The 72,089-nt window shown below is 44.3% G+C and overlaps 2 protein-coding genes across 4 annotated transcripts in view; one reads left to right on the plus strand and one right to left on the minus strand.

Moving 5' to 3' along the window:
- Positions 1–6,351: 6,351 nt before the first annotated feature.
- LOC309565453 (uncharacterized protein) lies at positions 6,352–40,012 on the minus strand. 2 transcript variants are annotated; one of them, XM_082270422.1, is made up of 11 exons: positions 39,501–40,012; positions 30,369–30,503; positions 28,514–28,638; positions 25,175–25,243; positions 21,047–21,154; positions 19,034–19,149; positions 17,878–17,933; positions 17,206–17,258; positions 12,163–12,290; positions 9,182–9,338; positions 6,352–6,742 (listed from the first exon to the last, which is right to left on the minus strand). In XM_082270422.1, exons 1-11 carry the CDS (start codon positions 39,768–39,770, stop codon positions 6,730–6,732), a joined length of 1,230 nt encoding a protein of 409 aa, XP_082126548.1. In that variant the 5' UTR covers positions 39,771–40,012; the 3' UTR covers positions 6,352–6,729. The 2 variants fall into 2 exon arrangements, with proteins under 2 accessions (XP_082126548.1, XP_082126549.1); XM_082270423.1 differs by lacking the exon at positions 30,369–30,503 and having other exon boundaries at positions 39,501–40,000.
- A 19,273-nt stretch (positions 40,013–59,285) lies between these two features.
- The window catches only part of ZDHHC7 (zDHHC palmitoyltransferase 7), a 46,254-nt gene continuing 33,450 nt past the window's right edge, over positions 59,286–72,089 (plus strand). Inside the window, exon 1 of one of the 2 annotated variants that reach the window (XM_082270427.1) lies at positions 59,286–59,416. The gene's annotated coding sequence lies outside the window, so the exon portion shown is untranslated. The remainder of the gene's footprint in view (positions 59,417–72,089) is intronic. The other variant, XM_082270428.1, reaches the window with a different exon arrangement.

The following is a 72,089-nucleotide window of genomic DNA, read 5'->3' on the forward strand; positions in this document are numbered from 1 at the left end:
TATTGTTATTTCATGTTTTTCTGTTATTTTTCTTTTTTTGTGCTTGTTGTTCTTCTTTTCCCCTCCCTTCCCCCTTCTTACCTCCCCTCCTGCCCCCTTTCTCTTTCCCATTTCCTTTTGTGGCTCATGGTGTTCTCTTAATTATGCTGACATTACTACCCTGCATTATCTATGGCGGCCATAACCTGTATCTCCTATAACGTGCGAGGTCTTCACACCCCTGCCAAACTACATCTTTTGTTTAGTGAACTGGATAAATTGCGGGGTGATGTGGTCTTCCTCCAGGAGACGCATATTACACATACATCGAGTCTCAAATTGTTCTCCCCCAATTATCCTATATGGTACTATGGTCTCTCCGATGTACGCAATTCTAAAGGTGTCGCCATAGGGTTCCGCAAAGACTCCCCCTTTAGACTTGATGATATGTTATCTGATGATTTTGGTCGCTTTCTTTTTTTAAAAGGCACCCTGGGTGGCTCGTCTTGCATGTTTGCTAACGTATATGCCCCCAACCAGGACCAGGTCGGCTTCCTTGTCTCTACATTGAGGAAACTCCAGGACTTTGCCACAGGTATAACGCTGTTCGCTGGGGATTTTAACGTCACCCTTGAACCTAAGATAGACACTTCCACTGGTAAGTCGGCTATTGCACACAAACGTTTGATCCATCTCTGGAAAAGCTTACACGACAGCCAACTAGTGGACGCCTGGCGTACACAACACCCTTCAGACAGGGATTATTTCTTATTTTTCTAAAACTCATCTCACCTATTCTAGATTAGATTACATTTTATTAGATCACTTTCACTTAGAATTATTACGTTGCACCTCCATTGAGCCATCCTCCTTTTCTGATCATTCGCAGGTCACCCTTACGTTTACCGTCCCCTCTCTTTCGCATAAATGTACTCAATGGAGGTTAAATGATACTCTTTTTGCTGATGTTCTAGATAAGCAGCGCATAGGTGGGGAGATCTCCATGTACTTCTCTGAAAATTCCGCAGTTGACACTGACCATGCAGTGCTGTGGGAACCCCATAAATCTTGTATCAGTGGTAAATTTATCTCGGAAGAAGAAAGAGAGGTCTCTCCTACTGACTGCCTTGCTGTCTGAGATCCGTAACTTAGAACGTAGCCATAAAGCCTCCCTGTCTGTGGCAATTTTACACAATTTAACACAGAAGAGAGAGGATCTTGAGACACTCTTATATGCACAACACAAACAGCTATATAAGCGTGTTTCTCAACGCCAATACAAATGGGGTAATAAACCGGGTAGGCCAGAGGCGTAACTAGAACCTTCAGGGCCCTGATGCAAGAAACCATGAAGGGCCCCCCAGACCCCTGGCCAGGGCCCTTACCTTCAAGCCCAGGGCTCTTCCCACTAATCCTGGGGCTCTTTACACTCGTTGCATGGCCTTTTATTACGGTCCCGCAGCAGGATTCTTTCACAGGTTCTGCAGTGGGCCCCCTTCCTGCAATCTTGGGGCCTCCCCACAGTGGTGCAATGCCAGGGTCCGGTCGCAAGTGTGACCTTTGCGATCCTGGAAGTTCACCCACTGGTTTGCTACCGGGCCCCCTGGAGCATGGGGCCCGGTAGCGATTGCAACCCCTGCATCCCCTGTAGTTACGCCCCTGGGGTAGGCAATTGGCCAATTCCCTTAGAAAACAGAAATCTGATTATTTTATCCCTAAAATTAAGAGAGCCAATGATACACTGGCGCATGATTCCACTTCCATAGCCTCTGTGTTCCAGTCCTTTTACCAAACCCTACATAACGTTCCTAAAACTATTACTGATCAGGACCACCGTCGCTCCTTGATCGCGGAATATTTGGCCCAGACTAATCTCCCCCAACTCTAGAGTGTGGCCACTTCTTCTTTAGACCAAGATATCACTGTTTTAGAACTTAAAAATGCATTGTCTTCCATGCCTACGGGTAAGGCCCCCGTCCAGGTCAGCAATTGGATGTCCTGGATGATGATTGGTCCAGGCTGGAGACTGGACCAATCACAGCCAGGATATCACGAAAGTGGGGGTGTCCTAGCGCTATGACTTGCGCCCAGGTTAAGCCCCAGAAGCCAGCCAATCGGCGCCTCTGCTGGGTCGTAAACACCCCCCCTAGCCAGCATATGACCGCCGACCAGGATTTTTTTTTAACTTTATTTTTCTTTTTGTAATCTTTTTTTTTTTCTTTCCTTTTATTAGGGGGGGTGGCGCCTCCTATGCACAGGCCGCCACTGGTGCCTAGGGAAAATAACGAAGAAGAAACACCCATTGAGGACAGCCATTCTCCTCCCAAAAGAGAGGCCACCTCGCTGCTCATCACTTTGCTGGGACAGTCTTTCACTGATGCTGAAGGTGCAATAAAACCCAAGACCCTCTATGCCAAGGCAGAAGAGGAAATGGAAAAATATTGTAAAGCCCCACCTCTGCCTCTCACTGAGGACCCTTTGAAATGGTGGCGTGAGCATGAGGTCATATTCCCCCCCTCCTCTCAAAGCAATACTTGTGTATCCCAGGTACAAGTGTATCTGCAGAGCGGGTTTTCTCTACTGCAGAAGATGTGATAACTGCAAAAAGAAGCACCCTCAAACCAGAGCATGTGGATCAACTAGTGTTCTTACTGAAACCTACATGTTCCCAAATGCTAAGCACTGCAGTAATTACTAATTCATATGTTTTTTTTTGTTTTTGTTTTTTTTTTTTGTCGCATCCAGGAAGTGCTGTCTGGTCTGCCCACTGCATGCTGCCAGTCACACCAGTGTAGCAGTTTTGCACATCGAGAGACTGAAATTTTTGCCCATTCCTCCTTTCAAAATGGCTTGAGATCAGTGAGGTTGGATGGAGAGTGTTTGAACAGCAGTTTTCAGTTCTTTCCACAGATTCTCGATTGGATTCAGGTCTGAACTTTGACTTGGCCATTCTAACACCTGGATATGTTTATTTGTGAACCATTCCATTGTAGATTTAGCTTTGTTTTGGATCATTGTCTTGTTGGAAGACAAATCTCCGTCCCAGTCTCAGGTCTTTTGCAGCCTCCATCAGGTTTTCTTCCAGAAATGTCCTGTATTTGGCGCCAGCCATCTTCCCATCAATTTTAACCATCTTCCCTGTCCCTGCTGAAGAAAAGCAGGCCCAAACCATGATGCTGCCACCACCATGTTTGACAGTGGGGATGGTGTGTTCAGGGTGACTAGCTGTGTTGCTTTTACGCCAAACATAATGTTTTGCATTGTTGCCAAAAGTTCGATTTTGGTTTAATCTGACCAGAGCACCTTCTTCCACATGTTTGGTGTGTCTCCCAGGTGGCTTGTGACAAACTTTAAACAACACTTTTTATGGATATCTTTAAGAAATGGCTTTCTTCTTGCCACTCTTCCATAAAGGCCAGATTTGTGCAGTATACGACTGATTGTTGTCCTATGGACAGTCTCCCACCTCAGCTGTAGATCTCTGCAGTTCATCCAGAGTGATCATGGGCCTCTTGGCTGCATCTCTGATCAGTCTTCTCCTTGTATGAGCTGAAAGTTTAGAGGGATGGCCAGGTCTTCGTAGATTTGCAGTGGTCTGATACTCCTTCCATTTCAATATTATTGCTTGCACAGTGCTCCTTGGGATGTTTGAGAGCCCATTCAGACTAGTGTGACTTGGCAGCCTGACAAGTTGCGCTCGGTTGTGGTCCATTGAGTAGTACAGGACCTGTTCTAATAGGAGCGAAACAAGTCGCTCCGACTTGGAAAAAGTGTCCTGTACTACTTTGGGGTGACCTTGGAGTGACTTGCATAGGCTTCCATTATGTGAAGTCTCTGCAAGTCGTGCCGAAGTTGTGGAGCATGTGACTTCACAGGTTGCCCCCCAAAGTTGTGTCGTGCTAGTCTGAATGGGCTATTAAGCTTGGGAAATCTTTTTGTATCCACATCTGGCTTTAAACTTCTCCACAACAGTATCTTGGACCTGCCTGGTGTGTTCTGTGTTCTTCATGATGCTCTCTGTGCTTTAAATGGACCTGAGACTATCACATTGCAGGTGCATTTATAGGGAGACTTGATTACACACAGGTGGATTCTATTTATCATCATTTGTCATTTAGGTCAACATTTGGATCATTCAGAGATCCTCACTGAACGTTTCTTGAGAATACTGAAGGTGAGGACTAGGGTGAGGCCTTTTATTTGATTGGAATATGTTTTCCTGTCCTGGTATGAGGAGCTCTAGGTCTCATGGGCTGTCCTGGAAGACTACTAGAAAAGGAGTTACTGGTAAGTCTAACTCAGGTATCGCTATCGCTATCGCTATCCACAGGGATTTGGGCTTTTTTGGGGTACTAAACAATGTTTTAGAAAAAAGTAGTCGAGCTTTTAGCTGAACTGTTTTTACCGCTCGCCCTGACGTTGTAGCGTCTTAGTAAATCTAACACTAGGCGTTATTGTCCCCCAGCGGTACAGTGAATACCAATTTCATACGTTAAACTTTGCCATAGCGCCAAAATCCCGGCAATGGCGAAATGGCGGTACAGTGAATTAGGCCCTAAGAGGGGGATTTACTAAAACTGGGGAGTGCAAAATCTGGTGCTGCTCTACACAGAAACCAATCAGCCTCCAGGTTTTATTGTCAAAACTTAATTGAACGTGCTGAAGTTTAAGCTGATTGGTTGCAACTTGCCATGCAGGTTCTGTGTGCTCCAGTTTTAGTAAATACCCCCTAAGTGTCTAGGGGTTCATTTAACCCTCAACCAAATAAATACTAAGTGTATTTCCTTCTAGATAACTGAGCCACGATTATAGGAAGGAAAATCATTGAGAGAAAAGAAATTTGTAAATTGAAGCTTAAAACTTGAGTAAAACTTATCAGATCACAAATACATACATCGCTATCGCTATCACTGCATTAGACTGCTGCGAGCAATTAAACAGAAAGGCAGTAATATCACAATCCAAGCGTGATCCTGCGTCACTAATTGATCCCCCGTGTGTGAATAGAAGGAATTGTTTATCCCGGGTCTGTGCTGTGTTACGGGAAATTTGCTCTCATTGGTGGTGTGTTGATATAAAGCCTTATATACTAATGAGAAAGTCCGAGTCTGAGAGATGCGGAATCTGCTGACAGTTTATTTTTGTCTCAGGTTCCAGATTAGTGGAACTGGAATCTAACAATTCGGACCAAATGTGTCTCATTACTTTCCTCCAATCAGAATCTCTACTGAGGCCACATCTCCCATGGACATCAAGATCTCAGTGTTGTGTAACATTAGAAAATAAAGCGAGAGAGCAGTTTTATCGTACTGACACTTCCTATACAGATTACTGATCCTGTGCTGCTAACAGTATATTTACTGCGGCGGTCAGCCCCTCACAGGCAGAGCGACGTAGTACTACGTCGCTAGTCTGTGAGGGCTCTGGGGAGCGAGCGCACGGTCACGGACTCCCCCCCCCGCCCGCGACCGGCGGACCCGATGTCCACCGGTCACTCGGCGATCGTCGGTGGAGAGGGAGAAAGGCAGGCGGCTGATGTAAACAAGCCGCCTGTCATTCTCCCCGGTGTAGGAATAGTGATTATACGGTTCTACTATGTAGGACCGTTGATCACTGTTCCTACACCTCAAGCCACAGCCAATCACAGTTAGAATCACGCCCCTAGGGACACACATAGCCCCTCCCTCTCAAAAAAAGTTAACCCCTTCACTGCCAGTGTAATTTTACAGTAACAGTGCATATGTATAGCACTGATTACTGTAGTAATGTCACTGGTAACCCCAAAAGTGTCAAAAATATGACCCCAAAAGTGTCAAAAATATCAGTCAAGGATCCGATCTGTCCGCCGCAATGTCGCAAAAAAAAATCGCAGATCACCGCCATTACGCGTTAAAAAAAAAAACAACAAAAATGACAAAAATCTTTCCCTTTGTTAGTAAACGCGATAACTTTTGCGCAAACCAATCAAAATACGCTTTTTGCGATTATTTATTTATTTATTTTTTTTCCAAACATATGTAGCATAAAACAAATTGGCCGAAAATGTTAAAAAATTCTGATTTTTAAATTTTTTTTTTTTTGGGGGGGAATTTCATATAAAAAAATGTGAAAAATATTGTTATTTTTGCAAAATTGTTGCTCCTTTTTTTGTTTATAGCGCATGATCAAAAATCGCACAGGTGATCAAATACCACCAAAAAAAAATCTCTGTTTGTGGGAAAAAAAGGACGTCAAATTCGTTTAGGTACAGTGTCGCACGACCGCGCAATTGTCCGTTAAAGTCACGCAGTGCCGAATTGCAAAATAGGCCCTGGTCGAAATGGGGGTAAAATCTTCCGGGGCTTAAGTGGTTAAGTAAACACAAGAAGATGGATGCAAAAATACATTTTTTATTATATAGATATGACTGCAGCTTTTTATGAAGTGATATTGAACATTAAAATTTCCCCAGTTTGCCATAAAAATATTTAAATAAAAACAGAGGTCTCAGCTTGGCTACATGAACATAGGGATGGGAAAGCCATATGGCAGTGACAGGCCACCTCTGTATAGTGAGGTTCCTGTTCAAATATACAGGATCCTCCCACTATAAGAATAGACATCATACAAAGATCAGACATGCCTAAATTATTGACAGATCTCACAGGTTAAAGCCTCCGATACAACAGGAACAACGATAACGGAATTTTATCATTAGATATTGCTGTGATCATATCAGGATGAATGATGACTAACAGCACGGCCAGAGAGTCATTGCTCCTTCCTATCAAATCAAAGATAAAAGTTTATTAATAGCAGAAATAAAAAAATATTGAATCGTTTTAAACCAAATCCATTCCAAGTTGAGCATGACCTGGTCCCTGCCTCCTTCTTTATGCACAAATATGGGTCCTCAGGAGACAAGGGGGAGGGATAAGCTTGACTTTTGCAGGAAAAGTCAATATTTGCATATAAATGTAGCTGCCTGGATCTGCTGATCATTTGGACATGGAGTTTTCATAGAAGTAACCTCTGATTATGTATTTTTATTTCCTGCTCACCTTGTATTGCCAAAGTTTGAGACAGGTTCACTTTAAAGGACAAGTTCACTTTTTACATGCACCTTTTTTACTGCAGGTAAAAAAATGTGCATTTATTTATTTCTTTTTTTGAGGCCGCAATTCATTGCACCAGCAATCAGTAGATCACCGGTGCCATGCAGGTCACCAGCAGATCTGCCAGTGTATCTGCTTTCCCCGTACATGCCGTCAAGCAGATACAATCTGACAGAAAGAGAGAATGAACCACTGCAGCGCTCCACATCGCTGGGGTAGTTCATTGAAAACTACTCAAAGGTTGTCGGACCTTGTCGATTTTTCCATTCACAAAACACTGCACATGGATAACTCGGCCGGGCGGGCGGAGCCCAGCACGCCACTGTTTGTTCCAGAGTGTGACAGCTAGTGGGGGAGAAGATCCCCCGCTAGCTGTCTGAACAGGGGACAGGGGCAGCGGAGGCTGGTGCATCTGTAACATGTTACACCCTTCATATTGGTGTAACATGTAACAAAAGGTGAACTTATGCTTTAACTGCAGTGGAGAAAAGTGAAGTCACTGCTCTGATTGTGCTGTCTGACAGGGGTCTATATATATATATATATATATATATATATATATATATATATATATATATATATTAGGGATTGACTGATTATCGCCAAAGCCGATATATCGGGGGCCGATATGTACTTTCCCTGATATATCAGCCCCCGAGGTTACCGATATTGCCGATATTTCAGAAAGTGCTTGTACCGGAGTGATGCCTGCAGCTAGAGGCATCACCTCGGTACCGGCGTCCATAGCCCATGGTTGGCTGTCTTGTAATGACAACCGATGCAGCAGAGAAGCCGCTCGGCTGTCATTACGAGGAGCGGGAGGGGACATGTACAAAAATATCGGCCAATATTGGCCAATACCGATATTCAATGGCCAAAATATCGGTATCGAAAAACTGATATCGGTCGATCACTAATATATATAGCCGGTAATATAGCAACTTCAGGCATCCCTGCCCTTTATTGTTACCAACCTGCACCATGCAGTAGAAATGGAGATATGAGTGTTCAGGTCCTTAATAGCTTCCATAAATACAAATCATTTGGTGGAGAGGGATTATGATGTGGGGTTGTTTTTCAGGGGTTGGGCTTGGCCCCTTAGTTCAAGTGAAGGGAACTCTTAAGGCGTCAGCATACCAAGACATTTTGGACAATTTCATGCTCCCAACTTTGTAGGAAGTTTTGAGATTTTACCTTCCTGTTCCAACATGACTGCCCACCAGAGCACAAAGGAAGGTCCATAATGACATGGATGAGCGGGTTTGGGGTGGAGGAACTTGACTGCGCAGAGACCTGACCTCAACCCGAAGGAAGGGGCCATCCCCAAATTTTTCCCACAAAGTTGGAAGCATGAAATTGTCCAAAATGTCTTGGTATGTGGACATCTGAAGTGTTCCCTTTACTGGAACTAAGAGGCCAAGCCCATCCCCTAAAAAAACAACCCCACACCAAGGTCCATAAAGACATGGATGAGTAAGTATGGGGTGAAGAACCTTGACTGGCCTGCACTCAACCTGAACACCATTGGGATGAATTAGAGCAGAGACTGCGAGCCAGGCCTTCTTGTCCAATATAAGTGCCTGACCTCACAAATGCGCTTCTGGAAGAATGGACACACTCCTAAACCTTGTGGACAGCCTTCCCAGAAGAGTTGAAGCTGTTATAGCTGCAAAGGGTGGGCCAACTCAATATTGAACCCTACGGACTGAGACTGGGATGTCATTAAAGTTCATGTGTGTGTAAAGGCAGGTGTCCCAATATTTTTGGTAATATAGTGTATATGATATGACTATGAGATTGTAATGAGTCTTTTAATGGCTCAACATGTAGAACCTGTCAATGTAAAAAAACTTTTTAATATTAAAAAAAATAAAAACCAGAATTATTTTATTTATGAGTTGGTGTTTACATACCACAAATATCCACAATTGTTGTCCCTTTTTTGGAATTTTGGTATTACAATCTTAATAAAGGGGGATATACAGGAATTATGCAAAATGTGAATCACTTCTCTGACTTCCTATTCATCGTCTACCAATTATATTTCCACTCTTACATCGATCAAATCACCAGAATGCGGCCAGCGTTAATAACTCGGTGACCCGTACCTGAAATAAAACTCAACTACGCCCCACCCTTTGTGCGCAGGAGCAAGTGTGAAATCGGCGATACATTCATGCGTGAATCCGACCGGCGGCTTTCCATTATAGACAAAGGGGCTGGACTTCTGATCAAGCTGGGCGCACACGTTGTAGGTTTTACCACCTGCAAGAATGGATGAAGGTGTTACAACAGGCAGAAAAATTCTGGTGTCATGTTCTTGTTATGAGGTGACAACTGTCTCCCAATTGTGCTCCTGTGTTGTCACCCTAAGGCTCCATTCACATATAGGCGTTTCGGATCGCGGGCAGAATTGCTGTGATTCTGCCCGCTATCCCGATCCATTGCAAGTCGCGGGACACCCGCACGATTCCAGTGACTTGCAATGGCACCCCAAATGTGGTGTGATTTTGCAGCGATTGTTGCCCGACGAATCGTGGTAAAATCGCGCAAACAGAATTGCAGGGTGCCCGTCGCCCAAAAAAAGTTCTTGTACTACTTTTGGGCGACAGGTGTCCCGCGATTCTGTTTGCGCAATTTTTATCGCGATTTTTCAAGTGACGATCGCTGCAAAATCGCGCCATGTTTGGGTTGCCATTGCAAGTCAGGGGAATTACACAGGCGTCCCGCGACTTGCAATGGTTCGGGATCGTGGGCAAAATAGCGGCAATTCAGCCCGCCATCCGAAACACCTATAATGTGAATGGAGCCTAACACATTCGCCCCTGATGTAGACTACAATCTGTCATGCTGACACCCATCATACAGGAATGGTCCTATCTTTTCATCATCAGGAAGCTTTTCCAGAACAATGACGCTACATACTGTATAGATAGAATTTACTTCTTTGGCTCAGTCAATGATCAGTCCCAGGGGTATGTAGTTGTTTTTGGTGTTTTATTTTAAATAGGGATAGGAGAAGGGAATAGTGGGATGCTCCAAATTGAACTATTCACAATGGAAGAGGACTCCTATCTGGAGATGCAGCCAAGCTGCAGATTCACCTTGCCACTAGATGAATTTAGGTCAAGTCTCTGTTCAGACGACTTAGCTAGGTGGATTATCTTTGGGATACCTGCCTAGTATCCCCTTTCACTCCACAGACTGACACCCGTCCTCTGACTATCCCACACCGGTGTGGCCCCCCCTCAGGTCAGGCCCCTAGACACGATTCCCTGTACTCACGATACTGTTTTTCGAGGGTCTCCGGTGTCTCTACCCCTACAGTCAATTCTCCTGGACCTCTGGGTTCAGTTCCTCTCCTCTGGTCCCCAGGCCGACTGCCTGTGACTGCGTGCCACTGCTACAGAGGAGGAGGCAACCGCCACCCTCCCTCTGCTCACCAGCCAAAGACCCCGCAGCACATGTGCTCCTGGTTTTATACAGTATCCCATGATGCACCGAGACAGCCAGTCTCTACCAATCACTGGGACTGTATCAAGGCCTGTGTACCCATTGGTCAGGTTTCCTCCCACTGTCCAACATGCCTCCCTATTGGACCAATGTGGAAACACTATCTAGACTCAATGAATCACACACTGAGCAGACCTAACTCACAGACCCTGCTCTCTGGTAGGCAGAAAGCAATATAGATTTTTCTGCTGCTCCTCTGATAGGCAGACAGAGCCAAAACTACACTCTCTCACTAACACCTACCTAGGAGGGTGCTACACAATACATTTTTCCTTTTTGTAATGTCTGTTTTAATAGCTAACAATGGTTATTTTTATTTTTTGTTATAAAATACCTTTTTTCTTTGTCTGCAACACCTCCTGCTGCGGTCACCTAGGCAATTACATCACTGTATCCCAGGAGTCCTTGCAAATCGCCTAGCGGTGAAATCTTGCGTTACTTCTGCAGATGTCGCCATTGCTATGGCAACGTGCCAGGAGGAAGGAGCGCCACATGGGGACATTACTTCACAGGCGCGAGATAGGGAGGTGCATGCTGGGCAGCCAGCTGCACCTAATCCTGGAAATAGATACCAGAGGGCTTCAGATGCCCACAGTGGACATGGACCCTGCCAGTTTCCGAGATCAAGGAATTTTTTCTTTATCTAAACTGAAATTAAAAAGGAATAGACACACTAGCTAAATGTTGCAGATAAAGTGAAACAAGTTACGGCAGAACTTAAAAAAAAATATTTGACTTGGGGGACTGGAACTCTGCTTTAGGGTTATATTCTTGTCATGCCTTCAGTCTAGGGAGAATTAATGTTATTGAAACTTGCAATACCGATATTGTCCACAAGATGCCACTGTGACAAAGACTATTGATGGACAGTACTCAATGATATTTCTTGCTCTCTATCACTGGGTATTAACTCCACCTCTTACTGAGAAAACTTTCTTTTGCAATCTTCATTTTAGAGGAGTGAGACTGTCCCTCATGTTCTTGTGGAAGATTCTTGAATCCTTCTAGGAAGCATCGCTGGTATGCCTCTGAACTGTTGACTGTATACTCAGTGCATATCTTGTTTATGTTTATATACTGATTGTATGCTCTTATCTGTTTATTTCCAGTTTCACCATATTCTCAATCCTATCTGATATCAATCCCATTCGCATATTCTATCTGACTTATATCCTGTTTCATGTGACCACCATTCTTTTACCGGAATAAAGCCTAAAGTTACAAAAAGACTGGTTATTGTAGGATTGAAGGTTTAGCTGTATGTTGAGCTGCATACACGCCTGGGGCATACATGTAGTGAGAACAGAACAATTCTTTTTATTACTCACATCTAAATTGGAATTTACATTGAAAGGTATGGGAGCCCCAGTCCATAGAGGATGTGATATATTTACTGGTATAGCTCCCCCCCCCCCCCCCCTGAGGATTTGGGTCTTCAAGCCCCAGCATGTACTTCCCATCTCTGTCTACAAAACAAAACATGGCTTGGTTTTCAGATATCCAATCAGATGGATCCAACTCTCCTAAAGGACCGGTGTATACCATCTGCAGCCTGTGGGGGCATGCTTACTCTCACCTGCTATGAAGCTGAACACGTAATGGTCTTTAATATCCTCATCCTCCGCATACTGGGAGAGATGAACACTGGAGCTCTGGATTCCCTCCTTCCTACCATCTGGAAGAAACATGTAACCTAGAGTAAAACTGGAACATAACAGAGATAATTAGTAATAATAATAGATTGATAATTGTGTTCCTGCCGATAGGCTGATCAATTGCATTCAAAACTAGTTCAGATTAACCCATAAAGACAGACCAGCATGGCTCTCCACCATAATCGTCAATGAGTTCCTACTCCAGAGCCTATACAGTGCATCAGGAAAGGTTTCACAGCGCTTCACTTTTTCCACATTTTGTTATGTTACAGCCTTATTCTAAAATGGATTAAATTCATTATTTTCCCCAAAATTCTACAAACAATTCCCCATAATGACAACTTGAAAGAAGTTTGTTAGAAATCTTTGCAAATTTATTAAAAAGAAAAAAAAATCCCATGTACATAAGTATTCACAGCCTTTGCCCAATACTTTGTTGAAGCACCTTTGGAACAAAATACAACCTTTGTGAGTATGATGCTACAAGCTTGGCACACCTATTTTTTGGCAGTTTCTCCCATTCTTCTTTAAAGGACCTCTCAAGCTCCATCAGGTTGGATGGGGAGTGTCAGTGCACAGCCATTTTCAGAATTTTCCAGAGATGTTCAATCGGGTTCAAATGTGGGCTCTGGCTGGGACATTCACAGAGTTGTCCCGTAGCAACTCCTTTGTTATCTTGGCTGTGTGCTTAGGGTCGTTGTCCTGTTGGAAGATGAATCTTCACCCCAATCTTAGGTCCAGAGTGCTTTGGAGCAGATTTTCACCAAGGATGTCCCTGTACATTGCTACATTCATCTTTCCCTCGATCCTGACTAGTCTCCCAGTTCCTGATGCTGAAAATCATCCCCACAGCATGATGCTGCCACTACCATGCTTTACTGTAGGATGGTATTGGCCAGGTGATGAGTGGTGCCTGGTTTCCTCCAGACATGGCGCTTGCCATTCAGGCCAAAGAGTTCACTCTTTGTTTCATCAGACCAGAGAATTTTGTTTCTCATGGTCTGAGAGTCCTTCAGGTGCCTTTTGGCAAACTCCAGTTGGGCTTTCATGTGCCTTTTACTGAGGAGTGGCTTCCATCTGGCCACTCTACCATACAGGCCTGATTGGTGGAGTGCTGCAGAGATGGTTGTTCTTCTGGAAGGTTCTCCTCTCTCCACAGAGAAACGCAGGAGCTTTGTCAGAGTGACCATCGGGTTTTTAGTCACTTCCCTGACTAAGGACCTTCTCCCCCGATCGCTCAGTTTGGCTGGGCAGCCCGCTTTAGGGAGAGTCCTGGTGGTTCCAAATTTCTTCTGTTTACGGATGATGGAGGCCACTTTGCTCATTGGGACCATCCATGCTGCAGAAACCTTTCTGTAACCTTCCCCAGATCTTTGACTCCATACAATCCTGTCTCGGAGGTCTACAAACAATTCCTTGGACTTGATGGCTTGGTTTGTGCTCTGACATGCACTGTTAACTGTGGGACCTTATATAGACAGGTGTGTGCCTTTACAAATCATGTCCAATCAACTGAATTTACCACAGGTGGTCACGTCCAGTCACGTTGTAGAAACATCTCAAGAATGATCAGGATGAAAGAGGATGCACCTGAGCTCAACTTTGAGTGTCATGGCAAAGACTGTGAATACTTATGTATATGGGATTTTTAAATTTTTTTAATTTTTAAGTAATATGAAAAGTTTTCAAACAAACGTCTTCCACGTTGTCATTATGGGATATTGTTTGTAGAATTTTGAGGAAAATATTACATTTATTCAATTTTGGAATAAGACTGTAACATAACAAAATGTGGAAAAAGTGAAGCGCTGTGAATACTTTCTGGAGGCACTGTATCTATGATGACGATGTGTGGTACAACCACCAACAAGTGTGTACCGGCACCGCCGGAGAGCCCGAGGTGTGTAAAGTCATCAGTGCGGTATCCTAAGTGTGAGCAGTTCATGATGTTTAATGAGGATTGAACTGCATATTCATGATGAGGCTGCACTAATTCATTTTATGAGATCTATCTATCTATCTATCTATCTATCTATCTATCTATCTATCTATCTATCTATCTATCTATCTATCTATCTATCTATCTATCTATCTATCTATCTATCTATCTATCTATCTATCTATCTATCTATCTATCTATCTATCCCATATCTCTGGAAAAAAAGGGGGTGACTCAATAAATCACGTGACCGCGCCTAGGAAAATACAGTGCTAGTAATAAAATTATTTATGAGCTGCTGGTCCTAAAACAACATGTGTTTAGTGAATGTAAAACAGAAAAGGGGGGGGGGGCAGCGCTCAAAAATTCATAACCAATATTCAAATTCCCGTGGAATACAGAATAATAAATAAATAAATATCAAATTTTAAAGTGCACAGTGCAATTATCAATGTAAACAAAGTTCCAATGTATCAGTTCTGTGTATATCACATTTAAAGTGACCGTGCATGATACAAAAACACCATATAAACAAGTGACAAATGCATAGATATATAAATAAAGTGTTTTGTAAAAAGTTAATATTATATAGTCCTTATGTGCAAAAAAAAGCAAGTGCAAAAACAATTTGGTGCTTTAAAGTGCTCAGTGTCCAATCAAGGAGTGCTTCCTTAGACCGAGATGGAAAAGGAGGAAAGGGAAATCCACCACCAGATGTTTCACACACTGCTGTGTGCAGAATCCACTTACCAATGCTAGACCCCAAGGGGCCATCCGGTAAGTGTGTGAAACATCTGGTGGTGGATTTCCCTTTCCTCCTTTTCCATCTCGGTCTAAGGAAGCACTCCTTGATTGGACACTGAGCACTTTAAAGCACCAAATTGTTTTTGCACTTGCTTTTTTTTGCACATAAGGACTATATAATATTAACTTTTTACAAAACACTTTATTTATATATCTATGCATTTGTCACTTGTTTATATGGTGTTTTTGTATCATGCTCGGTCACTTTAAATGTGATATACACAGAACTGATACATTGGAACTTTGTTTACATTGATAATTGCACTGTGCACTTTAAAATTTGATATTTATTTATTTATTATTCTGTATTCCACGGGAATTTGAATATTGGTTATGAATTTTTGAGCGCTGCCCCCCCCCCCCCCCCCTTTCTGTTTTTTATCCCATACCTCTACTTATTGGGAGAACCAAACACATTTTAGCAATAGGCAGAGTATTTATTATAGGTTGGAATGGAGGAATGTGGATAGGATACGTCATAGAAAATGATCAGGTGTGTTAGTAGTTATAATTATCTTATAGAACATTACATACTACATAGAATACAGAACATGGTTCTCATATAATACCACATCTTAGCATTTCGACATATTAAAATGCATCTATATAATTAGCTTTTTATTTAATGTTCTTAGTTTCTCAGCCCTGATGAAGGGGGAGCATTGAGCCCCAAAAATGCATTGACTTTTTCTTGTGATCATCTGTAGAGCAAAATTCTATTGGATTTACTGGACTTCCTCTATAGTAAAATAAAACAAAATAAATCATTGTGGTTTTCTCCCTTCCCCCACACTTCCTAGTAAAATATCAGGGAAAGGGATAACATAATATATGTAAATATATGTAAACCGAATGGTACGGCTCTCTAAACAGTACCATAAACAGTACCACCTCAGTTGTGGTTCCTAGTGGCACTTTTCCACTGCAAGTATCGGCTCGGCTCCACTTGGCCCTGCTTGGCCCGGTTTGGTTTTCCACTGCATGGTACCGCATGGCACGGTGTTGGAACGGTTTGGTATGGTTTGCTTTTCCACTAAAGTAGTAGGTGGGTGGGATAACAACGATTCTCTGACCAATCAGTGGCTAGTAGTGATTGCATGCAAAGGATTGTGGGATATGGTACTGGTATGGTACCTCTTGGAACCACAATCGAGGTGGTACTGTTTTAGAGAGCCGTACCGTTCGGTTCCATGCAGTGGAAAAGCGCCGCCGTACCATGCCGTACCGTACCGAACCGTTCCTACACCGTACCATGCGGTACCAGCAGTGGAAAAGCGCAAAAGCGAGCCGAACCGTTCGGTTCCATGCAGTGGAAAAGCCCCAGGGCCATACCGGTACCATATTCCACAATCCTTTGCATGCAGCCTTGACTGTTTGTCACTACTAGCCACTGATTGGTCAGAGAATCGTTGTTATCCCACTCACTTTAGTACTACTTTAGTGGAAAAGCAAACCGTACCAACACCGTACCATGCGGTACCATGCAGTGGAAAACCAAACCGGGCCAAGTGGAGCCGAGCCGGTACATGCAGTGGAAAAGTGCCAGGACCACACCCAGGGTGCCATTTAGGACCACACACAGGGTGACATATAGGACCACACACAGGGTGACATATAGGACCACACACAGGGTGACATATAGGACCACACACAGGGTGACATATAGGACCAAACCCAGGATGACATATAGGATCAAACCCAGGGTGACATATAGGACCAAACCCAAGGTGACATATAGGACCACACACAGGGTGACATATAGGACCACACCCAGGGTGACATATAGGATCAAACCCAGGGTGACATATAGGACCAAACCCAGGGTGACATATAGGACCACACACAGGGTGACATATTGGAGCACACACAGGGTGCCATATAGGACCACACACAGGGTGCCATATAGGATCACACCCAGGGTGACATATAGGACCACACAAAGGGTGACATATAGGACCACACACAGGGTGACATATAGGACCACACACAGGGTGACATATAGGACCACACACAGGGTGCCATATAGGATCACACCCAGGGTGCCATATAGGACCACACCCAGGCTGACATATAGGACCACACCCAGGGTGACATATAGGACCACACACATCCTAATTGAGACAATTAACTTTACTGATGTCAAAGAATTAGAAGAAAGAATCCAATCTGAGCCGGCAACTGGAATTCCTTAAAGTCTGAATGTCAGCTGATTTCTACTTACTGTCTTGTAGTCTGAGGAATGCTGACCACATTCAGATGTACGCGTTCTCCCGTCTATGGGGACAAAGATTGAAGGGAAAAATGTCATCATTACAATCTACAATGGTACCTATATGACCATCCTGTACATTGTATCAGGGACAGCTCAGTGGTCAGAACTGGTGTCATCTGTCACTTTATCCACCAATCGTTCTCACTTTGTGTTTAGTGTCATTCTTTCCACCCATGTCCATAGATTTGTGTCATTTGTCACCTCGTTCATGTCTCTTGGTCTGTGTCAATCTCACTCATACTATTCCACATACCTCACTCATACTATTCCACATACCTCACTCCTACTATTCCCCATACCTCACTCATACTATTCCCCATACCTCACTCATACTATTCCACATACCTCACTCATACTATTCCACATACCTCACTCATACTATGCAACATACCTCACTCATACTACTCCACATACCTCACTCATACTATTCCACATACCTCACTCATACTATTCCACATACCTCACTTATACTATTCCACATACCTCACTCATACTATTCCACATACCTCACTCATACTATTCCACATACCTCACTCATACTATTCCACATACCTCACTCATACTATTCCACATACCTCACTCATACTATGCAACATACCTCACTCATACTATTCCACATACCTCAAACACCATCAAAAACATGATATATCGGTGAAATTCTGCCCAGTTTCTCAGACCTATAACATTAGGAAAACATAATGTACCATTACCAATTCCAGGAAATCTCATCTATTCTGGCACATTTACTATGCATGGTTTGCCTAAGTACCTAAAATATTAAAGGAGGATTCCACTCCAAATAAAATTGCATGCATTACTTTTTATATTTTTTGGGGTCCTAAATCACCATACCAACCCAACAAAACTTTATTATCCAAAAAATGTGTCCATGTTATAGGGTCACTCTCTATATATAATCTCTATAATATAATCTCTACATTATGCAAGGAATTACTGGACAGACTAGCTGTGATACTTTATGATGTTATAAGGGGGAATGAAGATGTGAGTTACTACAGAGAAATCTCCCCATTGTGGGAGGGGCAGAGACACAAACTACTGGGGGGAATCCACATCATTGTGGGAGGGGAAGAGACACAAACTACTGTAGAGAAATCTCACCATTGTGGGAGGAGCAGAGACACAAACTACTGGGGGGAATCCACATCATTGTGGGAGGGGAAGAGACACAAACTACTGTAGAGAAATCTCACCATTGTGGGAGGAGCAGAGACACAAACTACAGCAGGGAAATCTCCCTAATGTGGGAGGGGCAGACACAAACTACTGTAGGGAAATCTCACCATTGTGGGAGGAGCAGAGACACAAAGTACTGCAGGGAAATCTCCCCAATATGGGAGGTACAGAGAAACAAATTATTGGGGGAGGTCTCATCATTGTGGGATGGGCAGGGACACAAATTATCAGAAATGTCACTAATAAACTGAATTCCAAAGAATTACAATATATGAAAATATTCAGTGATTTTGCCTACTTGAGCACTTGCAAAACCCATATTTTAAAGTGCAATTACATATGAGCGACGTTTTTTCAGTAGGTTTCTGGTGTATGATGAATTCATTATTATTATACAGGATTTATATGGTACATATATATATGGTTTGAACAGAACTTTTCAAAATAAAGAGAGACAGTACAGTTACAATACAAAAAAAAAACAAGCAGGTTAAGTGCATTATACCCTGGGCATAAGAGCTTACAATCTAATAGAAGGAATGATAAAGTATTTTGCAGGCAGAATATTGTATACACTAACCGTATGAACGATTGCGAAGTCCTTCCATTTTAAGTGTCTTCTTCTCCTGGCCTTCGATCTCCACATTTATATCATAGTCGCCCCACTGCTCAAACCGGAAATGTTCATTTCTAGATCTGGAGGAGAATTTCTTTATCTTTTTTATTTGTCTTCAGTGGACTGGATAAAGATTACATATGTCTTTTTTTTTTGTATTAATGTCTTTGTCCCTGTTAGGGAAACTTATCTTGACTTCCTGTCTCGTGACACCAGGCAAACAAGCAAGGGGAAAGGAACAGAATGTATTGCTCCTTTCTGAGGTTATTTATTCCAAGAACACTTAGGGGTCGATTTCTATAAATATTTGCTAGGCAAACGCCTCAACATTCACAGAGCTGTTGCGAACACTCCCCATAATGTTTCTAATATGTACATTTATTATCATCCTTATCTCCATCGAGTGGCATTTTTCAGTATTCTCCTGAATGCAGTACTTCAGGACAATACCACATTATGCCCACTAGATGGAGTCGACAATCATAGGAAATATTAGACACATGCAGGAATTATTCACAATGGCTGTGCTAAAGCAATTTTTTATAAATACACTTATTCCCCCCCCCCCCCAATTGTTTTTTTAACCACTCCTGGACCGGAAGGATTCGCCCCCTTAATGACAGGCCATTTTTTATGATTCGGCACTGCGTTAATTTAACTGACAATTGCGCGGTCGTGCGACGCTGTAACTAAATAAAATTGATGTCCTTTTTGTTCCCACAAATAGAGCTTTCTTTTGGTGGTATTTGATCACTTGTGTGATTTTTATTTATTGCGCTAAAAAAAAAAACAATATTTTTCACTTTCCGCTATAAAACATTCCCAAAAAAAATCAAATTTTTTCATCCTTTTAGGCCAATTTGTTTTCAGCTACATATTTTTGGTAAAAAAAATTGCAATAAGCGTATTTTGATTGATCTGCCAAAAAGTTATTGTGTCTGAAAACTAGGGGAAAGATTTATATCATTTTTATTCATTTATTTTACTAGTAATGGCGGCGATCTGCGATTTTTAGCGGGACTGCAACATTGCGGCGGACAGATCGGACCCCTAACTGATATTTTTGACACTTTTGGGGGGACCAGTGACATTACTACAATAATCAGTGCTAAAAATATGCACTGTTACTGTAATATTGACGCTGGCAGGGAAGGGGTTAACCCAGGGGCGATCAAAGGGTTACGTGTGAGCCTAGCGGGTGTTTTCTAACTGTGGGGGGGAGGGACTTGTGAAATGAACACAGAGACTTGTGATCCTAAATAGGAGGATCACAGGCGCCCTATGTTCATTTCAGAGAGAACAACGATCTGCTGTGTTTACAACAGCAGATCGTTGTTCTCTCTCAACGGGGAGCGATCGCAGGTGCCCAGGGGCAATCGCGGCCATCGGCCCCGTGGATCGGCATCCCCTCCGGCGGCGCACGCTCGCCTCCAGGAGCGCTCCTGCGAACCGCCGTACGGTGGTTCGCGCAGCCGAGCCAGCCTGCCGCAGTATATATGCGGCGGGGCAGTAGGGAAGTGTTTAATACCACTTCAGTTGGGAGCTACATTAGCGTGAATTCAACTAAAGTGTATGTAGACCCAAAAAATGTGTTCCTTTTTTTTTTTTATTTGGTAAATTTAAAATTGAAAGCATTTTCATACATCCATGGCAAAAAAAAAAAAACCCAAAGACCCTGCCAGAAATCACTTTTACTGATACCTTCCTGTGCTGCACTCTTATCTTATCCCTAACTATCCTGGGGGACTACAGAACACCTCCCCTCTATATTATAGAGAAGAGAATAGGGGTAGGTGTTCTGTAGTCCTAACACACATCTTGTTCTAGAATGACAGACTGTATCTTGCAATGAGTGTTGTCACTATAGGACAGGAAGGGTGTTACTGGCAGGATCACCGAGTGATATTAAAAAAAAAAAAAATGCACAGCACTGCTGTACACAGGCCATTCTTTGGGTGATTGTATGAGTGCTCTTACCTCAATATCGCTGGGAAACGATTTATGTCCTCCAGGGCCATGCTGTGTGCGGTAGCACTGGGGTGCAGCCCAGATCCAAAGTCAAAAAGCTTGAATTTGGGAGTCCAGCTGCAGAGAAAAAAAAAACATAATTTTGTAAAGGGTTGAGTCTTCTGTATTTAAAGCTGAACCACCGGCACAAAAACTTCCATATAAATATATTTCTTAATAGCAACAAGGACTATAAATCCCACTCTGTGTGCATCAAATGCCTTTGCAAACCCAGATTTCACTATGTAAAAAAGAAGCAGTGGCATCATCACTGTGCTGTACATAGCCTGTGCAGAGAGCAAGGCTAAAGGAGGGGCCCAACAGGCCCCACCTACTACAGGTTGTCTGCAGAAAAGTACAAGAGGGGGCGGGGACAAGACCAGTCACCCTGCACAAGGAGAGAGAGCAGCAGTGAGCGGTCTTTATTACAGGAAGTCTCACACTGGATTACTGCACAGATCTGGAAGAGTATACCAAGGATCAAGAAGAATACACATGATGAATGGACTTGTTTATCTCAGAGTTCAGCTGTAATAGAAATCTGTGTTAAGTGACATGGGGACTACCATTGGTGACTTCTCCCTGAAAATACAAATTTTCTGGCAGTGATACAGATCCTTTGGGGGTTGATTTACTAAAACTAGAGAGTGCAAAATCTGGTGCAGCTATGCATAGTAGATAATCTTCATGGTAGCAAATCAGCTTCTGGAATATGCAGTTCAGTCTTGGCCACCAGTTTTCAAAAAGGATATTGGGGAACTGGAGAAAGTGTAGAGAAGGGCAACCAAACTGATAAGAGGCATGGAGAAAAGACTGGAGGAACTGGATTGAATCTCTCTTGAGAAGAGGAGATTAAAGCGGAGTTCCACCCAGTGCACATTTTTTTTTTAAAAAATACCCCCGGGACAGTCAGGGCTAGTGCATTCCACAATGGCTAGCCTCTGATCTGTCCCGGGTTGCACTTACCTTTTAGGAGAAATACTTACCTTGAAAAAGTCTTCTCCAGCGCTGCCATCTCAGGTGTGGGCAGCTTGAAGCCAGCGCGATCCTCTTCTGCGTCCTCTTCCTTCTTCTTTAGTCCCATGATGCACTGCACCGGCCCCAACGTCACTTCCGGTGCGCGCGCGTCATCCCTCCACAGCTTCTGGGCATGCCCAGAAGCTGTTTAGAAGGGAATGACGCGTGCGCGCCGGAACTGACGTCGGGGCCGGTGCAGGCGCAATGATTCCTGGGAGCGATGACGTTCAGCTCCCAGGAACCATTGCAAAAGCCAGGAAGTGACGAATCGCCGCGGCCGCCGAGGAGAGGAAGAAGGAAGTAAGGTAAGTATATTTTCTCTACAAGGTAAGTAAAAAAAAAAAAAAAATTGTGATTATCCATTTGTTTTTCAGGCAACCCGGAGCGAGAAGATGGAGGTAAGTATAAAATTAGGGTGGAACTCCACTTTAAGGGGGGGATATGATCAACATGTATAAATACATAAGGGGTCCATATAGTGAACTTGGTGTTAAGTTATTCACTTTAACCACTTGCCGATTGCTCACTGAGCTGCTACTGTGGCAAAGTGGACAATGCCCCCTCTCGGCGGTGTGCGCGCGGCGCCGGAGGCTCGCTCCTGCTGTATTCAGACACAGCGGGGTCGGGCCAGGGGAGGAGAGGCGGTGATCACCGCCGCTCTTCCCCGATCATCTGGGATCGAGTGTGAAAATCCACCCACTTGTGTAAACAAAGCGGGCGGATCTCCTCTGTGACATCGCAAAAAATCGCAGATCGCCGCCATTACCAGTATTACCAGTAAAAAAAAAAATAAACAATAAAAATGACAAATCTTTCCCATAGTTAGTAGACGCGATAACTTTTGCGCAAACCAATCAAAATACGCTTATTATAATTTTTTTTACCAAAAATATGTAGCCTAAAACAAATTGGCCTAAAATGTTAAAACATTTTTATTTTTAATATATATATTTTTTTTTTTTTGGGAATGTTATATATCAGAATGTAAAACATATTGTTTTTTTTTTTCAAAATTGTCGCTCTTTTTTTAAAAAATTAAAAATTGCACAGGTGATCAAATACCACCAAAAGAAATACATTTTAGCCTAAATATATGACACAAATTTGATATATTGGATATTTTTTAACTGTCAAAGTAGAAAATGTAAATTTTTTCGCAAAATTTTCGCTCTTTTTTTATTAATATCGCAAAAAATGAAAAGTGCAGAGGTGATCAAATACCACCAAAAGAAAGCTCTGATTGTGAGAAAAAAAAGACGTAAATTTTGTTTGGGTACGGCGTTGCATGACCGCGCAATTGTCAGTTAAAGTCGCGCAGTGCCAAGTTGCAAAAAGTGGCCTGGACGTAAAGCAGGAAAATCCTCCGGTGGTAAAGTGGTTAAAGAGGAAGTAAACCCTCCTCTGCAACTTGTACCTATAGGTAAGAATATGATAAGGCTTACCTATAGGTACTGTAAATATCTCCTAAACATGCACCGTTTAGGAGATATTTACCTTACATGCAGCCAGTGACGTCATTGGCGCATGCGCTCTGAAGGAACGGCCGCTCGTGCCGTTTCTTCAGAGCCCCGTGCCATGACTGTCGGCTCCCGCACGCGGGAGTGACATCACCGCGGCTCCGGCCAATCAGATGGCCGGATGCCGCAATCCCGGAAGATGGGCGACTGGACATGTCGCCCGTCATACAGGTGAGCGGGCGGCACGGCGGGGGCTCGTTCTAAGGTAAGTATTTCATAATGAGCTAGTATGCGATGCATACTAGCTCATTAAGTGTTTCTCTTACAGGTTGTAAAAAAAAAAGTTGTATGGGTTTACAACCTCTTTAAGGTCATCACAGAGGACAAGGGGGCACTCTTTACGTCTGGAAGAAAAGTGATTTAATCTCCAAATACGGAAAGGTTTCTTCACAGTAAGAGCTGTGAAAATGCAGAATAGACTCCCTCCAGAAGTAGTTCTGGTCAGCTCACTAGATTGTTTTAAAAAAAGCCTGGATTCTTTCCTAGGTGTACATAATATAACTGGGTACTAATATTTATAGGTAAAGTTGATCCAGGGAATATCTGTTTGCCTCTCGGGGGATCAGGAAGGAATTTTATCCCCTGCTGGAGTAAATTGGATCATACTTTGCTGGGGTTTTTCACCTTCCTCTGGATCAACTGCGGGTATAGAATTGTGTATATGTGATTGTATGTTTTTTTTTTTTTTTTTATTGGTTGCACACAAATTTTCTCGGCCAACAAAAATCTACTTCAGAAGTGATGTCATGTGCTGGTCTACTTTCCGTGTGTTTTTTCTTCTCTGAGCATGCCCAGTCTTGCTCATCTGATTTTTGTCTGACGAAATCTGTACTGACTGCACGAAAATCGGCCGTGGTGGTGACGGCCAACAAAAATTTTATAGCATGCACACCAGATTTTATTCGGCCGAAAAGTCGGAGTCGGTTGTCGAAAGCATCATACTAACAAGCCGAAAATCGGCCAATCGGACGTTGGCCGAAAATTCACGGCCAACTATTGACGCGTGTGTACGGGGCATAACTATGTAACTTCAGATTGTTCAATTAAGCTGGAAGCTGATTGGCTACCATGCACAGCTGCACCATATTTTGCACTGTCCAGTTTTGGTAAATCAACCCATTTGAGTCCAGCTCTTTTGGAGCCTAGGACCAAGGGCAAGCATGTCACAACTGAATGATCTAATGGCTTTCTAAAGTCTGAACTAGGACCGGTATAAAAACAGAGTGGCAGACAGGAAACTTTCATATGATTTCAGAGCAGGCATGTTTTCAAGCTCAACTCCAGGCAGATATAAAAGACACAAAATAATGCATCTCTGTATTCATCAGTTCCTCTGCAAGTTCATCTAAGCCCCTCCCATCTTCTGCCCTGACAGAGCAGCCACTCCCACTACAAGCCTGATTTCAACTTTCAGCTGGCATATGGAGACTCAATATGAAGACAGATTGTAACTGCATTGGCTGAATGAAAAAAAAAAAAAAAAACAACTGAATGGCTAAATGTTTGCTGTATAGGTTTTTTGTTCTTTTTTTTTTTAAATATGAGAAAGACAGTTTTATCTTACAGAAGTGAGAAATTCACACGAATGGTCTGCGTCTCATCTTTGCTGTCACGGTATTGGAATGGCCCTTTTCTGTAAGAGACATCACTTGGTTAGGTTAGGTGATTAATGAAGAATAAAAAGCAATTATAGTATGATAATAATGTAAGGATTGTACTTATATATAACTAAAGAATTGCTAAAATGTATCTAAACCCAAGAACTAAAATGTAACATATTGCATCTGGAGTACTTAGATGTGATGGCTGCTCTCAGTTTATCTGGATTTTCCCTTTATTTTCACCTGGTGATCCTGCCAATATCATACTTCCTGTCCTAGGGTGACAACACTCACTTGTCACCCTGTGTTTATGGAGGAGCAGTGTTCTCATTCTAGGACAGAATTACAAAACGCCTGACAGAAGCACACACTCTACACTTTAGAGGTTGAACTGGATGGACTGGGGTCTTTATTCAACCTCACCAACTATGTAACCTCCACCTCTCCTCAACAAAAAAAAACTAAAGGGAGGTGTTCTGTAGTCCGCATGGATAGCTGAAATCAATGTGATTGATGACAGCATAGGCGGAGATCATAGAAAGTTCTCAGCTTACAAGATTTCTAACTAGGATGAACTTTTTTTGCCCTTTTTTTGCAATTAGATATTTAAAAAAACCAAAAGAGAGCAAATTAGAGAAGTTGATTTTTAGGGTTTAAGTACACTTTAAGCCTATTTTTGTGCATATGGAAATGTAATTCCAGATGAGTTTAGTAAAATGATAGGGAAAGTCTTTGGTTCTAGGAAATCAAACATAATAAATGCTTTGTACAAATGTTTGTCTTATTTATTACATCTTTTATAACTTTATTGGTTAAAAGCAGGGATCTCCAGGCTTTCTGTACAAAAGGCCAGTTCACCGTCCTTATAGGTTTAGGGGGGCTGAATTGTGGCCAGTGGGAGTAGAAAATGCCCCATCCTTGGTTCTAATGGGAGGAATAATTTCCCATTGTTGGTATTCAAGCAAGGAATAGTGTCCAATCATTGGCGTCTGTAAGAGGAATAGTGTCCCATCATCGGTATCCACGGGAGGAATGGTGCCCCATTATTGGTGTTTGTGGGAGGAATGGTGCCCCATCATTAGTGTCAGTGGAGGGAATGCTGCCCCATTATTGGTGTCTGTCAGAGGAATGGTGCCCCATCATTGGTATCTGTGGGAGGAATTGCGCCCCATCATTGGTGTCTGTGGGAGGAATAGTGCCCCATCATTGGTTTCTGTGGGAGGAATGGTGCCCCATCATTGGTGTCAGTGGGAGGAATGGTGCCCCATCATTGGTGTCTGTGGGAGGAATAGTGCCCCCTCATTGGTGTCTGTGGAAGGAACGGTGCCCCATCATTGGTGTCTGTGGGAGGAATGGTGCCCCATCATTGGTGCCTGTGGGAGGAATGGTGCCCCATCATTGGTGTCAGTGGGAGGAATGGTGCCCCATCATTGGTGTCTGTGGGAGGAATAGTGCCCCCTCATTGGTGTCTGTGGGAGGAATGGTGCCCCATCATTGGTGCCTGTGGGAGGAATGGTGCCCCATCATTGGTGCCTGTGGGAGGAATGGTGTTCCCATCATTGGTGTCAGTGGGAGGAATGATGCCCTATCATTGGTGTCTGTGGGAGGAATGGTGCCCCATTATTGATGTCTGTGGGAGGAATGGTGCCCCATCATTGGTGTCTGTAGGTGGAATGTGCCCCATCATCCCTCCACAGCTTCTGGGCATGCCCAGAAGCTGTTTAGCAGGGAATGACGCGCCCGGAACTGACGAGCGGGGCCGGTGCAGGCGCATTGATTCCTGGGAGCGATGACGTTCAGCTCCCAGGAATCAATGCAAAGAGGAAGTGACGGCGCGGGCCGCGGCCGCAGAGGGAGCAAGTGAAAGAAAGGTGAGTATATTTTTCTTCAATAACAAGTTAAGTAAACAAAAAAAATCGTAACTATCCATTTCTTTTTCAGATGACCATAAGCAAGCGGATGGCCCAAAATCGGCTATGTCGATTTTGTGGCCGGAACTCCGCTTTAACCCATCAGCAGGACCGGTATCTGCTCCTTTGTGCATGGAGGAACAGGATGAGCCCTGCCAGAGCCCTACAAAATGACCTCCAGCAGGCCACTGGTGTGAATGTCTCTGACCAAACAATCAGAAACAGGCTTCATGAGGGTGTCTTTGGGGGGCCCAATGTTCTTTAATGGGCCCTGTGCTCACTACCCGGCACTGTGGAGATCGATTGACATTTGCCATTGAACACCAGAATTGGCAGGTCCGCCACTGACTCCCTGTGCTTTTCACAGATGAGAGCCGGTTCACCCTGAGCACATGTGACAGACGTGAAAGGGTCTGGAGAAGCCATGGAGAAGGTTATGCTGCCTGAAACATCATTCAGCATGACTGGTTTGGTGGTGGGTCAGTGATGGTCTGGGGAGGCTTATAAATGGAGGGACGCACAGACCTCTACAGGCTAGACAATGGCACCCTGACTGCCATTAGATGTCAGGATGAAATTCTTGGACCCATTGTCATACTCTACACTGGTGCAGTGGATCCTGGGTTCCTCCTGGTGCATGACAATGCCCAGCCTCATGTGGTGAGAGTATGCAGCCAGTTCCTGGAGGATGAAGGAATTGATACCATTGAATGGCCCCCACGCTTGCCTGACCTAAACCCAATAGAACACCTCTGGGACATTATGTTTCGGTCCATACAACACCGCCAGGTTGCACCTCAGTCTGTTCAGGAGCTCAGTGATGTCCTGGTTCAGATCTGGGAGGAAATACCCCAGGACACCATCCATCGTCTCATTAGGAACATGCCCCACTGTTCTCAGGACACATACAAGCACATGGGGGCCATACAAACTACTGAGTACCATTTTGAGTTGCTGCAATGAAATTTCAGAAAAATGGACTAGCCTGCCGCATCATTTTTTCACTTAGATTTTCGGGGTGTCTTTGAATTCAGCCCTCTGTAGGGTGATAATTTTCATTTCCATCAAACGATGTGACATCCTTTCCTTCCTAACACATTACCCAGTCCATACCAGTATAGATCTTAACACATTACCCAGTCCATACCAGTATAGATATCCAGCATGAGATTTTTCCCCATTGAGATCTGATGTGTTTTCAAAGTGTTCCTTTAATTTTTTTGAGCTGTGTATGTATGCGATCTAAAATTTTCATCTGGATAAAGTTTGGCAGGAAATGACAGCGGAGTGCTCACCTGTTCAGCATGTATATAGGGAAAGAATGGACATTACAGAGAAATGATTGGTGTACCGCTGTTCTGCAGGTGAGAGGTACAGGAACATGCGCCATACCTGAGGTTCCCATCAAAAGTGATTTTCCATTTCTGAAGTGACTCCTCATATCCGATGCAGAGTCCAGAGGTTCTGAAGGCCATGTCAGAATCATCATCCAGGATGGTGTCGGGATGCTCGGTGTGCTGAATAAGAAAGTCCCATGGATGAAAAACGAAACCCGTCCATAAACAAAAACCCTGACACCAGATCAGATATGAACGGAGGCCAAAATTCCTTATAGTGCATAGCCCACCTATTACAACAGGGTAAAATTTCCATCCTTGCCCTAAAACCAATAAGAGGACATCCTGGACTTCTACTATGTATCCTCAACTGTATACTTATTATCTATACGAGAAGCCCTAAACTTTGGTTCCTTTAAGAACACATCCTATCCTATTTTGAAGTAAGGGAAATCTTCTACTGATTTCACTAGTTCCTGTAAAAGATGATTCCATGCTGCTCTTACAGCAAAAAACCCTTTACATGAGGAAAGGGTTATTTACTGTAAGAGCATTGTTGATTAGTCACAAGGTGTTCCTCCCTCTGCCTAATCAACATGCTAATGACATTTTTCAATAAAACCGTTCTGTCTTTATTACTTAACTTAAAGTGGTTCTAAAGGCTGAAGGTTGTTTACCTTTTGCATGAAGGTAAGAAACCTTCAGTGTGCAGCTCCCCCAAACCCCGGTACTTACCTGAGTCTGATCTCAATCCAGTGATGTGTACAAGAGCAGTGGCTCTCCTGGGTGTCTCCTTCCTCATTGGCTGAGATGCAGCAGCAGGAGCCATTTGCTTCCGCTGCTATCAATCAATTACTTACAACCTCCAAACATTATATCTTTTTTTTTAAGCAGAGACCCTATAGAATAAAATGGTGTGTGCTGCAATTTTTTATGTTTTTATGTCACACGGTATTTGTGCAGTGGTTTTCCGAACGCAATTTTTTGGGAAAAAATACACTCTCGTGAGTTAAAAAAAAAAAAAAAAACAAAACAGTAAAGTTACCCCATTTTTTTTGTATAATGTGAAAGATTATGTTTTTTTTTTTTTGTACTAACGTTTTTGCTATTACAAGAGATGAACAACATCCTTTGTGACATCATGGGCCGTGACAGGTCCTCTTTATGGAGAGGTTTAGGGTCTATTCTCTGGCACCCCCCTCATGTAGCCAATCAGACACAGATCAGTGTTATCGGCTGCTTCTCTGGCAGCCAGGTAAACAAATGGCAGAACTGGAAACTACTCCTGGCTCTTGGTTTTAAGGGTTCCAGAGAGAGGGGAATGGCGTCAATTCCACTCTCTCTGTAAAGGGCAGTCATTGCCACCAGCCCCATCGTTCCCAGGATCTGTGATGGGATCGGAGAGCCCAGGAGAGGCGGGAGGGGGTGGGTCCCTCTTCCGTCACCTACAGAAGTGATTGAGTGGCTAATTAGGCTACTCGGATCACTTCTGCATTACAGAGAATCACTGGCTGAAAAGAATGGTACCCGGATGATGTCTGTAGGTGGAGGCATCATCCCGGTATAACCACTGAAACCCAAGGACATACAGTACATAAACATCCTTGAGTGGGAAGTGGTTAAAAAAAAAAAAAACATTTTTAAACATTTTAATATAGACCTCAATACCTCAATATGGGTTTCTTTGCTTCTTATGCAATGCAGGCAGATCATGTCTGGTGGGAGGGGCCATGATCTGTACATAGCTTCCTAATAACATCACAGCACCCTGCCTCAGTACTCCTCTCAGGAGCCCACAGCCTTCCTCTGCAATGCAAATACCAAATTGCCTTGATGGGTGGATATTATTCAGGACACCCTAGGTAAAATCCTTATTTTTTACATACTTAAAAAAAAATGTTTGCACTTACTTGAAAATCACCGACACCATCCACTCTCAAAAAAAGCCAAGCTTCGCACTTTTTGTTCTGTCTTCGAGCGATGCGACATATTAGGAAGCTCTTGTCCACTTTTGATACCGCCATGAAGTACACAGAATCGATAAACTGTAACAAGAAAGAGATGATGCAGCCACCATGACACGCATTGCCTTCACACAACTAATTTTAAAGAGATGATGTGCCCAAAAATCTTCTCTGCCTTTTGGCTAAGATCAAGTGTAGTACCTGTATCAGTGATATAGTCTAGGTTCTGTGCTGTCATTCTGACCTGACCAAGGTTGGAGTGTCTGGATATGAATCTCTGCTAAAATGATGGGGGTTTGGAAGGTTAGTACCAGCTGGGACAGAAACCTGGGTCCCCACAGGCAGTTGGGGCACGGAAGTGAGAAAGCTGGAAGAGCCCAGCCCAGCCCAGTAGAACATTCTACCTTGTCTGGCCATGGGCTGGGAAGGCAAAAGGTCCCCGGTGTCTGTGCCCCCTGGGAGTGGTTGCCCCAGGGCTGCTCTTGGTAAATCTTAGGTATGGGATCCCACGGTGTAATGGACGCAATGTCATAGTCACCAAATTGCTTTCTTTCTGCACGGCACCTTTTAGGGCTGGGCCTTTTGTCCAGGGGCAATTTTTGTCTACCAGGCCTCAGGGCCTGGCTGGTGCACAATTGCACAGCCATTTTATTCCTCGCACGTTTGTCACCTTTCACTTTTGTGTGTGTTTTTTCACTGGGTGAAGGGTGTGAGTCCTCGGGCCTACCCTGACATCTAGGGGGAGAATGTGTGACCCTCAGGTTCCTTTCTCTTTTCAAGAAAGCCCCCCTGACCAAGTATTTAAAGGCTGGCTTTGGCTGGCCTAGAAGAACAGGGTCTGCCAGGCCTTCTGGCTAGACAGACCATGTAAACCTTTGTCCCCATCAGGAGCTATGCACCCCAGGGGATCAGGGTAGAGGTCCTACTCCTTCGAGGGGTGGACTGAAAGCACACCCTTAACCACTTAAGTCCCGGAAGATTCTACCCCCTTCCTGACCAGGGCCTATTTTGCGATTCGGCACTGCGTGAATTTAACGGACAATTGCGCGGTCGTGCGGCGCTGTACCCAAATGAAATTGACGTCCTTTTTTTCCCACAAACAGAGCTTTCCTTTGGTGGTATTTGATCACCTGTGCAATTTTTTGATCATGCGCTATAAACAAAAAAAGAGCGACAAGTTTGCAAAAATAGCAATATTTTTTACATTTTTTTATATGAAATTCCCCCAAAAAAAATGTAAAAATCTAATTTTTTTAACATTTTAGGCCAATTTGTTTTCTGCTACATATGTTTGGTAAAAAAAAATCGCAAAAAGCGTATTTTGATTGGTTTGCGCAAAAGTTATTGTGTTTACTAACTAAGGGAAAGATTTTGTAATTTTTATTGTTTTTTTTTTTTTTAACGAGTAATGGCGGCGATCTGCGATTTTTTTGCGGGACTGCGACATTGCGGCGGACAGATCGGACCCTTGACTGACATTTTTAACACTTTTGGGGGTACCAGTAATCAGTGCTATACCTATGCACTGTTACTGTAAAAATGTCACTGGCAGGGAAGGGGTTAACTTACTTTATTGGAGAGGGAGGGGTTAAATGTGTCCCTAGGGGCGTGCTTCTAACTGTGATTGGATGTGGCTTTACATGTAACAGCAGAGATCTACGGTCCTACATAGCAGGACCGTATGATCTCTGCTGTTACACAGGGGAGAATGACAGGCGGCTTTGTTTACACTAGCCGCCTGCCTTTCTCCCGGGGTAACGGACGATCGCGCGTGACCAGCGGACATCGGGTCCGCCGCTCACACGCGTGGGGGGGGGTCCGTGGTCGAGCCGGAGCGGGAGCGCACCTCCAGCGGCGCGCTCTTGCTCCCTAGAGCCTCACAGGCTAGTGACGTACCCATACGTCACTTTGCCTGCGAGGGGCTGACTGCCGACGTAAATCGTCGTTAGGCAGTCGGCAAGTGGTTAAGTGCAGTTTTTAGTGTGTGTTTCACATGCACATTTTTTGTCCACTTACCGTGGACTTTTTTTCACTAGTAACGGTGGTGATCAGCGACTTAAAGCGAGACTACGATATTGCGGTGGACAAATCAGACACCCCCTGACACTTGACTTTTTTTGGGAACCAGTGACACTAATACAGTGATCAGTGCTTCAAATATGCACTATCACCGTACTAATGACACTGGCTGAGAAGGGATTCAAAGGCTACCTGTGTGCCTAGCCAGTGCTTGTGTACTGTGTGGGAGGTGCTTTTACATAGGCAGACTGCACATTCGTGCCTGCTAACCTGAAGTGCGGGATCATGTAAATAGTGATTCTGCGCACGGCCACCACAGGGCGGTCAGCAAGTGGTTAAAGGGAACTTGTCTAGGTGCAGATAGAAGGTGACTTCTTGAGTGTTTCTCTACTTCCATGTCTGTATAACTGAACCTGATGGAAGTGAGCAAGTGAAATCACTATGTAGGAAGGACCAATTCGGCCAGTGCCACTGCCCCAGTGGCAGGCAAGAGGGAACTATACTATATGTGTTACCGCCCACCAACGTAAAATTAATATTCATGTGAGCTGACAACCTCATATGGCCAGTGAAAAGACTATTCATGAGGCCTCACACCATAAGGACAGCACCTTCTCTCCAGTCGGTGACATTGGTCTGTTCCTACCTGCACTAGACTACAAAGCTTGAATTAACATTGCAGAACACTAGCTAGAGTTGCAACCTCATCCCTTTAATCCAGGACTCATATGAATTACACAGGTTCTGAGGCCAATATAATGCAGATAAGGCACAAAGTGAGTTTAATTACCCCCTTAATCAGCCTCAGAACCTGTGTAATTAATGTGTGCCCTGGTTTAAAGGGTTGAGGTGGCAACCCTACGCTATCCTCCACCAGTTCTCCAGCACAGTTCACTTGTCTTGCTCCAACTCGTAGCCACTGAACTCACTTGCACAGCCTTGCTTCTTCTTCCATGGTCCAGGCCCTGTCCCCAGGAAAGCTATGTATTGCAGCGGCTCTAAAATAGGGACCCACCACTGAGAACGGAACAACTAGGCAAACCCCATAATACCCTTCTAACTGGACCTTCCCAAACAGGCCACCACCAACCCTATCCTGAACTGACTGCCCTGACTTCCACTCATCGATGTTACACGTATTTGTTCATCATTATTACTCATTTATACTTTGTTCCCCTTTTTGCATACATTGTAAAGGCTTAGGTGATTTAATTGTCATTAGATGAGCAGACTTTGCAGAATATGTGAACTTGTTTAATAAGTGCAATTCCTCAAATTGATACATGAATGGTATTCAGCTCCACATCAGAGATGTCCCCTCCTATACAATCCCCAGTCACTATAAGTGACTTCTCAGTAAATGGTTACATTGAAATACTGGAGAAATCAACTTCCATTATGACAGTAACTTTCCCAGTTATAAAGTTAATTTCCACTGAAGTATAATATTGAGCTATGATATTACTGTGAATTGCAATAATGATATTGGCTGTGACCATGGTGTTGGCTGTGACCATGGTATTGGCTGTGACCATGGTGTTGGCTGTGACCATGGTATTGGCTGTGACCATGATGTTGGCTGTGACCATGGTGCTGGCTGTGACCATGGTATTGGCTGTGACCATGACGTTGGCTCATGACCATGGTATTGGCTGTGACCATAGTATTGGCTGTGACCATGGTATTGGCTGTGACCATGGTACTGGCTGTGACCATGTAGCGCATTCCTTTGGCTCAACCATCCCCTTGCATTGGGCAAACAGTCCTCCACTTTTCTCAAATCAGGGTCATCATGGATGGACTCCTTCCTCACCTACAATCACATCACAATATGTATTGACTTCCTTTGTTTACCATGAAACCAAAAAGAGCGCTACTCCCCAGGGGAACACTCCTCTATATACCTTCACAAGGGAAATGACCTTGCCTCTCGCTGACGTGCCACTGCACGCATTTGACCCCACTGTTACTGGGCATCAACACACACATAAACACAGTTACTACAATAGCACCTGCCAACAACCACCCCAGCATTAGTACACCCAGGCAGAGGATAGCAGCTTCCACCTGAAGCTTTCCACATGCAGGAACCTACATTGTAATAGGTTTGGTTAAACCACTTAAATACCAGCCTGTAATATCCCTTCATTCACAGACCATTTCTCAGTATTCAGTGTTGTGATAGTTTGATTGACAATAATTCCATTTATCAATGCTGTACGCAAATAAGTGTTTTATTTTTGTTTTGTTTTGTTTTTTTGTTTTTTGAGACAGATAGAGGTTTCTTTTGGTGATATTTAATAACTGTTTTTTTTTTTTTTTTTTACTATAAAAAAGAAAAAAGACCAAAAGTAAAAAAAAAAAATGATTTCCCTTAAAAAAAAAAAAAAAATGCCAGAATAATATGTAAAAACCCCTGAAACTACCTTTCATCAGTATTGTGATGTCTATAGAAAATATTGGTGTGCTGCTTGACTTGGACTTCCTGTCTTTACCATTGGCATCTATGGGAAATCTTGGTCAGCTTGGCATGGCACTGCTCACGAACTATAAGTGACAGGAACACAAAACTTGGGGAGTACCGAGAGGATACCCAGGACTGCAACATATCTATACATTTTAAAAGTGGGGTATAACCTGTACACTAAACTAACTCAACTCACTATCCACTAACTCCCTGCCTAACCACTATTATCAAACACTATACACGGCTGATGTGTCAGCAGCAGCCTTATATAGTGTGGGGCGTGGAATAAGCCCCTGAGCTCACAACACTTATTTCTGTTTTTTAAAAGACTTGCTATGCCTCTTAGAAAATATCTTGGGATGCTTTCTTTCCAAAATGTGGAAGTTTTGTGGGTTTTTCCACTGTCCTGGTTCTCCAGTGCCTCCAAAAATATGATAAGTAGTCAGGAAATGATAGGAGTAATTCATGCCCCTGGAATGCCTAAAGGTGGTCCTTGGAATTTGGGCCCATCTGTGCATCTAGGCTGTGAAAAAGTCTCACACATATGATATCCACATAATTGTATAATAATCCAAATGTAATTGTAAGTATGTCTATACTGTGTGTGAGAAATAATTTGTTAAAATGACAACTTTGTGAAAAAAAAACACATTTAATAATTTCTTAATATTCCAAGAAATTATGACAAAAAAAATTACAACTTCAGAAAAATCACCATGCCTCTTAATAAATATCTTAGACTGTCTGCTTTCCAAAAAGGGGTATTTTGGGGGTTATTTGTACTGTCCTGGCATTTTATGGCCTCAAGAAATGATCATTTTAACATACAGACAGTATATTATAATTTTTAGCCTCTATAACTTTCACACAGACTAAATAATATGCACTCATTTGGGTGATTTTACCAAATAAATACATTTTGGCCTAAATGTATGAAGAAAGATTATTTATTTGCAAAATTTTAAAATAGACATTAAGGAATATTTATTTCCAAAATTGATTATATTTAAAAAATAAAAAAAAACAGTGACGATTAACCACTTTACCACCGGAGGATTTTGCTGTCTTACGTCTGGGCCACTTTTTGCGATTCGGCACTGTGCGACTTTAACTGACAATTGCGCGGTCGTGCGACGCCGTACCCAAACAAAATTTACGTCCTTTTTTCCCACAAACAGAGCTTTCTTTTGGTGGTATTTGATCACCTGTGCGATTTTTACTTTTTGCGCTATAAACAAAAAAAGAGCGTTTATTTTGAAAAAATAACAATATTTTTAACATTTTTTTATATGAAATTCCCCCCCAAAAAAATGTAAAAATCAAATTTTTTTAACATTTTTGGCCAATTTGTTTTCTGCTACCTATGTTTGGTAAAAAAAAATCACAATAAGTGTATTTTGATTGGTTTGCGCAAAAGTTATTGCGTTTACTAACTAAGGGAAAGATTTCTGTCATTTTTGGTGTTTTTTTTTTTAATGAGTAATGGCGGCGATCTGCGATTTTTTTTGCGGGACTGCGACATTGTGGAGGACAGATCGGACCCTTGACTGACATTTTTGACACTTTTGGGGGTACCAGTGACATTACTGCAGTAATCAGTGCACTGTTACTGTAAAAATGACACTGGCAGGGAAGGGGTTAATTTTATTGGAGAGGGAGGGGTTAATGTATGCCTGGTGCTTACTGACATGTGTGGGGGGAGGTGACTGAGTGACACAGGGACAGACCGCATGTTCAGCTATGCTGAACACTGCTATCTGTCCCTGCCTGTCACTTAGGAGATCCGCCCGCTCTGTTTACACAAGCGGGTGGATCTCCACACTCGATTCCCCGACGATCGGGGAAGAGCGGCGGTGATCACCGCCTCTCCTCCCCTGGGCCGACTCCCGCTGTAACTGAAAACAGCGGAAGCGCGCCTCCGGCGGCGCTCGAGCACCGCCTACAGGGGGAGGAGTCCAGCGACGTAGGTCTACGTCGCTGAACGATAACGAGCCACATTGCTGCAGTAGCAGCAATGTGAGCAGACGGCAAGTGGTTAAATACCACCAAAAGAAAGCTCAGTCTAAAAAACAATTATTAAAAAAAAATCACTTAGGTACATTGTTTTATGACGGATTAATTGGCATTCAAAGTGTGACAACGCTGAAATCTGAAATATGGCCTGAGCAGGAGTGAAACAGCCCGAACTTGAAGTAGTTAAATGGTCTTTTCTGATAACTCTGGCTAAAACTTGAGTGCAAAATCTGGTGCAGTTCTGTATAGAAACCAATCAGCTTCTAACTTCAGTTTGTTCAATTAAGCTTTGACAATAAAACTTGGAAGCTGATTGGTTTTTATGCAGAGCTGTGACAGATTTTGTATTTTCCAGTTTTAGTAAATACAGCCTTTTGGCTTTCCGAAATCTTGTCTCTGGAAACACTGACCGAGGGAACATGGAAAAAGAAATGGGGAGGGACTAAGATAACTAGCACTAAACAGGAGGAGAGGACAGAGGGAGAAACCAATTGCACTGTATGTTAAAGAGGAAGTAAAGCCTGGGGAAAAAAAAAATATTTTTGGTTACCTGCAAAGTAAATGCATAATGTGCTAGTATGCATACTAGCACATGTGACACTTACCTGCAAACGAAGCCCGCGTCGTCCCCACTGGAGGACGCATCCATCTTCACCCATCCTCCTTCCAAGTATGCGGACTCCAGCAGTGCTACTGGCCGGAGCCATGTGACATCACTCCTGTGGGAGCCGCTGGTCACGGCACATGGCTCTGAAGAAACGGCACGGGCGGCCGTTTCTTCAGAGTGCACACGCCGATGATGTCATCGGCTGCACGCTATGTATATAGCTCCTAAACGGTGCAAGTTTAGGAGGTATTTACAGTACCTATAGGTAAGCCTTGTTATAGGCTTACCTATAGGTACAAACAGTACTCGGGGGTTTACAACCTCTTTATAGAGAAGAGAGCCAACCTGTCCTGACTCTTTCTATTGGGACAGACTGACTCTGGCATTGTTGAGAAATGCTCACAGCCAGCCCTGACACCTTTTCTTAACCGCTTGCCGATCACCGCACGATTATTTACTGTGGCGGTCAGCCCCTCACAGGCAAAGCGACGTAGGACTACGTCGCTAGCCTGTGAGGGTCTAGGGAGCGAGCGAGCGCGCGCCCTCGGAGGCACGGACCCTCCCGCGCGTGTGCCTGGCGGACCCCATGTCCGCCGGGCACTCGCGATCGTCCGTAACACCGGGAGAAAAGCAGGCGGCTAATGTAAGCAAAGCCGCCTGTCATTCTCCCCTGTGTAAGAATGGAGATCAAACGGTTCGGCTATGTAGGACCGTTGATCTCTGTTCTTACACATCAAGCCACAGCCAATCACAGTTAGAATCACGCCCCTAGGGACACACTTAACCCCTCCCTCTCAAAAAAAGTTAACCCCTTCACTGCCAGTGTCATTTTTACAGTAACCGTGCATATGTATAGCACTGATTACTGTAGTAATGTCACTGGTAACCCCAAAAGTGTCAAAAATGTCAGTCAAGGGTCCGATCTGTCCGCCGCAATGTCGCAGTCCCGCAAAAAAAATTGCAGATCGCCGGCATTACGCATTAAAAAAAAAAACACAACAAAAATGACAAAAATCTTTCCCTTAGTTAGTGATCGCAATAACTTTTGCGCAAACCAATCAAAATACGCTTTTTGCGATTTTTTTTTTTTTACCGAACATATATAGCATAAAACAAATTGGCCTAAAATGTTAAAAAATTTTGATTTTTACATTTTTTTGGGGGAATTTCATATAAAAAAATGTGAAAAATATTGTTATTTTTGCAAAATTATCGCTCTTTCTTTGTGTATAGCGCATGATCAAAAAATCGCACAGGTGATCAAATACCACCAAAAGAAAGCTCTGTTTGTGGTAAAAAAAGGACGTCAAATTTGTTTAGGTACAGCGTCGCACGACCGCGCAATTGTCCATTAAACTCACTCAGTGCCGAATCACAAAATAGGCCCTGGTCAGGAAGGGGGTAAAATCTTCCGGGGCTTAAGTGGTTAAGAAACATTTAAAAATTAAGGAATATTCCTCATTATAGCCCTCTCCTCTTCTAAGAATAATTACTGTCTGTGTTGCCCCAGTTCCCCCGCACTTCCCTACATAACCTTTTCTGTAGCATTTGGTGGACGAGAGAAAGGGAAGACCATGGCATATAGAGCAAGGGAAGGCAACCTCAGCACTCCAGCTGTGGTGAAGCTACAGATCCCATGAGATTTTGCCAGACTCTGACAGCCACATGCATGACTTCCAGAGGCAGGGGTATTATGGAATTTGTAGTTTCACCACAGAGGGAGTGCTGAGGTTGCCTATCTGTGCCACAGAGTAACACTTGAGGGGCAGCTCAGAGTCTGCTGAGGCTTTTGACATCAAAACCCAAGATGGCGCCACCCAGCAGGCATTTAGGGCTTTTTGATGCCCACACAAGGGCAGTTTTTACAGGCAAATAACATATAAAAAAATATTCAAAGCTCGTATAACCTTATGGGAATATTGTTGTTGACATGAACAGTCAGGCGACAGGTTCACTTTAAATAAAAACTTACGTGCGTTTTATCAGCGTTTGGCACGATCCTTCTCTGATCGCCTTCGGTCAACGGCGCAGGCTTTTCCCCAGGTGGCTTCCTCAATCCCAGGAACTGAATGGCAGTGCCTAACTGGACCAGCAGCCAGAAAATACCTTTCTTCAGATGATACCATCTCCCTGGCACCGGGTACATCCCATTATTATTAGTGGAATTATTATTTCCACTCAACAGCCATATAGCCAAAAGGGACACGGAGGCGGTCACACCCACTGCGATGAAAGCGGACATCTTCCCACGCAAGACTTCTCTCTGGTCAGTCCCTACTTGGTGTAAGCTTTGCTCTCTTCTGGAAAATGTATTATATACTGGGCAGAAAGCAGAGATTGGCTCTATGTCCTGCCAATAAGAAGGAGCCAATGTTTCACAACGACTTGGACACGATTCGAGACATCCGTATCAAAGATTGTTCTCAAAAACTTCAGAAGAAATGTGTCTCTTCCACAACATTTCATTGGAATCTGCATGAAAGGAGACAGATGATTATATTGAAGGATTAAACAGGAATCGCTGCTCATTGACCAATGGGTGATGACTGATGTGGCTCATTACATTTCTGAGAAAAGGAAACAGAATCATTCTAGAATAGCCATAAAGGAAGTCTGCAGATGTTAAATATTTCACTGAAACAATGCACTGTAGATATATTTACAGAAAATAATGAGCCATATACACCATTCTCTGCCGTCAAAGGAGCTTACACTTACACTATATTGCCAAAAGTATTGGGACACCCCAACAAATCATTGGATTCAGATGTTCCAATCACCTCCATAGCCACAGTGTATAAAATCAAGAACCTAGGCATGCAGACAGCTTCTACAAACATTTGTGAAAGAATGGGTCACTCTCAGGAGCTCAGTGAATTCAAGCATTGTGCCATGATAGGTTGCCACCTGTGTAATAAGTCCATCCATGAAATTTCCTTGCTACTAAAAATTCCACATATAACAGCAACTGGGCAGGGCCATCTTACCGAATGGGCACCCTGGGCAGTTGCCCAGGGGCCCCACCTGCCCAGCGACCCATCCCCAGGCAAGCATTAGTCTCGATTCCCGTGTGCATCCCGCCACCGAACGCAGCACCCTGCGCTGCTGTCAGGCCACTTGGGCCATGAAGGGGGAGCCCACAACTGCAGGAATGTCTGTCCGCCTCCACGGGAACAGGCACACACAGGACAGTCGAGTCTGACTCCCGTCCCTGTGTGTGATCACCGGACCCAGCCGCCGAACTTGGAAGCTGTCAATAGCCTGGCACTGCTTTACCAATAAATATCGCCTTATCGATAATTTTCATTTTTATTCTCGTGGGTGATTGTGTAGGCGGGGCCCCAGTGCACTGCATTGCCCGGGGGCCTATAATGCTCTTAAAATGGCACTGCAACTGGGAACAACAGCAACTTGGCCACAAAGTGGTAGGCCATGTAAAATGATAGAGCGGGGTCTGCGCATTCTGAAGCGCACAATGAGCAGAAGTCACCAACTGTCTGCAGAGTCAATAGCTACAGACCTCCAAACTTCATGTGGCCTTCAGATTAGCACAACAACAGTGTGTAGAGAGCTTCATGGAATGGGTTTCCCTGGCCGAGCAGCTGCATCTAAGCCTTACATTACCAAGTGCAAAACAAAGCGTTGGATGCAGTGGTGTAATGCCGAGCAGTGGAGACGTGTCCTCTGGAGTGATGAATCACGATTCTCTGTCTGGCAATCCAATGGACGTATCTGGGTTTGGTGGTTGCCGGGAGAACGAAACTTGCCTGACTGCATTGTGTAAAGTGTAAAGTTTGGTGGAGGGTGATTGTGGTGTGGGGCTGTTTTTCAGGGGTTGGGTTTGGCCCCTTAGTTCCAGTGAAGGGAACTGTTAGGGCGTCAGCATACCAAGACATTTTGGACAATTTCATACTCCCAACTTTTTGGGAACAGTTTGGGGAAGGCCCCTTCCTGTTCCAACATGACTGCTCACCAGTGCACAAAGCAAGATCCATAAAGACATGGATGAGTGAGTTTGGGTGTGAAGGAACTTAACTGGCCTGCACAGAGTCCTGACCTCAACCCGATAGAACACCTTTGGGATGAATAGGAGCTGATAATGCGAGTCAGGCCTTTTCGTCCAACATCAGTGCCTGACCCTACAAATTTGCTTCTGGTCAAACATTCCCATAGACACACTCCTAAACCTTGTGGACAACCTTCCCAGAAGAGTTGCAGCTGTTATAGCTGCAAAGGGTGGACCAACTCAATATTGAACCCTACGGACTAAGACTGGGATGCCATTAAAGTTCATGTGTGTGTAAAGGCAGGTGTCCCAATACTTTTGACAATATCGTATATATATATATATATATATATATATATATATATATATATATATATATATATATATATATATATATATACTGTATGTATATATATATATATATATATATATACTGTATGTATATATATATATATGCTGTATGTGTATATATATATATATATATATACACTGTATGTATGTATATATATATATATATATATATATATATATATATATAAAGAGCTTAGGACTATAGTCAATAGATACACTGGTGCTGTTGCAAAACTTCCAAGAATTTCAGTTTTCTGAAATACAGCACCAGTGTATCTATTGACTATAGTCCTAAGCGCTTTTTGAGAGTTTTTCGATGAGACTTTTCTCAGCATCCTTGCTCCCGAGGATGATCCTCTCTTGCAGCTATGGACATATTGTTGTTATATAAGAAATATATATATATAAATATATATATATTTATATACTGTATATGTAGCACCCTCCTAGGTAGGTGGTAGTTACGGAGTAGAGTTTTTTGCTCTGTCTACTTACTAGAGGGGCTGCAGGCAAATCTATATTGCTCTTTGCTTACCAGAGAGCAGGATCTGTTAGTGAGGTCTGCTCATTGTGATCAGTATGCGATTCATTGTGTCTAGAGTGTTTCACGCTGGTCCAATAGGGAGGCATGTTGGACAGTGGGAGGAAACCTGACTAATGGGTGCATAGGCTTTGATACACTCCTGGTGATTGGCAGAGGCGGGTCGCCTCAGTGCATTCTGGGATACTGTATAAAAGCCAAGAGCACATGTGCTACGGGGTCTTTGGCTGGAGAGCAGAGTCCCGGAGGGAAGGGGTGGCACACGGTCGCAGGAGAGTTGTCCTGAGGGCCAGAGGAATGGAGCTGAACCCAGAGGTCTAGGAGTGCTGACTGGAGGGGAGACACTGGAGACCCTGAAAAAACAGTATCATGAGTACAGGGGCTCATGTCAAGGGGCCTGACCTGAGGGGGGCCACCCCAGGAGTACGATAGTCCGTGGACGGGTGTCAGTAGTCAAGAGAGAGGATATTGAGGAGAGTGACTTGAAGATAACCTTAGTTCATCAAGTCGTCTTAAGAAAGAGACTCAAAACTAAATTCACCTCAGTGGCAAGGTGAATCAACAGCCTGGCTGTATCTAAAGACAGAGGTCCTTCAACATTGTGAATAGTTAATTGGGAGTATCCCACTATCCCCTTCTCCTATCCCTAATTTATAATAAAACACAAAAACAACCACATACCCATGGACTGGTTATTAAATAACCCAAAAAGGCCTCTTGCACTTTTCTGCTCGGGACAATTTTCAGTTTTCAGCGCTGTCACACTTTGAATGAGATTCATCCATGAAGAGAACACCTCTCCAAAATTCCAGACGCCATTGAATGTGAGCATTTTCCCATTCAAGTCGGTTACGACGACGGACTGCAGTCAGGTGGAGACCCCGATGAGGACAATGAGCATGCAGCTGAGCTTCCCTGAGACGGTTTCTGGCAGTTTGTGCAGAAATTCTTTGGTTATGCAAACTGATTGTTGCAGCCGCTGTCCGGGTGGCTGGTCTCAGATGATCTTGGAGGTGAAGATGCTGGATGTGGAGGTCCTGGGCTGGTGTGGTTACACATGGTCTGCGGTTGGATGTACTGCCAAATTCTCTGAAACGCCTTTGGAGACGGCTTATGGTGGAGAAATGAAAATTCAATTCAAGGGCAACAGCTCTGGTGGACATTCCTGCAGTCAGCATGCCAATGGCACCGTCCCTCAAAACTTGTGACATCTGTGGCATTGTGCTATGTGATAAAACTGCACATTTTAGAGTGGCCTTTTATTGTAACCAGCCTAAGGCACACCTGTGCAATAATCATGCTGTCTAATCAGGATCCTTATATGCCACACCAGTGAGGTGGATGGAATAGCTCAGCAAAGGAGAAGTGCTCACTAACACAGATTTAGACAAACAGGGGCAGACTGGACACTTTCGGCCCAGGGGGCAAGTACAAACTAGAGGCCCATGGTGCAGCAACTCAGCCCCCCTCCCACTCTCCCTCTTCCCGTCCTCCTGACCCCCATTCCAGGATGAAGCCCTGCTCCAGGTACTCTCTACTCACCGGCTGAAACCGGGTTCCCAACCTAGCCAGCAGGGGGCGGTTGGGGGGAGCTGGGACAGCTTGGTTGGGGCTGGCCAGGGGAGGAGAGTCTCAAGTGGGGTTTGGAACCGGCCTCTGCTCCTTCACAGTTTACACCAGGTATCCTCAAACTACGGCCCTCCAGCTGTTGTGGAATTACACATCCCATGAGGCATTGTAAAACTTTGACATTCACAGACATCACTAGGCATGATGGGAATTGTAGTTCCGGAACAACTGGAGGGCCATAGTTTGAAGACTCTTGGTTTACCCTAACCATGCTGGGGGGGGGGGGGGGGGCTGCGCTTGCTCCTTGTCTTCAACCCACACTCAGTAGGTCAGTGGTGGGGACTTTTTACTTCTCTTCACCAGGAATCCTTTAGGCATGTCTTTAGCAGAAGCAGTGCAGCCTTTGTACAGGGCATCAGAGCAGACCGGGGGGGCAATTGCCCCCCTGGCCCAGTCCTCCCCTGTAGACAGATTAGAACAGGAATGTGGTGGGATTCCTGTTCAAATCACATTCAATATCCCAGACTGGTCCTGTGTGAAACCAAGCTAAAATCACTATGACAAGCCTGGGTTCACACAGGAGCGGTGAGGAGACCGCATGCAATTTGGACAGGAATCGCATGGCATTTTTTCATCCATTTAGGCCAATTTGTATTCTACTACATATTTTTGGTAAAAAAAAAAAAAAAAAAAAAAAAAAAGATCCCAATGAGCATATTTTGATTGGTTTGCACAAAAGTTATCGCATCTACAAGCTAGGGGAAAGATTTATGTAAGTTGTATTTATTTATTTAAATTTTACTAGTAAAAGTGTCAATCTGCGATTTTTAGCGGGACTGCAACATTGCAGCGGACAGATCGGACCCCTAACTGACATTTTTTTGGGGGGGGCAGTGACAGTTACTACAGTATTCAGTGCTAAAAATATGCACTGTTACTGTAGGGAGTGTTTACTAACTGTAGGGGGAGGGGCATGTGAAATGATCATAGAGACCTGTGATCCTATATAGAAGGATCACAGGCGCTCTGTGATCATTCCAGAGAGAAGAACGGTCAGCTGTGTTTACAACCTGGGGCGGAATGACACCTCATGGGGCCCCATGCAATAGGGGATCATGGGGCCCCCTGTGTCCCCATCCATGTGTCCCGGCCCACACTCAAGCAGCTTATCAGTACCCATCAATGCAGCTTATTAATGCCCATCAATGCAGCCTCACCAGTGCCCATCAAATGCAGCCTTATCAATGCCCATCAAAGGCAGCCTCACCAGTGCCCATCAAATGCAGCTTATTAGTGCCCATTAATGAAACCTCACCAGTGCTCATCAAATGTACTGTAGCTCATCAGTGCCTATCATTGCAGCCTCACCAGTGCCCATCAAATGCAGCTTCTTAGTGCCCATCAAATGCAGCTTTTCAGTGCCCATTAAATGCAGCCTTATCAGTGCCCATCAAATACAGCCTCACTGTGCCCATCAAATGCAGCTTATCAGTGGCTATCATATGCAGCCTTATCAGTTGCCATCAAATGCAGCATCATCAGTGCCCATCAAATGCAGCCTCACAAGTGCCCATCAAATGCAGCCTCACCAGTGCCCATCAAATGCAGCTTATTAGTGCTCACCAATGCAACCTTACCAATGCCATCAAATGCAGCCTTATTAGTGTCCATCAAATGCAGCTTATCAGTGCCCATCAAATGCAGCCTCACTGTGCCCATCAAATGCAGCTTATCAGTGGCTATCATATGCAGCCTTATCAGTTCCCATCAATGCAGCATCATCAGTGCCCATTAAATGCAGCCTCACCAGTGCTCATCAATGCAACCTCACCAGTGCCATCAATGCAGCCTTATTAGTGCCCATCCAATGCAGCTTATCAGTGCCATCCAATGCAGCTTATCAGTGCCATCAAATGCAGCTTATCTGTGCCCATCAAATGCAGCCTCACTGTGCCCATCAAATGCAGTTTATTAGTGCCTATCAAATGCAGCCTCACCAGTGCCCATCAAATGCAGCCTTATTAGTGCCCATCAATGCAACCTCACCAGTGCCATCAAATGCAGCCTTATTAGTGCCCATCAAATGCAGCTTATTAGTGCCATCAAATGCAGCTTATCAGTGCCCATCAAATGCAGCCTCACTGTGCCCATCAAATGCAGTTTATTAGTGCCCATCAAATGCAGCCTTACCAGTGCCCATCAAATGCAGCCTATTAGTGATCATCAAGGCAACCTCACCAGTGCCAACAAATGCAGCCTTATTAGTGCCCATCAAATGCAGCTTATCAGTGCCCATCTAATGCAGCCTCACCAGTGCCTGGATCACACAGAGTGGCGATCTCCTGCGGCTGCGGTGTCAGTGAGCTTGGATTTTAATTGCCCGGCGGCCGCTGTCAACAAATTTCCGCCTCCTAGACTGGCTCCTATGATACACGTCACACTGATTCAATTTCCCAGCTGGGACTAAGACATTCTTTCCGCCGAGGTGTCAGTGTTAGGGAAAAGCACTTAGTGTACACATATCAAATATATATATTATATATATATATTATATATATATATATATATATATATATATATATATATATATATATAGGGAATAACTCATTAAAGTGGTTGTATCCCCAAAAAAATAAAAATAAAACCCTGCAGGACAATGGCATAATGTGCTAGCATACAACATATGTGTTAAGCTGCTCAGATTAATGGACTTAATCCTCCTGAAAAGCGAATCACATTAGAAGCGCGTATCAAAGTTTTTTTTAATCCAGGGATTCACAGTCCTAAAATCAAAATTTCAACAGGTGCACAGTCTCTTGGTGTAACAAGAATATTCTGTCCATTCACCACGGTGTTCATTATCCAGAACATGCACCTTCACCACACCTTGTGTGCCACTCCCTTGGCAGTGCTCACTCACCGACTAGATTCTTGTACTGCTCCTTTAATAAATTCACTGGCATCGCTAAACCACCCATTTCCAGAGATCAGAATGTCTCCACTCACTCTCTGCCAGTATATTCCTCGGATGTAACCAAGCACACTAGAGCTGGAGATGAAAATGCAATGACAAAAGGGAGGACTCATAGGGCAATATTTCCCTTCTCCCATTACACTCACTCTATTCAAAGGCATAAAAATGTTCAACATCTATAAATATGCAATGTATGACTGAACCGCGCTGATGTGCTGTGTCCGTCTCACCCTCTGCTATTTGTCAGTTCGTCGGGCGACCACTCCGTAGAAGTCCTTGATGACGAAACGCGTTAGGGCATGAGCACGCAGTCACCGTAGAAACAGGATGCTGGTCGGGCTGTGCGTGTCTTTCCCGGGAACCTCAGACGAACCGACAAGTAGTGGAGGGTGAGACTAGCATGCAACAAAAAAACTAAAGAAAATTTGTCCAATAATCTGATCGTGTGTATGAGGCTATAGTCTGACTGGTGATTATAGACACACAGAACACACTAAACTGCTGTCATTATCACACACTGACCTGCTGCTACACACAAGGCACGTCAGGCTGGCAAGCTCCGAGATGACTCTGCTCGACTCTGCACTCTGTAGCTTCCAGCTTCTCCTCACCCATTGTCGCCCGAGGCAGTGATGTGCGGCCCCGCCCTTGAGCTGAATTCCCCAGAGGGAGAGGTGGCCAGAGCTCCTGTCCTTGCCATCATCTCTACACAGCTGACGGCTCTATGATCGCTCACTGATCCATCCTCACTCGCTCCTCTGATAGCCGCATCAACCACCGGCAAGGATTCCATAGTCCACTGTCCCGTGCTTCCTCAGGGTATAAATGTTCTATTTTGCAGGAGAAGCTGTGGGCACCTTCAGGGGCGGACTGAGCCTCCTATGGGCCCCCCTGACCCCGGGCCCTCAGGCAGTGCCCGAGTGCCCGAAAGGTCAGTCCGTCCCTGTTTACAACAGCTGCCCGTCCTTCTCTCTCACCGGGGATCGATCGCAGGTGGCTGGCGGCAATCGGAGCCGCCTGCCCCGTGCATCGGCATTCCCGCTGGCTAGTGGGGGTGGGAGCGCGCCCTCTAGCACCAGGCACGCGACCAACGTAGTCCTACGTCGGTTCGCGCAGGAGGGGCTGCCTGCCGCAGCAAAACTGCGAACGGTGGTCCGAAACTGGTTAAAGTAAGTAATTTGTTTTCAAACTTTTTTCGCGTTTTTTACTTCATTTATTTACAAAAAATCCTCAGCACCAGGCCCATGATGCTCTTAATCCGGCCCTGCCTTCAGGCACTTTCTGTTATAGGGTGACAACACTTTTTTTTTCTTACCTGTACCTATTTGGAAAATGTTCTTCTTTGTAGTCTCGTGGCTTCATCATAGGGATGTTGAATCTTCATACTTTAGCAGGGGCAGTGGCATCTTAAGAGCATTAACCACTTAAGCCCCGGAGGATTTGGCTGCTAAACGACCAGGGGGTATTTTGCGATTCGGCACTGCGTGATTTTAACGGACAATTGCGCGGTTGTGTGACGCTGTACCTAAACAAATTTTACATCCTTTTTTTCCCACAAGCAGAGCTTTCTTTTGGTGGTATTTGATCACCTGTGCGATTTTTTGATCACGCGCTATAAACAAAAAAAGAGCGTAAATTTTGCAAAAATAACAATATTTTTCACATTTTTTTATATGAAATTCCCCCCCAAAAAATGTAAAAATCTAAATTTTTTAACATTTTCGGCCAATTTGTTTTATGCTACATATGTTTGGTAAAAAAAAATCGCAAAAAGCGTATTTTGATTGGTTTGCGCAAAAGTTATCGCGTTTACTAAAAAAGGGAAAGATTTTTGTCATTTTTGTTGTTTTTTTTTAACGCGTAATGGCGGCGATCTGCGATTTTTTTTTGCGGACAGATCGGACCCTTAAATAACAGTTTTGACATTTTTGGGGTTACCAGTGACATTTCTACAGTAATCAGTGCTATACATATGCACTGTTACACTGTTACTGTAAAAATACACTGGTAGTGAAGGGGTTAACTTTATTTGAGAGGGAGGGGCTGTGTGTGTCCCTAGGGGCGTGATTCTTACTGTGATTGGCTGTGGCTTGAGCTGTAGGGACACTGATCAACGGTCCTACATTGTAGAACCGTGTGATCAGTGTTTTTGCACCAAAGAGAATGACAGGTGGCTTGTTTACACTAGCCGCCTGACTTTCTCCCTCTCCCCCGACGATCGCCGAGTGACCGCGCGGGAGCGCGCCTCCGCGGGCGGGCGCTCGCTCCCCAGAGCCTCACAGGCTAGCGACGTAGACCTACATCACTCTGCCTGTGAGGGGCTGACTGCCGCAGTAAATATACTGTGAGCAGTCGGCAAGCGGTTAAAGGGCTCCCTTGCAATGCACTGCACTGGGGCCCCACCTACACAATCACCCACGAGAATAAAAATGTAAATTATCGATAAGGCGATATTTATTGGTACAGTAGTGCCAGGCTAATGACAGCTTCCAAGTTCGGTGGCTGAGTCTGGTGAACACACACGGATGGGAGTCCTGTGTGTTCCTGTTCCCGTGGAGGCGGACAGGCATTCCTGCAGTTGTGGGCTCCCCCTCCACGGCCCAAGTGGCCTGACAGCAGCGCCGGGCCGACAGGCGCTTGCCACCTGCTAAGTTCGGCGGTGGTATGCCCAAGGGAATTAGGACTAATGCTTGGCTGGGGCTGGGTTGCTGGGCAGGTAGGGCCCCCGGGCAACTGCCCAGTGTGCCCATTCGGTAAGATGGCCCTGAGCAGAGGGTTGGGGGAGGGGATGTTAGTGTGAGCAGTTTGTAGGTGTTGATGGGGGAGCAGCGAACTCACCTGTCATGGCTGATACCTCTCACACCGTCACCTTTTCCTTGGTCCTCTCTGTATGAAGAACAGCAAACAGCAAAGTCCTTCTCATTGCAGGTCCTATGCAGTCCCCGCGGTGAGAATAGTCACTTCTGTGTGCTGATCTTCCAGTGGATTTCCAGGAAGAGACCTCCCGGCATAAACAATACTACCAGAATCCTGAGCTCCTTCCTGTGTATAGCAGATGGACCCCACGGGAATTGTTGCGCATAACTGGACTTTTAACAATTTACTTATTTTTACACATAGAAGCAAACTACCTACCTGCCCGGCAGGGCCGCTGATAAGGCAGTACTGCCTGCCCTCCTGTACTGGGCCCGGGTCCCATCAGTGCAAAAGGGGGGCCCGGCACCTGCTGAGTAGGAGGACCGGCTGTACTGTCTTAGTGCAGACACCGATCCTCCTCTGCCTCCCCCTGCAGCATTGCCAGCTTCTCCTCCTCTTTCTTCCTCCAGCTGCACTGTAGGAGGTTTGGTTTTAGTACATACACCGCTTCCATCTGCTGTCCGAGCCCCCCCCCCTGTGTGCCCCCTTCCCCCGCAGCGCTGCCAGCTTCCCTTCTCTCCCGCCGGCTGCTGCTGCTGCAGACGCACAGTTGGATGTTTTTGGATGGAGAATCGGGAAAGGGTCCGGTTAACTAGTTCCGATTTACTGCGGCAGCCCCTCCTCCGCAAACCGACGTAGATCTACATCGGTCGTGTGCCCGCCCCCAATCCAATGTACGGGGCAGGCGGCTCAGATTGTCGCCTGACACCCGCGATCGCTCCCCGCTGAGGGAGAAGAACGGTCAGCTGTTGTAAACACATCTGACCATCCTTCTCCCTGGAATGATCATAGAGCTCCTGTGATCCTTCTATATAGGATCACAGGTCTCTATGGTCATTCCATAAGCCCCACCCCATACAGTTAGAAACACGCCCCTAAGTACACATTTAACCCCTTGATCACCCACTGTGTTAACCCCTTCCCTGTCAGTGTCATTAGTACAGTAACAGTGCATATTTTTAGCACTGATTACTGTGGTAATGTCACTGGTCCCCCCCAAAAAGTGTCAAAAATGTCAGTTAGGGGTCCGATCTGTCCATCACAATGTCGCAGTCCCACAAAAAATCGCAGATCGCCGCCAGTACAAAAAAAAAAAAAACAATAAAAATGACATAAATAGTAGACGCAAAAACTTTTGCGCAAACCAGGGCGAAAATTCCCTGCTGATGTTGGTCAGATGAGAATGGCCAGGATGGTTTGAGATGATAGAAAGGCGACAGTAACTCAAATAACCACTCATTACATCCAAGGTACACAGAATACCATGTTTGAATGCACAACCTTGAAGCAGATGGGCTACAGCAGCAGAATATCACAGTGGGTGCCATTCCTGTCAGCTAAGAACAGGAAACTGAGGCTACAATTCTCACAGGATCACCAGAAATGGACAATAGAAGATTGGAAAAATGTTGCCTGGTCTGATGAGTCTCAATTTCAGCTGCGACATTCAGATGGTCGGGTCAGAATTTGGTGTAAATAACATGAAAGCCTGGATCCATCCTGCCTTGTATCAATGGATCAGGCTGGTGGTGGTGGTGTAATGGTGTGGGGGGATATTTTCTTGGCACACTTTGGGCCCCTCAGTACCAGCTGAGCATCGTATAAACACCACGTCCTACCTGAGTATTGTTGCTGACCATGTCCATCCCTTTATGACTACAGTGTCCCCATCTTCTGATGGCTCCTTCCAGCAGGATAATGCACCATGTCACAAAGCTCCAATCATCTCACCACTGATTTCTTCACCATGACAATGAGGTCACTGTACTCCAATGGCCTCCACACTCACCACATCTCATCCAATAGAGCCCCTTTGGGATGTGGTGGAACGGGAGGTTCCCATCATGGATGAGCAGCTGACAAATCTGCAGCAACTGCGTGATGCTATCATGTCACTATGGAGCAAAATCTCTGAGGAATGTTTCCAACACCTTGTAGAATCTATGCCACGAAGAATGAAGACAGTTCTGAAGGCAAACGGGGGTCCAAACCGGTACTGGCAAGGTGTACCTAATGAAGTGGCCGGTGAGTTTATATCGCACCCCCTAGTAACTACAGTAGCTTTCCATCAGCTAAAAATCCGTAATCCCTGATGACGTCATACGTTGGATGACGAAACGCGCCGGGTCCCGTGCTACGCCCTACGTCACTTCCGGTTTCTGGAAAGCAAACCGGCTGCGGCGCTACTCCATTGAAGCTGTTTCTTGCAAACTGTAATGTAAGTGACTAAATTTTTTATCAAATCTGGGAATCATTACATACTACACCATGAGCTTCCTTTGTCTTCTTATGGCATATTGAAATCATAATTTACGATCTGAACGGGGTACATAGCAGAATCCATATCAAGCCCTCCTTATACAGTGGAAGGACTCCCGGATATAAAGATAGCGGGGAGACGAAAGTCTGGAAGAGATACCGGGAATTCCTGTAGATACCACTTACCTATGCTAGACCCCAAGGGGTCATTTGGTAAGTGAGCTGGGCATCTGGTGACGGATTCCTCTTTCCCTCATTTGCATGAAGGATGCACCTTCGCTGAACACAAAGCACCTTAAATCACTTAGATTTATTTGTTGCACATTGCACTTGCACTTTGAAGATAAAAGGACTATATTTTAATTGATTTTTGTAATTTTTTTGCAATTTATACAATTTTTGCACAGTAACTTTATGTTATAACACTTGGGGAAACTCATTTACTAGCATTAATCTATTTATTAATTGTGATTTGTGGTTTATATATATTTATTTAATTTAACTTAATCTAATTTGTATATTAACCACTTGCCGACCGCTCACTGTGCCTCTACTGCGGCACAGTGGCTCGTTATCGTCCAGCGACATAGACCTACGTCGCTGGACTCCTCCCCCTGTAGGCGGCGCTCGCGCCGCCGGAGGCGCGCTCCCGCTGTTTTCATTCACAGCGGGAGTCGGGCCAGGGGAGGAGCGTCAGGGATCGCCGCCGCTCTTCCCCGATCGTCGGGGGATCTAGTTTGGAGATCCGCTCGCCTGTGTAAACAGAGCGGGCGGATCTCCTCAGTGACAGGGAGTGACAGATCGGAGTGTTCAGCATAGCTGAACCCTGGATCTGTCCCTGACTCACTCAGTCGCCTCCCCCCCCACACGTCAGTAAGCACCAGGCATACATTAACCCCTCCCTCTCCAATAAAATTAACCCCTTCCCTGCCAGTGTCATTTTTACAGTAACAGTGCATATTTATAGCACTGATTACTGCAGTAATGTCACTGGTACCCCCAAAAGTGTCAAAAATGTCAGTCAAGGGTCCGATCTGTCCGCCGCAATGTCGCAGTCCCGCAAAAAAAATCGCAGATCGCCGCCATTACGCGTTATAAAAAACGCCAAAAATGACAGAAATCTTTCCCTTAGTTAGTAAACGCAATAACTTTTACGCAAACCAATCAAAATACGCTTATTGTGATTTTTTACCAAACATAGGTAGCAGAAAACAAATTGGCCAAAAATTAAAAAAAATTTGATTTTTACATTTTTTTTTGGGAGGAATTTCATATAAAAAAATGTTAAAAATATTGTTATTTTTTCAAAATAAACGCTCTTTTTTTGTTTATAGCGCAAAAAGTAAAAATCGCACAGCTGATCAAATACCACCAAAAGAAAGCTCTGTTTGTGGGAAAAAAAGGACGTAAATTTTGTTTGGGTACAACATCGCACGACCGCGCAATTGTCAGTTAAAGTCGCACAGCGCCAAATCGCAAAAAGTGGCCTGGACGTAAGACAGCAAAATGCTCCGGTGGTAAAGTGGTTAAGATTGATTGTTGAATATTAGATTCACTGATAGATAATATTGAGCGCTGTCTCCATCTCTTGTTTCACATAAAAATGATCAAGCCTGATTCCCGGTTCACATCTGTGCGATGCGGGAAGGCTGCGAATATGCAGCGTGATCCCGCATCGCATCCGCACCCCTGGCAGTTCACACTGCCATATGCGATACGCTGGGGGTGTCAATTGAAAGTTAACGACGCCCCCAGATCAGATCGCATATAGCAGTTCACACTGCCATATGCGATACGCTGGGGGTGTCAATTGAAAGTTAACGACGCCCCCAGATCAGATCGCATATAGCAGTGCGATCTGCAAGTTCGCACAGAATCGGATCGCACTAGAGTGTGAACCTCTATGCAATCCGATTCTGCTGCGGATAAAAAAAAGTCTCATGTGCGAGTTTATTGCGGATGCGGTGCGAATTCAGCCATACAAAGTGTATGGCTGAAATTCGCACTGCACATAAGATCGCATGTAATTTAGGAGCAGTGTGCTCCGAATTACATGCGATCTCCGCAATCGCACATATGTGAACTGGGGCTTAGTGCTGGTTCGCACTTAGATCACGTGGGAGCCTGCTCTGCATTCCTGTGCGATTCAGTGCACAATAATCTGGAGGGGCTGAAATCGCACAGGATCATGCCAAAAGTAGTGCGTGCTCTGCTTTTAAAAAGCACTTCAATCAGAACACATACTGCTGTGGTACCAAGCGATCCGGTGCAGGGAAACGTACTGCATTTGCGATCTACATCTAATCTATCTAAATTTGGAGTGTTGATAGGAACCGATTGACACCTGCAGCAGCTCGCACACCTAGAGCGATTGGAACGCAGTGTAGGAAACACGCATAGAACACGGGTTTCTCGCAGCATGTCCCATGTGAACAGGCCCTCAAATGTGGGCAAAAATGTGCAAACACTTGAAAAAAAAAAAAACTTTATGGTGGCCATACACACTTCGATAAATGATTGACTTCTTTTTAAATTGATCTCTGCCGATCGGAAATAATCGATCTATAATCGACCACCCATATGATCTATATGCAACACACGGGAAAGTGGATTTTGATTGTAACTTACGATCGTAACTCATCGATCGCATTTCTATTTCCACCATGTAATCTCATCATTTGATCAATGGTATTTATGATATCTCGGTGCTGTGAAATGATCAATAATTTACCGCCACGGCTAATCGACTCAGTTTGATCTAAATTTAGTCTAAATCGATCAGAAGGGAAGTTATGGCTATTCAATATTTTGCAGATTCAATTGCTCTGATCAAATTGCAGATCAGTTGGACAAAAAAAAAGTCGAATCGGGTATGGCTGCCATTAGATAGATTGCTTTTTAGCCGATCGGCTGTACCTGGCAGTGGTAGCTGCGGATGTCGGTCCGATGGCTGCACAGCTCTCGTTGTTTATTGAATCCTCTGTAGGCGGCTCTCATCGACCTTTGAAACAACATTGACGGCCGCTGCAGCTCCCCCCCTCCCCTCTAATATTTAAAGGGTAACTCCACTTTCGTGGGAAAAAAAAAATTGCAAATAAAGAAAAAACAATATATCGTATACAATTGTGACACAAATCATATTGTAATTGAATGTTATTAAAAATTTCCTTTCCTTTTCAATCTGCAGCTGTTATAATTTTCTGAAAATGCAATGCAATATGGCGACCTGGAGCTGTTCTGTACACAGAATGTATACTGACCACACCCCAGAAACATCAATTCCTGCTTGTGTGATTGGCTTACCAATTTTCCCAGAAGTCTGCACTAAGATACAAGTCAGATTTCTGGCATCCCCTGCAACAAAAATGTCATTTTTGGCAATTTAAAAAAAAAAAAAAAAATGTATTTTTGGTGAGATACTCCCAATAGGAACACGTCTAAAGGGATGCAAGCCCAGCAGATTTCCTCATCAGAGCTCTGCAGCTGCCGCAGCTGATAGATAATTATGAAACCACTCCCATTAGATCCACTCAGCGCAGAGGAACAAACAATGATTTCTTCAGAATAACAAAAGGTCGGAATCTGCTACAAAGTTTGTTATAATCCTTGTAATGTACAGAGATCACCCAGAGGGGAATGTTTTTTTCTCAACAAAGTGGAGTTACGCTTTAACCACTTCAGCTCCGAAAGGTTTTACCGCCTTAATGACCAGGCCAGGCCAGTTGCCATAACCCCAGTATTTTTTTTAAACTGCCAGCGGTCCTCTTTCACATAAGAGTAGTCCCAGTGGCAGATTCGCCGTGGGATCACCCTTAAGGGCGGTGGGAGCCTGTCAGTTTTTCAGGCGGATCTGAACGGTCAACCCATGCATCTCTATGGGGCAGCGGATGTCAGCGGAGACATGTCTGCTGACATCCGATCCAATATTATCTGTCAAATTCGGGCGGATAGAAACCCAATTTTCCATCCGTCTGGCGGATCGGATGAGAATGGACAGACGGTCCATTCTCATCCGGTTCCCCCATAGAGAAAAGCGTGGACCACACAGCTGTGTCTCCGCACACAGCGCTGAGACAGAACTGCCATCAGTCTGCTCAGCGGGGATCGGCGGATGGATCCCCCGCTGAGAAAAACAGAGTTTCGCCGATGGAGCGGCATGTGTGAAAGGGGCCTTAATCCAGGACACATATGAATTACACAGGTTCTGAGGGTGATATAATGCAGATAAGGCACTAAGTAAGTTTAACCACTTTACCACCGGAGGATTTTGCTGTCTTACGTCCAGGCCACTTTTTGCGATTCGGCGCTGTGCAACTTTAACTGACAATTGCGCGGTCGTGCGACGCTGTACCCAAACGACATTTACGTCCTTTTTTTTCCACAAACAGAGCTTTCTTTTGGTGGTATTTGATCACCTGTGCGATTTTTACTTTTTGCACTATAAACAAAAAAAGAGCGTAAATTTTGAAAAAATAACAATATTTTTCACATTTTTTTATGAAATTCCCCCCCAAAAAAATGTAAAAATCAAATTTTTTTTACATTTTTGGCCAATTTGTTTTCTGCTACCTATGTTTGGTAAAAAAAAATCACAATAAGCGTATTTTGATTGGTTTGCGCAAAAGTTATTGCGTTTACTAACTAAGGGAAAGTTTTCTGTCATTTTTGGTGGTTTTTTTTTAACGAGTAATGGCGGCGATCTGCGATTTATTTTGCAGGACTGTGACATTGCGGCAGACAGATCGGACCCTTGACTGACATTTTTGACACTTTTGGGGGTACCAGTGACATTACTACAGTAATCAGTGCTATAAATATGCACTGTTACTGTAAAAATGACACTGGCAGGGAAGGGGTTAATTTTATTGGAGAGGGAGGGGTTAATGTATGCCTGGTGCTTACTGACGTGTGTGGGGGAGGTGACTGTGTGACACAGGGACAGATCGCATGTTCAGCTATGCTGAACCCTGAAATCTGACCCTGCCTGTCACTTAGGAGATGTAAACAAAGCGGGTGGATCTCCAAACTCGATTCCCCGACGATCGGGGAAGAGCAGCAGCGATCACCGCCGCTCCTCGCCTGGCCCGACTCCCGCTGTGACTGAAAACAGCGGGAGCGAGCCTCCGGCGGTGTGCGCATGCCGACCACAAGGGGAGGAGTCCAGCGATGTAGGTCTACGTCGCTGGACGATAACTAACCACTTTGCCGCAGTAGAGCTCGTGTGAGCGGTCGGCAAGTGGTTAATTACCACCTTAACCACTTGCCGACCACCGCACGACTATATACTGCAGCGGTCAGCCGCTCCTGGGCAAAGTGACGTACCGGTACGTCACTCGCCCACGAGCCTCTAGGGGCAAGCGCGCGCCGCCGGAGGCGCGCTCCCGCCCCCACTCATTCCCTGACATCCCCGCGCGAGTGACCGGCGGCTCCGATGTCCGCCGGCCACTCGCGATCTCCCGCTGGAGAGGGAGAAAGAATCACGCTCCTAGGGACACACTTAACCCCTTGATCACTAATAAAGTTAACCCCTTCCCTGCCAGTGTCATTATTACAGTAACAGTGAATATGTATAGCACTGATTACTGCAGTAATGTCACTGGTACCCCCAAAAGTGTCAAAAATGTCAGTCAAGGGTCCGATCTGTCCGCCGCAATGTCACAGTCCCGCAAAATAAATCGCAGATCGCCGCCATTACTCGTTAAAAAAAAAAAACAATAAAAATGACATAAATCTTTCCCGTAGTTAGTAAACGCAATAACCTTTGCGCAAACCAATCAAAATACGCTTATTGCGATTTTTTTTTAACCAAAAATATGTAGCAGAAAACAAATTGGCCTGAAATGTTAAAAAAATTTAGATTTTTACATTTTTTTTTTTTGAGAATTTCATATAAAAAAATGTGAAAAATATTGTTATTTTTTCAAAATTGTTGCTCTTTTTTTGTTTATAGCGCAAAAAAGTAAAAATCGCACAGGTGATCAAATACCACCAAAAGAAAGCTCTGTTTGTGGGGAAAAAAAGCACATCAATTTAATTTGGGTACAACGTCGCACGACCGTGCAATTGTCCATTAAAGTCACGCACTGAAGTGATCTGAAGTGAACGCAGAGCGCCTGCGATCCTTCTATATAGGATCACAGGTCTCTATGGTCATTTCACAAGTCCTTCCCCCTCCACAGTTAGAAAACACCCCCCGGGCTCACAATTAACCCTTTGATCACCCCTAAGTTAATCCCTTCCCTGCCAGAGTCATTATTACAGTAACAGTGCATATTTATAGCACTGATTACTGTAGTAATGTCACTGGTCCCCCCAAAAGTGTGAAAAATGTCAGTTATGGGTCCGATCTGTCGCAGTCCCGCTAAAAAAAGGCAGATTGCCGCCATTACTAGTAAAAAAAATGTATAAAAATGACATAAATCTTTCCCCTAGTTTGTAGACGCAATTACTTTTGCGCAAACCATTCAAAATACGCTTATTGCAATCGTTTTTTACCAAAAATATGTAGCAGAATACAAATTGGCCTAAAAGGATAAAAAAAATGTGGATTTTACATTTTTTTGGCGGGGAATGTTATGTAGCAGAATGTGAAAAATATTGTTTTTTTTTTCAGAATTGTCAAATTTTTTTGTTTATAACGCAAAAAATAAAAATCGTAGAGGTGATCAAATACCACCAAAAGAAAGCTCTTTGTAGGGAAAAAAACAACATCAATTTTATTCTGGTGCAGTGTCGCACGACCGCGCAATTGTCCGTTACAATAACGCAGTGCCAATTCGCAAAAAATGCCCTGGTCATTAAGGGGGCAAATCTTCCGGTCTAGAACTGGTTAAAGGGATGAGGTAGAAACCCTAGTTTCAAGCATTCCTAATTCAGAGTTCATAAACACAAATCTGCCCTTAACCAACATGACAGCCGCACAGTACCCTTTGACGAAAGCCCTGCCCTGAACCAACCCTTCACCTGAAGCTTGCCCTCAACGAACATGGCGGACACGCAGCACCCGCAGACGGAAGCTTGCCCTCAACCAACATGACTGCCACACAGCTCCCATCGACGCAAACTTGCCTTCAACCAACATGGCCGCACATACGCTCATTTGGTTATGCGCGTGCGTACAGAGATCACGTCCGAACTCTGCCGAGAGGCGCCGCCTGCGCCTCCGGAAAGAGCCGATCCCAGCAGCGACCCCGGAAGTGGCGACCACAGCCAGTCGGTGGGTCTGTGTGGCCGGCGGAGGCCGCAGGGACAATGGAGGAGAGCGGCAGCTAGGTGAGGGGGGTGACGGGAAGCGGGCTGGAGGCAGAGGAGCGGCTCCTGTCGGTGCAGCTCCGGGGCACAGAGGGAACACAGTGCGGTGTGTGCCCAGCAGGAGCGCTGATACAATTTATATACAATGTATCACTGAGAGGATGTCATGTATCAGTGTGGGCTCACGTGACCCGGGACATCTGTCACTGTTCCATCACTGGGGGGAGGTGGATGTACATAGAGATATATATGTATATTATATACAACCTATCACTGATCAATCACTTTGGAGCAGGAGTGTACATAGATATGTATGTATGTATATATATATATATATATATATATATATATATATATATATACACAACCCATCACTGATCAATCACGGGGGGGGGGGGGGGGGTGTACACACACATTATATATATGTATATGTATATTTTACAACCTGTCACTGATCAATCACTGGGGGGGGGGGGGGGCTGTACATAGATATAGATATATATATATATATATTATTATATACAACCCATCACTGATCAATCACTGGGGGGTGTTCACACACACATATATAGTATATATTTTTTTACAACCTGTCACTGATCAATCACTGGGGGGGGGTGTACATAGATATATTTTATATACAATTTATCACCGATCAATTACTGATTGTGTACATATATATACACTGCTAGAAAAATAGTAATAAAGGAACACTTTTTAGTAGCAGTACATCAAGTCATTTAAACTCCTGTGATATTGATATGGTCAGTTAAGTAGCAGAGGGGGTTGTTAATCAGTTTCAGCTGCTTTGGTGTTAATGAAATTAACAGGTGCACTAGATGGGCAACAATTAGTCGACCACCAAAACAGGAATAGTTTTACAGGTTGAGGCCACCGACATTTCTTTTCCCTACTCCTCTTTTCTGACTGTTTTTCACTAGTTTTGTATTTGGCTAGGGTCAGCGACACTACTGGTAGCATGAGGCGATACCTGGACAATATAGAGCAGTGGTCCTCAACCCTGGCCTACAGGGCCCACTAACAGGCCAGGTTTGCAAGATAACTGAAATACATCCCAGGTGATATCATTTGCTGCTCAGTGATTGCAGTACTCTAGTCTGCATCTCCCCAAGGTAATACTTAAAATCTGGCCTGTTAGTGGGCCCTGAGGATCGGAGTTGAGGACCACTGCTATAGAGGTGGCACAGGCAGTCCAACTCCTCCAGGAAGCCACACCAATCTTTGCCATTGCCAGAAGGTTTGCTGTGTCTCCCAGCACAGTCTCAAGAGCATGGAGAAGATTCCAGCAGACAGACAGTTACTCTAGGAGAATGGACAGGGCCATAGAAGGTCCTTAACCCATCAGCAGGACCGGTATCTGCTCCTTTGTGCAAGGAGGAACAGGGTGAGCCCTGCCAGAGCCCTACAAAATGACCTCCAGCAGGCCACCGGTGTGAATGTCTCTGACCAAACAATCAGAAACAGACTTCATGAGGGTGACCTGAGGGCCAAACGTCCTCTAGTGGGTTCTGTGCTCACTGCCCGGCACCATGGAGCTCGATTGGTATTTGCCATTGAACACCAGAATTGGCAGATCCACCACTGGTGCCCTGTGCTTTTCACAGATGAGAGCCGGTTCACCCTGAGCACATGTGACCGATGTGAAAGGGTCTGGAGAAGCCATGGAGAACGTTATACTGCCTGTAACATTGTTCAGCATGACCGGTTTGGTGGTGGGTCAGTGATGGTCTGGGGAGGCATATAAATGGAGGGACGCACAGATCTCTACAGGCTGGACAATGGCACCCTGACTGCCATTAGGAATCGGGATGAAATCCTTGGACCCATTGTCAGACCCTACACTGGTGCTGTGGGTCCTGGGTTCCTCCTGATGCACAACAATGCCCGGCCTCATGTGGCGAGAGTATGCAGCCAGTTCCTGGAGGATGAAGGAATTGATACCATTGAATGGCCCCCACATTCGCCTGACATAAATCCAATAGAACACCTCTGGGACATTATTTTTCAATCCATCAGATCCCACCAGGTTGCACCTCAGTCTGTTCAGGAGCTCAGTGATGCCCTGGTCCAGATCTGGGAGGAAATACCCCAGGACACCATCTGTCGTCTCATTAGGACCATGCCCCGACGTTGTCAGACATGCATACAACCACGTGGGGGCCGTACAAACTACTGAGTACCATTTTGAGTTGCTGTAATGAAATTTCAGCAAAATGGACTAGCCTGCTGCATCATTTTTTCACTTTGATTTTCGGGGTGTCTTTGAATTCAGCCCTCTGTAGGGTGATAATTTTCATTTCCATCAAACAATGTGGCATCCTTTCATTCCTAACACATTACCCAGTCCATACCAGTATAGATCCTAACACATTACCCAGTCCATACCAGTATAGATCCTAACACATTACCCAGTCCATACCAGTATAGATCCTAACACACTACCCAGTCCATACCAGTATAGATATCCAGCATGAGATTTTTCCCCATTGAGATCTGATGAGTTTTCAAAGTGTTCCTTTAATTTTTTTGAGCAGTGTATATATACAACTTATCACTGATCATTCACTGTGGGGTGTACATAGATGATATATAGTACCTTACTCTAATCAATCACTGGGATGTATGTAGATAATGTTTTACACAGTCAATCCCTGGGGGTGTACAGATATGAATTTATACAGAATCAATAACCAATCAATCACTGGAAAGTGTACATAAATGCTATATAGGATAACTCATTCAGAGGGTGTACATAGGTGATATATATATAATTCTATCACTGATCAATCACTGGGAGTATACAGAAATATTATTTAAAATCAATCATCGGGGTTGTACAAATATTCTATAAAATCAATCACCGATCAATTACTGGGGGGTGCACACAAAATAATATACAATCTGTCACTAATCAATCCCTAGGGTTGTACATAACTTTTATATCATATAGAATAATAGATGTAAATCACTGGGGGGGTATACTAGCTAATATATAGAATCTATCACTGTACAGTATATGTATATACATTTCATGTCGTATACAGAATCAATCATTGGTGTCAGTGGGGGGGGGGGGGATAGTGCCCCATCATTGGTGTCAGTGGGGGGGAATAGTGCCCCATCATTGGTGTCAGTGGGGGGGAATAGTGCCCCATCATTGGTGTCAGTGGGGGGGAATAGTGCCCCATCATTGGTGTCAGTGGGGGGGGAATAGTGCCCCATCATTGATGTCAGTGGGAGGAATAGTGGCCGATCATTGGTGTCAGTGGGAGGAATAGTGCCCAATCATTGGTGTCAGTGGGAGGAATAGTGGCCCATCATTGGTGTCAGTGGGAGGAATAGTGGCCCATCATTGGTGTCAGTGGGGGGAATAGTGGCCCATCATTGTTGTCAGTGGGGGGAATAGTGGCCCATTATTGGTGTCAGTGGGAGGAATAGTATCCCATCATTGGTGTCAGTGGGAGGAATAGTGCCCAATCATTGGTGTCAGTGGGAGGAATAGTGGCCCATCATTGGTGTCAGTGGGGGGAATAGTGGCCCATCATTGTTGTCAGTGGGGGGAATAGTGGCCCATCATTGGTGTCAGTGGGAGGAATAGTGGCCCATTATTGGTGTCAGTGGGAGGAATAGTATCCCATCATTGGTGTCAGTGGGAGGAATAGTGCCCAATCATTGGTGTCAGTGGGAGGAATAGTGGCCCATCATTGGTGTCAGTGGGGGGAATAGTGGCCCATCATTGTTGTCAGTGGGGGGAATAGTGGCCCATCATTGGTGTCAGTGGGAGGAATAGTGGCCCATTATTGGTGTCAGTGGGAGGAATAGTGGCCCATCATTGGTGTCAGTGGGAGGAATAGTGGCCCATCATTGGTGTCAGTGGGGGGAATAGTGGCCCATCATTGGTGTCAGTGGGGGGAATAGTGGCCCATCATTGGTGTCAGTGGGGGGAATAGTGGCCCATCATTGGTGTCAGTGGGAGGAATAGTGGCCCATCATTGGTGTCAGTGGGGGGAATAGTGGCCCATCATTGGTGTCAGTGGGGGGAATAGTGGCCCATCATTGGTGTCAGTGGGGGGAATAGTGGCCCATCATTGGTGTCAGTGGGGGGAATAGTGGCCCATCATTGGTGTCAGTGGGAGGAATAGTGGCCCATCATTGGTGTCAGTGGGGGGAATAGTGGCCCATCATTGGTGTCAGTGGGGGGAATAGTGGCCCATCATTGGTGTCAGTGGGGGGAATAGTGGCCCATCATTGGTGTCAGTGGGGGGAATAGTGGCCCATCATTGGTGTCAGTGGGGGGAATAGTGGCCCATCATTGGTGTCAGTGGGGGGAATAGTGGCCCATCATTGGTGTCAGTGGGGGGAATAGTGGCCCATCATTGGTGTCAGTGGGGGGAATAGTGGCCCATCATTGGTGTCAGTGGGAGGAATAGTGGCCCATCATTGGTGTCAGTGGGAGGAATAGTGGCCCATCATTGGTGTCAGTGGGAGGAATAGTGCCCCATCATTGGTGTCAGTGGGAGGAATAGTGGCCCATCATTGGTGTCAGTGGGAGGAATAGTGCCTCAAATGCTGATTAATGGCAAGCAATGGGCCACGGTTTGGAGACCAGTGATATAGGGTTACTCACTGGAGCCATTCAGATGTTATATAGAATCTGTCACTGATCAATCATTGAGGGGTGTACATACATTTCATATCATATATATAATACATCACTGGGGGTATACAGTACATAGATAATACTGTATATAGAACCTCTCACCGATCAAACACTGGGGGTTTATAGATTTTATATTGTATTGAATAACTCACTGGTGGTGTACATAGATGATGATATAATATACAGTCTATCACTCATCAGTTAAGCGCTGGGGGTGTACAGACATAGCAGGCATCCTCAAACTACGGCCCTCCAGCTGTTGCAGAACTACACATCCCATGAGGCATTGTAAAGCTCTGACATTCAGACATGACTAGGCATGATGGGAATTGTAGTTCCTGAACAACTGGAGGGCCATAGTTTGAAGAACCCTGACTCTACAGAATCAACCATTAGGGTTGTACAAATCTTCTATAAAATTGATCACTGAGCAATTACTGGGTGTGTGCAAATATTATATCATAAAGGATCACTGGGGTCATGCAGATATCATATAGAATCTAACATTCATCAATCATTGAGGGGTGTACGTACTTATTATATAGAATCTATCACTAATCAATTATTGAGGGGTGTAGTGTACATATATACACTACATTACCAAAAGTATTGGGACGCCTGCCTTTACACACACATGAACTTTGATGGCATCCCAGTCTTATGCCCTGTACACACTATCAGATTATCTGAAGACTTTTGTCTGCAGATTTACCAAAACCATATAATATGAGGTCAAACCTAAACACTTTCAATTTGTATGCAATCCGGCAGGCCCTTGCACTACATAGAAAAGGTAAGTCTGCAGACAAAAGTCTGCAGATAATCTGCACGTGTGTATGGGGCATTAGTCTGTAGGGTTCAATATTGAGTTGGCCCACCCTTTGCAGCTATAAAAGCTTCAACTCTTCTGGGAAGGCTGTCCACAAGGTTTAGGAGTGTGTCTATGGGAATGTTTCACCATTCTTCCAGAAGCCCATTTGTGAGGTCAGGCACTGATGTTGGATAAAAGGCCTGGCTCACAGTCTCCACTCTAATTCATCCCAAAGGTGTTCTATCGGGTTGAGGTCAGGATTTTGTGCAGGCCAGTCAAGTTCCTCCACCCCAAACTCGCTCATCCATGTCTTTATGGACCTTGCTTTGTGCAAATCATTTGGTGGAGGGGGAATTATGGTGTGGGTTTTTTTTTTTTCAGGGGTTGGGTTTGGCCCCTTAGTTCCAGTGAAGGGAACTCTTAAGGCGTCAACATACCAAGACATTTTAAACAACTTCAGGCTCCCAACTTCGTGGGAACAATTTGGGGACGGCCCCTTCCTGTTCCAACATGACTGCGCACCAGTGCAACAGTGGAATCTATTACTGATCAATCACTAGGTGTGTACATATATATCATATAGAATCGTATCACTGATGTGTGTACATTTATATTGTTCTAAAGAGTCTATCACTTATCAATCATTGAGGGGCGTACATATAGTCTTTCTGGAATATTATGTCACCGATCAATCATTTAACCACTTAAGCCCCAGGAGATTTTACTCCCTTCCTGACCAGGGCCTATTTTGCGATTCGGCACTGCGTGACATTAACGGACAATTGCGCGGTCGTGCGACGCTGTACCTAAACTAATTTGACGTCCTTTTTTTCCCACAAACAGAGCTTTCTTTTGGTGGTATTTGATCACCTGTGCGATTTTTTGATCATGCGCTATAAACAAAAAAAGAGCGTAAATTTTGCAAAAACAACAATATTTTTCACATTTTTTTATATGAAATTCTCCAAAAAAAATGTAAAAATCAAAAATTTTTACCATTTTAGGCGAATTTGTTTTATGCTACATATGTTTGGTAAAAAAAATTGCAAAAAGCTTATTTTGATTGGTTTGGGCAAAAGTTATTGCGTTTACTAACAAAGGGAAGGATTTTTGTTGTTTTTTTTTAACGCGTAATGGCGGCGATCTACGATTTTTTTTTTTTTTGCGGGACTGCGACATTGCGGCGGACAGATCGGACCCTTGACTGCAATTTTTGACACTTTTGGGGACATTACTGCAGTGCTATACATATGCACTGTTAAGGCCCGTACACACGTACCGATTGTCGGCCGAAAAGATTCGGCCGACGACCGATCGGCCGATTGTAGGCTTGTTAGTATGATGCTTCCGACAGCCGACAGCGCACTTTTGGCCGAACACAATCTGTCGTGCAAGCATTAAAATATTTGTAGGCCGACACCAGAACGGCCGATTGTTCGCCAGTCAGTACAGAATTCGGGCCGACAGACAGCAGATTTGCAAGACTGGGCATGCTCAGAAAAGAAAAAAACACAGGGAAAGTTAACCATCACATGACATCACTTCTGCAGTCGGCGGACAAAATTAGTGTGCAGTCTTTTGCACTTTTCAGCGGACAGGACAGCCCGGGGACAAAAGACGGCCGATCGGTCGGCCGACGATCGGTACGTGTGTACGGGGCTTAATTGTAAAAATGACACTGGCAGTGAAGGGGTTAACTTTTTTTAGAGGGAGGGGTTAAGTGTGTCCCTAGGGGCGTTTTTCTAACTGTGATTGGCTGTGGCTTGATGTGTAAGAACAGTGATCAACGGTCCTACATAGTAGAACCGTATGATTTCCATTCTTACACAGGGGAGACTGACAGGCAGCTTTGTTTACACTACCCGTCTGCCTTTCTCCCGCTGTCACGGACGATCGCGAGTGACCGGCGGACACCGTGACCGAGCAGGAGCGCGCATCCGGCGGTGCTTGCTTGCTCCCAAAACCCTTACAGGCCAGCGACGTAGCCCTACGTCGCTCTGCCTGTGAGGGGCTGACTGCCGACGTAATTAGTCGTGCGGCAGTCGGCAAGTGGTTAAGCATGTACAGTATATATGTATATTATATAGGATCTATCACTGATCAATCATTGGGGGTGTACAGATGAATCATATAGAATCAATCACTCATTGTGTACATATATAATATATAGAATCTATTACTGATCAATCACTAGGTGTGTACATATTATCCTATAGGATAGATTACTGATCAATCCCTGGGTGCTGTAGAGAGCCGTGTTATATAAAACTGTTAAGTAGTGTAGAGCCGTATTGATTATATAGACGCCATGGCAGATGACTGTGTTGTATATCATCATCCTATTCTAAAAAATCTCCTGTAGAGCGCTGCGTGTTCTATAATGACATCCTATAGAAGATTTCTTGTATGGATCCCGGTGTGCTGCAGGAGATACATTGTATATAGAAGTTCTTCCATGGTATCCACCCCAGAGTTATTATCCTATAGAATCTACTAGATGAATCCCGGCACCTCTACCATCTCCCCTCTGTTCTCTATCATTCTCTGCATTTCTATTATGATATCAAATCTTCCTGAGATCTGATTGGAGAGTCTGCTCTGTGTGTGCTGTATAGAAACTGCCACCGACCAATCACTGTGCATGGTATAATCATACGATATTAATGTATATTTAATGGGATACTGCTGTGAATGGTGAGCCAGGTGTGTGCTTGTGAGAGCCGATTCCTATACAATATTTATATTTATTGATAATTGGGAGGTGAGGTAGGAAGTAGTACTGTGCAGAGTCCATACATACAGAATAAGAACAGATACTGAGAATTACACCCAGCATACAGGACAAGAGAAGTAGTGCTGTGCAGAGTCCATACATACAGAATAAGAACCGATACTGAGAATTACACCTGGAATACAGGACAATAGAAGTTGTACTGTGCAGAGTCCATGCATACAGAATAGGAACAGTTACTGAGAATTACACCCAGCATACAGGACAGGAGAAGTGGTACTGTGCAGAGTCCATACATACAGAATAGGAACAGTTACTGAGAATTACACCCAGCATACAGGACAGGAGAAGTGGTACTGTGCAGAGTCCATACATACAGAATAAGAACCGATACTGAGAATTACACCCAGCATACAGGACAAGAGAAGTGGTACTGTGCAGAATACATACAGAATAAGAACCGATACTGAGAATTAAACCCAGCATACTGGACAAGAGAAGTGGTACTGTGCAGAGTCCATACATACAGAATAAGAACAGATACTGAGAATTACACCCAGCATACAGGACAAGAGAAGTGGTACTGTGCAGAGCCCATACATACAGAATAAGAACAGATACTGAGAATTACACCCAGCATACTGGACAAGAGAAGTGGTACTGTGCAGAGTCCATACATAGAATAAGAACAGATACTGAGAATGACACCCGGCATACAGGACAAGAGAAGTGATACTGTGCAGAGTCCATACATACAGGATAAGAACAGATACTGAGAATTACACCCGGCATACAGGACAAGAGAAGTAGTACTGTGCAGAGTCCATACATATAGAATAAGAACAGATACTCAGAACTAGACCCAACATACAATAAAAGAGAAGTGGTACTGTGCGGAGTCCATACATACAGAACAAGAACAGATACTGAGAATTAAACCCAGCATACAGGACAAGGGAAGTGGTACTGTGCAGAGTCCATACATATAGAATAAGAACAGATACTGAGGATTACATCCAGCATACAGGACAGGAGAAGTGGTACTGTGCAGAGTCCATACATACAGAATAAGAACAGATACTGAGAATTACACCCAGCATACAGGACAAGAGAAGTGGTACTGTGCAGAGTCCATACATACAGAATAAGAACCGATACTGAGAATTACACCCAGCATACAGGACAAGGGAAGTGATACTGTGCAGAGTCCATACATACAGAATAAGAACAGATACTAAGAATTACACCCAGCATACAGGACAGGAGAAGTGGTACTGTGCAGAGTCCATACATACAGAATAAGAACAGATACTGAGAATTACACCCAGCATACAGGACAAGAGAAGTGGTACTGTGCAGAGTCCATACATACAGAATAAGAACAGATACTGAGAATTACACCTGGAATACAGGACAAGAGAAGTAGTACTGTGCAGAGTCCATACATACAGAATAAGAACAGATACTCAGAACTAGACCCAACATACAATAAAAGAGAAGTGGTACTGTGCGGAGTCCATACATACAGAACAAGAACAGATACTGAGAATTACACCCAACATACAGGACAAGGGAAGTGGTACTGTGCAGAGTCCATACATACAGAATAAGAACAGATACTAAGAATTACACCCAGCATACAGGACAGGAGAAGTGGTACTGTGCAGAGTCCATACATATAGAATAAGAACAGATACTCAGAACTAGACCCAACATACAATAAAAGAGAAGTGGTACTGTGCAGAATACATACAGAATAAGAACAGATACTGAGAATTACACCCTGCATACAGGACAAGAGAAGTGGTACTGTGCAGAGTCCATATACAGTGGGGAAAATAATTATTTGACCCCCTGCAGATTTTGTAAGTTTGCCTACATACAAATAAATGAAGGGTATATATTATTATTATTATTATTATTATTATTATTTTTATCATAGGTGTATTTTAAATGTTAGAGACAGAATATCAATCAGAAATCTAGAAAAAACACATGATACAAATCTTATAACTTGAGTAACGTGAGTGAAATAAGTATTTGATCCCCAAGCAAAAAAGGATTTAGTAGTTGGTGGAGAAACGCTTGTTGGCGAGCACAGAGGTCAGACCTTTCTTGGTTAGTGACCAGGTTTGCACACATCTCAGGAGGGATTTCGGCTCACTCTTCTTTACAGATCTCTAAATCCTTAAGGTTTCTTAGCGGTCGCTTGGCAACTCGAAGTTTCAGCTACCTCAATAAATTTCCTATGGGATTAAGGTCTGTAGAATGGCTAGTCCATACCATGTGTAGAAAGATGATCCGCACATCATGACTTTAATGTGCTTCTTCTTGAGCCACTCCTTTGCTGCCTTGGTGGTATGTTTTGGGTCATTGCCATGCTGGAAGACCCATCCATGACCCATCTTCAGTGTTCTGACTGAAGGAAGAAGGTTCTCATCCAAGATTTTACAATACATGGCCCCGTCCAATGGGGTAAAGTTGGTCTGTACCTTTAGCAAAGAAACAGCCCCAAAGCATAATGTTTCCACCTCCGTGCTTTAATGTAGGGATGGTGTTCTTGGGGTCCTAGTAAGCATTCTTCTTCCTCCAAACATGGCGAGTCCCCCTTCTTTAGAAGGCACATGTACAGTCATGCCAATCAACATCTAAATGATTCAGAGAAGGATTGGGAGAAAGTGCTGTGATCAGATGAGACCAAAATTGAGCTCTTTGGCATTAACTCGCCTCACCATGTTTGGAGGAAGAAAAATGCTGACTGTGGTGCTGTGCAGAGTCCATACATACAGAATGACAGATACTGAGAATTACACCCAGCATACAGGACAGGAGAAGTGGTACTGTGCAGAGTCTCTATTTAGAGAATAAGAACAGATACTGAGAACTACACCTGGCATACAGGACGAGAGAAGTAGTACTGTGCAGAGTCCATACATACAGAATAGGAACAGATACTGAGAATTACACCCAGCATACAGGACAAGAGAAGTGGTACTGTGCAAAGGCCAAATATACAGAATAAGGACAGATACTGAGAATTACACCCGGCATACAGGACAAGAGAAGTGGTACTGTGCAGAGTCCATACTTACAGAATAAGAACAGATACTGAGAATTACACCCAGCATACAGGACAAGAGAAGTAGTACTGTGCAGAGTCCATACATACAGAATAAGAACAAATACTGAGAATTACACCCAGCATACATGATGAGAGAAGTGGTACTGTGCAGAGTCCATACATACAGAATAAGAACAGATACTGATAATGACACCCAGCATACAGGACAAAAGAAGTTGTACTGTGCAGAGACTCTATTTAGAGAATAAGAACATATACTGAGAATTACACCCAGCATACAGGACAAGAGAAGTAGTACTGTGCAGAGTGCATACATACAGAATAAAAACAGATACTGAGAATTACACCCAGCATTACAGGGCAAGAGAAGTGGTACTGTGCAGAGTCCATACATACAGAATAGGAGCAGATACTGAGAATTACACCCAGCATACAGGATAAGAGAAGTAGTGCTGTGCAAAGTCCATACATCGAGAATAAGAACAGATACTGAGAATTACACCCAGCATAGCCACAAAATAATCCTGCTTTTTTTGGTCAATAAATGCTTTTACAAACCCAGAACAACTTTGTAACGGTGACATCCTCACTATGCTGTACATAGCCTGTGTGGAGAGCAGAGCTGTGGGAGGGGCCCAGCAGGCTCCACCCACTACCGGTTTCCGACTGTAGGGGGTGGAGACGAGACCAGCCACCCTGCACAAGGATAGAGAGCAGCAGTGAGCGGTCTTTATTACAGGAAGTCTCACACTGAATTACTGCACAGATCTGGAAGAAATACACAAAGCACACCGAGATTCAGGAAGAATACACATGATGGATGGATTTAGACAAGATTTACTGATCCCGAAGTTCAGCTCTAACTTGGACACATTGAGGGATGGCTCCTGCTGTGTCTTTTTGCCCTTGAAATCCTATACTTTATTTCGATAAGAGTGGCTCTGTAGCGGCTGCCAGACAGGAGGGCGCAGCAGAGCCGTTATCAGTACTCAGATTACGCCGTTCAAAGTTTTTCTGTGTGTAAATACCGGTGATTATTTCTGCGGCACAGAGCTATATATTCATCTAAATATTAACTATAGAATTGGCCTGCGGCCACATTGTGGACATTATGTAGGTTGTTAGTTACATTGTAATCACCTCTCACATTATTATGCTGATTGCCTGCACTGATACATTGTATCCCAATCACAGCAGAGGGTGGGGGAGGGGTGACGGTAGTAGAGGGCAGTTCTGGAAGTAATAGAAAATATTGAAATATAGTAATCGTTTGTTCTACCAATGCTTTATTAAAGTGGAGCTTTTAGTAAAACATTCCAAGTCAGTATGAATAAATTCCTGAGCAGTCGCATTATACAACAACACGCCCTTTAAAGCGGAGCTCCAGGC

Source organism: Pelophylax lessonae, assembly GCF_965119305.1.
Source record: "Pelophylax lessonae genome assembly, chromosome: 10".
Classification (NCBI taxonomy): domain Eukaryota; kingdom Metazoa; phylum Chordata; class Amphibia; order Anura; family Ranidae; genus Pelophylax; species Pelophylax lessonae.

Excerpts from the sequence above, each read along its gene's own strand:
- LOC309565453 (XM_082270422.1), bottom strand. The coding sequence starts at position 39,770 with ATGTCCGCTTTCATCGCAGTGGGTGTGACCGCCTCCGTGTCCCTTTTG. Across the intron at positions 28,639-30,368 it reads ATGGTGTCGGTGATTTTCAA|CACACCGAGCATCCCGACAC; the intron begins GTAAGTGCAAAC and ends TTTCTTATTCAG. Across the intron at positions 12,291-17,205 it reads ATTCCTCAGACTACAAGACA|TTTTACTCTAGGTTACATGT; the intron begins GTAAGTAGAAAT and ends GTTATGTTCCAG.